This window comes from Brienomyrus brachyistius, chromosome 4 (assembly GCF_023856365.1).
Source record: "Brienomyrus brachyistius isolate T26 chromosome 4, BBRACH_0.4, whole genome shotgun sequence".
Classification (NCBI taxonomy): Eukaryota; Metazoa; Chordata; class Actinopteri; order Osteoglossiformes; family Mormyridae; genus Brienomyrus; species Brienomyrus brachyistius.
This window is the reverse complement of record NC_064536.1, coordinates 7,029,716-7,089,099: the sequence shown is the minus strand read 5'-3', so window position 1 is coordinate 7,089,099 and position 59,384 is coordinate 7,029,716. Positions and strand designations below refer to the sequence as shown.

At 44.8% G+C, this 59,384-nt stretch overlaps 3 protein-coding genes and 1 long non-coding RNA gene across 7 annotated transcripts in view; 3 read left to right on the top strand and 1 right to left on the bottom strand.

Moving 5' to 3' along the window:
• The first annotated feature begins 19,464 nt into the window (after window positions 1–19,464).
• On the top strand, window positions 19,465–22,056 carry LOC125740238 (uncharacterized). 3 transcript variants are annotated; one of them, XR_007397477.1, is made up of 4 exons: window positions 19,465–19,958; window positions 20,198–20,303; window positions 20,938–21,088; window positions 21,838–22,056. It is a non-coding gene; the product is annotated as an uncharacterized LOC125740238 (long non-coding RNA). The 3 variants fall into 3 exon arrangements; XR_007397478.1 differs by lacking the exon at window positions 21,838–22,056 and having other exon boundaries at window positions 20,198–20,293; window positions 20,938–21,403; XR_007397476.1 differs by lacking the exon at window positions 21,838–22,056 and having other exon boundaries at window positions 20,938–21,403.
• A 1,258-nt stretch (window positions 22,057–23,314) lies between these two features.
• Window positions 23,315–41,174, bottom strand: LOC125740236 (FYVE and coiled-coil domain-containing protein 1-like). 2 transcript variants are annotated; one of them, XM_049011128.1, is made up of 18 exons: window positions 40,959–41,174; window positions 38,892–38,984; window positions 38,318–38,424; window positions 37,828–37,953; window positions 35,021–35,127; window positions 33,636–33,779; window positions 32,627–32,711; window positions 28,481–30,325; window positions 28,239–28,331; window positions 27,852–27,970; window positions 27,364–27,531; window positions 27,124–27,255; window positions 26,696–26,886; window positions 26,453–26,606; window positions 25,723–25,821; window positions 25,117–25,327; window positions 24,750–24,859; window positions 23,315–24,662 (listed from the first exon to the last, which is right to left on the bottom strand). In XM_049011128.1, the coding sequence occupies exons 2-18, from the start codon at window positions 38,947–38,949 to the stop codon at window positions 24,587–24,589; spliced, it is 3,825 nt and encodes a 1,274-aa protein (XP_048867085.1). In that variant the 5' UTR covers window positions 38,950–38,984; window positions 40,959–41,174; the 3' UTR covers window positions 23,315–24,586. The 2 variants fall into 2 exon arrangements, with proteins under 2 accessions (XP_048867085.1, XP_048867086.1); XM_049011129.1 differs by having other exon boundaries at window positions 38,892–38,957.
• Window positions 41,175–44,469: 3,295 nt separating this feature from the next.
• On the top strand, window positions 44,470–47,196 carry xcr1a.1 (chemokine (C motif) receptor 1a, duplicate 1). Its single transcript, XM_049012411.1, has 2 exons — window positions 44,470–44,607; window positions 44,805–47,196. The coding sequence occupies exon 2, from the start codon at window positions 44,814–44,816 to the stop codon at window positions 45,849–45,851; it is 1,038 nt and encodes a 345-aa protein (XP_048868368.1). The 5' UTR covers window positions 44,470–44,607; window positions 44,805–44,813; the 3' UTR covers window positions 45,852–47,196.
• Window positions 47,197–58,696: 11,500 nt separating this feature from the next.
• LOC125740657 (chemokine XC receptor 1-like) overlaps window positions 58,697–59,384 on the top strand; it is a 1,466-nt gene continuing 778 nt past the window's right edge. The window contains exon 1 of the mRNA XM_049012110.1: window positions 58,697–59,384. This exon is cut by the window's right edge and continues 778 nt beyond it. Within this exon, the coding sequence (XP_048868067.1) occupies window positions 58,827–59,384 (558 nt within the window). The 5' untranslated portion in view covers window positions 58,697–58,826.

Genomic DNA, 59,384 nt, shown 5'->3' with positions numbered 1-59,384 from the left:
ATAATTATGGTCTTGCATACAATAATGACTAGAACACTCCATACCACATACATAAGAATAAATGTTTGTACTTATATATTTCTACTGTCGTTTTTTATTCCATTCGTTGAAAAATTAGTGATTTTTCTGGGAATGAATAGACACCCTGCTGGTCATCGAGATGAATGCATGAGGACATGTGCTGAGTTTGTCATAAACATCCCATCCACTTCCTGGTAACATCAATGAGGGAGAGAAGCCAGTCACCATGGAAACTGCCTACACGGGCGAGGAGGCCACTCCACACACCAGTGATTCACTGGTTTCCTGCCTGTGAGCAGCGTTTCAAACGGCACGCTTTAAGAAGTGGCCCTTCTGCTCATTTTCTCTGCTTTCTGTTAACATTTCACTCATTCAGCTTAAGTCTTTATTTCCTTCGCTGGCTCCACTTCAGGGAAGATACACTTTTTTTTCCTCCCTCTCTCTCTCCCTCTCTCTCTCTCTCCCTAATCCCGTGCCGTTCAGTGTAGTTTTTGTCACTTGGCTGAATTTCATAGCAAAAACAATCCTCTCATGCACTGATGAAGTCATTACATCGCATTCAGTCAAAAAATAATTAATAGGCATAATTAAATATTTTTTTATTAAATAAATGCGGGGGAACGCGAATGAATAAACAATTAATAAAATTCTGCTTTTGTTTTATGTGAGAGCTGTGCATTTATGTCGTGTGCTTTTCCTGCAGTCGTTCCTGGTGAGTCTCTAAGCATGAAAATCAGTGATTTCCACGCACTGTAAACATATGTCAGCAGATTAAGGTCTCTGCCAACCTAAAAGCTAAACAAGTCCCTCTCAGGTGGCTTCTAATGACAGTAACTGATCACCCAAAACAAACAGGGAGCAGGCTGCGGCAGCCTCGGGCAGGAACGAATCGGAGACTTTGGCTTACATATTGAAGCAGACGACATAGGATGGAAGAAGCCCTGTGATGATAGGTTCCTTCGATGCCACGGCGAAGAGGAAACGCCGGATGTATTTATTTATATATTTCATATTTTTATTCATGCTCTTTACACTTATGGATTATTGTGACGTTCATGTATATTTAGCTGCATGTCAGTCAACGGCTCAAGGTCGTTCTTAATGTTCTGGCTTCAAAAGACGCATGTTTTGATTTAGCGGCGAAACACTCATCCATTTAATTCAAGGGTCTGAAGCTCGCTGATGTTTTCCCCAGCTTATCAGGGAGTTTGAGCCTCTGTCTGGCCCCCGTTTCCGAACTCGACGTGCATCTCCGCAGGGTTCGTAACAATCTTTTGGCAGTGTTCACCAGGCCCCTGAGTTTTGATATCTCCATGGCGACCCACCCCTCCCCCAACCATGCCGGGACATAGTGGCATGGTTCTTGTACTCTGAACACAAGTGTCGATTCCCTGAAAAAAGGCCTGGCGCCTATAAATCACACGGTGGCTCTCAGGAAAGGAACAAAGGACTTTCCAGCAGGTGTTTCCAAAGCCTCCTTACAATTAATCCAAGACTAGAGATAAAATGGTAGGAAACATGTCCTGGATCAGCCCACTGGGTACTTCACACCACAGGGCCACACACGAGAAAAACCAGTATTGATCATCTTCTGTTTTTTGAGAAACGCCTGTAGTGAATTACTTATCACCCATTTATTCATTTCAGATGAAAAAGGAAGCAATTTGGAATCACAAAGAGACCAGAAACTTTTTACAATGTCTGTCACACTCATGTCAGAGAAATTGGTCTCTCTCCTTTCCAGCCGAAAAGTCACATCTTAGGACACCGAAGCTTGTATGTGTCATTTTCCAAGTCCTTTTAGCGTCTATGATTATCGAAAACGTCGCCTATCAACTGCATAAGGTCCTACGGAAAGCTTTCTCCCGCAAGCAGCGACAGGAGTATGAGGAAGGTCTCTGCTTGAGCGTTGTATGTTTATCTGTCTCGGCTTGTTCACGCGCAATAAATTCTGTACATTGTGTGAATGGATTCTCTGCACGGAAACCTTAAATGTTTGTGTGTGTACCAGAGGCGTTGGGAATGCAACATGGAAGGAAATGGACTTTCACATTGATCTGTAGTTAAACCTTCCGGAATTCTCAAACGTCGATTGATTTCACTGGGTAGTCAGTGTTAATTCTTTCATTTACAGTGTTTTTATTATAATATGTGACAGGAACACATGAGCAGCTCATCAGGGTGAATCCCTTAGCGTGCATTGAGCTGTATTAATGGGAGAATCCATGCTAAGTGAAACTTGGATCAGTGCCAGTGATTGAACTTTTTATACTTTTGTAGTGATATTTTCCAGGGTAATTCAGATTGTTTAATTACTGTGTCCATCTTGGGTCTAAATCCTTAGGAGTTATGCCTGGGTGCATAGTGTTCTTAAAGGTTACGCTACCTGTTGGTCAAAAATGGTATGACAAGGCTGGAGATGAGATATACTGGCTGGAGACACCTGAAAAAACGATGGCAGGATAACCAAGAATAATGAAAACTGGGGCGCTCGTTTGGCTGGTTCTTCCGGCAGAAGCTCAGAGATGATTAGCTGATACAAAACCTGGTGGATGATCACAGCTTCTTTGTTTGCATCCCTCTCTTGTTATGGAGGAAAAAATGATGATCAGCCATGAGTTGGATCCCTGGCCATGAAAGTATATAATCTTTATTCAGAGGCTTCAGATCTTTAATTCCAGGCTCTGGAGTACTCAGCTGTGTTGTCTCTATTTCAAGACCCTTGCAGCTGTACACATTTAAATTGCCACAGAAATGAGCCCAGACTACATGCTAGAGACGTCCTTTACACCTAATTGCCAGGATACAGACTAAACAGTGGATGATAATCTTTCCATCGTCATCTCCTAATGATCAACCACAATGACAAGAAGATTCTAGGGTGTAATCTTGTGTATATCCTTTTAAGAACAGCCAGGGGTGATTTGCACAAAGTTAACATTTTTCTTAAAGTCCGAGTTAAGGTATCCTTAAAATAAAACCGGTTGCACAAAACATGCTTAAGTCTATTCCTTAAGGTTTCCTTAAAATGTACCCCTAAGTGTTTAAGTTCACCTAAGTATCCTGGTCTTATACTTAGGGAGCACCTTAAAGTTCCCCTAACCTCTGCACAAAAGACCCCAACAATCAAAGTAAGGAAAAGAGCTTAAGTTAATGGTGATAAATGTAGAAAATGAACACGTCTTGAGAGCGTCCTAAAATAAGGCCCCAATTACAAATTACGCTAATGAGATAGAAAGTTTCCATCATGATTCAGAGGTATAGCTTGGGATTTATATTAAAAAAAGCTATGATTTGATTAAATAGCAAATAATATTTAGGAGATAGGAAGAGTGGCAATAAATGCAGAAAATTAAGGCATCCTGTGACTGGAAGTACCCAATGAATATGATTAATGATGATCAATTGATTTTGCATTATAGATTTGACCGGCTGTCAATTTATTTATTTTATTTATTTATACGACCAGTGACATGTTTATAATCCATTATTAAATTAGATAATTAATATGGGAAGCGAAACAGAAATTTTAAATGACTTCGTACCCTTTGTCATAAAATCCATTAGACTACAGTTTTATTTTTGTCATACTAATGAAGAACACTAACATTTGTGATGCTATATCTTCCTGACTGGCATCCCATCCAGGGTGTCTTGTGCTGCCCCCTCCCTATGTCTATAACCAGGATTAGCAGCTAGAAAGTGGATGGATAGTTGGATGGATGGATGGATGGATGGATATATATATATCCCCCTTGGGGGGAGAGGCACATCGGTACAATAAGGGGCCAAATGTCGAGTGGGAGGGGCAATGTCGAGTAGGAGGTGCAGTGTGGGAGGGGTTTATAACTGGTATCAACTCTTACCCTAACCGTAACCGTAACCCTCGTTGCTCCTCCCACTCGACACTGGCTCCCGGCTGCAGCAATATGTATCTGTTTTGGGGTGTCGGGTATCGGCCCGATACTGCGCTCAAATACTCATACTTGTATGCGTAAAAACTGTGCGATACCAACAACCGATACCACTTAATTGCAACATTAAACTAAAGGTCAAAGCCGTGGCATTTTTGTTGTTGCTGCCCAATCACATTTTGGCATCTAGCGAGAGATTTGTTAACTATAAACATTTTGGAAGGATACATTCAAAGAACACTGGTATTGGCAAATTGGTGAGTAAACGCGGAGGATGTCAGTAGTTTGGACATATTTTAAGATAATGGACGATGACAGAAGTAAAACAGAATGTAAGCTCTGTTCTGCTAAAGTGTGAGGAGGAAGAAGGGACAGCACGTCATTAAACACAAGCAATTTGATCAAACATCTAAAGACGCACTATACCGCAGAGTACAGGGAGTTTGCTTATGCTAGCAGAGAAAGAACAACACACTTCAGCGCAAATTCCGGAGAAGCAAGAGAAAATGAAAGTTAGATATAATTAACGTTTCCGGTTTCATAAAATATAAGTACACCGGGATGTGTGCTTTCTTTGTGCTACCAAGCGTACCAATCACAGCTAGGTCTTCCGGACTGCGTCCCGCGACATGACTTAGGTTTCAGGTAAACAAATACATATATATAAATTTCATGAATTGTCATTTTATATTATTATATACACACACTATATGCATATATATATATATATATATATATATATATATATATATATATATATATATATGTCTGTGTGTGTGTGTGTATGTATATATATATATATACATACACACACACACACACACACACGCATATATATATATATATATATATATATATATATATATATATATATATATATATATATATATATATATATATATATATATATACAATAAAAGCCAGACAGAGGCTAAATCTAAATTAGGAAAGCTTTGTTTAAGGTTTTAGTTAAGCCTGAAGTTGCCTCACACATAAAAGAATGATCACAGTGTTTTCCACGTAGTTAGGCAAAAACCTATAGCTTATTAAATTAAACACTGGTATCGGATCGGTACTCGGTATAGCCCAATACTCAAAGGCCAGGTATCGGTTTTGGTATCGAGACAGAAAAAATAGGATCGGTGCATCCCTACTTTATACCTGGAAAGCCCTACATATTTCAGGAAGAAAACACCTGCTACCGTTAATGGATGATGAAGTGGTAAGCACCCATTCCCCGGTGCATCATTTGGGGCAGTTCTGATGCTGCCCTCTATCGGTCGAAATCATGTCCACAATCTCAGCTAAACGATCACGAGGAGGATCCATTTTTTTTCTTTTGGAGTGTTTATAAGGTGACATAATGGAGAGCCAGAGTGATGCTGTTTGTGGATGGATATGTTTGTATGCCAGAGAGTTGGGTTTCAGAGGTGTCCCTGTTCACACTGCGAACATCTCCGCCATCTCCTCTTCAGCTGATGAACAGCCTCATATCATTGACTGCACGCCCACGGCAGCGCCTCCCAGAGGCCGGTCGCGCTATAGGTTTGCACACACGCGCTTCCACTCCGAAGACACTCTGAGACACCCTCGCAGCTGTCTCTCCTGTCTGCTGTCTCATTATTCGTTAGACTGCGTCTGTTAATTAGCCCGGAATGCGGAGGCAATTGAAAAGAAGGCGCCTGGTTGCTATGGAAACAGGGGCGATAAGAGATTTATCCTGTTTTCAAGATGTCCGTTTTTCCCCCAATCAAAGATGCAGTTCAAGCTGTCAGCCCAGTTTTCTTAATTTGCCTTAAATACTCACTATTACGTATGACACATACTGTTGACAAACGGTTTACAATGACAGTTTTAATGATCAAAAATAATGAGGAATCCACATGGCGTCCTGAAAACTGCCTGCAACTGCTTGTACACGGGCAACCCCCTGATCTGCAGGATCTTCACACTCTGCTCCACCTTCTCCTTAGACAGGTTGTCGGGAGTGGGCGGGGTGCTGTCAGAAGAGGGCACATCTCCAGACAGACGCCACGTGGCCGTCTCATTTCGACAGCCTCAAAGCTGGAAACAGCTGCCGGCGTTCAAATAAAAATGCTCAAACCCACAGCTACCAAAAGGGGGCGCTAATATTCCCACCATCCCACAGCCCTGGATCTGTGTCAACAGTTCCCTCTTTGGGCTGTTGTAAACAATATTATTATTATTATTATTATTATTATTATTATTATTAGGAAATTTTGGGAATCCAGCTGGACGTCATAATAAAGGCAGCATACCAGATTATTTTATTAATCTGCCAAAGCCATGCATGATCTGCAGAAGTGTACAAGTCGGTTGCATGACTCTCGTAGACTTTAGAATATCACCATGATGAATTCATCTATATGGAACTGGGCTCTCAAACGAGAAGCAGATTTGGTTGGCTGGGGAAATAGTAACGGTGATTTATGGAGTCTGACCCCAGAAGGAGAGTGGCTCAGAGCTGGTGAGCCCCCAGAATGCTCCTCAGCCTGTGACACTGGCTGGGCCCAGGGGTCTAATACCCACATGATTCACCAGTGAGAAGGCTGTGGAGTGATGGAAAGAGAGAGAGAGAGAGAGAGAGAGAGAGAGAGAGAGAGAATGGAAATAGAGTGCTGGAACCTTACCAGAATAACAGAGAGTGGGTGGGGAATCCCAGGACAGTTTCATGTGAGCTTCTGAGAAAGCAGGTGCATCAGGTTAATCTCAGCCAATAAGAGAATGGGTAACAATGAGAACCCACCCATGTAAGGGTAGTGTCAGCCAATCAGAGGGAGGGTTACAATCAAAACTCACTCATGTAAGGGTAGTCTCAGCCAATCAGAAGGAACATTACAATCAAAAACCATCCATGTAAGGGTACTCTTAGCCAATCAAAGGGAGGGTTACAATCAAAACTCACTCACGTAAGGGTAGTCTCAGCAAATCAGAGGGAGGGTGACAATCAAAAACCACCCATGTAAGGGTAGTCTCAGCCAATCAGGGGGTGCGTGACAATCAGCAATCATATGGCCTTTCTTAATATCTCAAAAGACAGCTGTCTTGCTGTGAAAGAAGCCTATAATGGAAGGCTGAATTGCACAGGGGCCTCGGGCAGCGAAAGTGACACTGAGCGCGGTCTCTCCACTTAACAGCTTCAGCCAGCCGCATCCCCAGCTGGTACGTACATGACCAAATGACACAATAAGTCATACCGCTCAATGGCATCCATTACGCCGTTGCTATGGGAATTAAGTCGATGGACTGCAGAGTTGGAACAGCAGCCTTGAGACCCTTGGACAGTGACAGCACTGTGTTTTGCGTGTAAAATAATAGCAGCAGGTCCCAGGAAGTGTGAAATATTGGCCGTGTGTTGCGGACTGCGATCGCATCGGGACACTATGGGAATCCAGCACTGCGGGCAGGGGCGTATCCAGCGGAGGGGGCACAGGGACACTGGCCCCTGCTGAAAGCTGAGTGGCCTCTGGAGCATCTCATCTCCTGTCACTCATCCGTTCAAAACATATAATTGGTTAATGTATGAATTATTGCCCCTCATGCGTCCGGCACCATAAAAAATATCCTCAAATTGCCCCCAGGGGAAAAGCGACTGTTGAGGTCAAGGTGAAAGACAGGGGAGGGCCCACAACTGGGAGGTAATTAGCAGTAATCAGTAAATGGCAATTAAGCAGCTGGAGAGCTGGTAATCCCAGGCGGTTTATCTGTTGTACCACCGAGTAGAACAGTGTCAGCAAATATAAGAATAAACACACAGGTAAAAAAAGAAAAGCTTTGAAAACAAAGTAAAGTTGTCTGCAAAAATAAAATATCACATTAGCACCTCGGAGAGATGTGGGCTTTCACATAACATGCTGATGTCGTTTAAACCTCTTTGACGGGTGGTTTTCACAGTGAGATGTTCATTAAGCGTCGAGATTAATAGCCCCAACCCCCCCCATCCCCCCCCCGGCGAGCAGCTGAAGCAGTTTGCTTTGATACTCTTGAACGAAACAGCTAAATGTGAGGGAGATAAGATACCACACCTGCTGTAATCATACTGCCATACTCTTCATAAACAAAGAAGAAAATAGCAAAAAATTACACACTCCATATAAGCGTCTCCCTATTGAATGATACTGTATGCATCTCTGATTAAAGTTTTATCATTCCCGATGACATCAGCAAGCCGTTGCTTTTCTCCACACTAAATAAAAATGCTTCATTTGTTGGGTTATCTTGATTCTGCAGTGTAACACACAGGTTGAAAACGCACAAATCTGCTTTACACACCAGGCCCGTCTGCTATTTTAATGATATTTTTCAAAAGCAACACTACAGAGGTGTTTTGAAATCTTGGAGATAGAATTTGCCAAAAGGGGGTCGAGGGCAGGGGCGTTTATAGACGTTGAGAAGAATCAGCGGCTAAGTCAAGTTTACCTCGGGCTTAACTTTTTTTTAAAGGAAGATTGGCATCGAGGCTAAAAGACTCGACACTATGGTCCCGAGTGATTGGACCCAACAATGTCCATAGTGGGAGTGGAAGGGTTACCCAACAATATCCATCCATCCATTTTCCAAACCGCTTATCCTACTGGGTCGTGGGGGGTCCGGAGCCTATCCCAGAAGCAATGGGCACGAGGCAGGGAACAACCCAGGATGGGGGGCCAGCCCATCGCAGGGCACACTCACACACCATTCACTCACACAAGCACTCCTACGGGCAATTTAGCAACTCCAATTAGCATGTTTTTGGACTGTGGGGGGAAACCGGAGTACCCGGAGGAAACCCCACGACGACATGGGGAGAACATGCAAACTCCACACACATGTGACCCCGGCGGAGACTGGAACCCGGGTCCCAACAGTGCTAACCACTGCACCACCGTGCCGCCCACCCAACAATATGATTTGCTGAATTTTGTCACCATGATTTCAAAGAGCCACTATATACCCGAAATACCACAGTATAACAGAAATACCAAAGCATACCATATCGCTGCCCAAGCCTGCGCAAATGCATATCATAGTTTATGGCTTGTGTAAACAGGGCGGGAGAGGAATGGAACATTCTGGATTACTGTCACTAAATAAAGAAGTTACGTCTTCACAAGCAGGAGCTGCTGGGGTGTGGAGGGGAGCTCAGTCTGTCATTATATGCTAATACCCAGCTTAATTCACACCTCGGGTCTTACGGAAAGACTAACTTGGACCTGTCAGCCATAAACGCGATAATGATGCACAGGGATGGAACATTTTCTTCATTCATCATCCCGACGTCGCTCATTATCGAATAACTGGGGTCAATGATGAAATCCTCAGACTCGATGTGACCTTGGTGATGGGGGTGTCTGGACCAGTGCAACACGCCAGACAGAGCAGAAAAGCCAGGAGGCCACACAAATAAGCGCTAATCCACACTTAGGACTAGACGAATTATTCGAATTAAGCGGTGTCAGACGGTGTAACGGGAATGGACCAGCCTGGCCCGTTCTGAGCACTGTCCCTGGAGCCGCGTTAAGAACGTCCCCTGGGAAAACATGGGACTCATTACTCAGACGTCACGTGACCACGAGCTGGGCTGTGCACCAGTAACTTTCTCATCATTATGGGGCAGATCTCGTTGGAAGCAGTAAATTCACATTTTATGTAGTTTTTGAGAAAACAGGGTCAGACAGTCAGGGGTTGAGAGCCTTGCTCAAGGGTCCAACGGTAAAACTACAATGCTGACCCAGGGAACTGAACCACTGACCTTCCGATCACAGGCTCATTGTCCTAACCCACTAAGGCGTACACTGAAATATTTCATATTTTATAGCGGGTATGGACCGAATTTGTGCTGTACATTATGTACCATGGACACTGAAGGTACCTGGCAGATTTGACTATAAAAAACAGATGCAACCCCTCCACCGTCCCGGTGAACCCCTCCACAACCCCTCCGCTGCCCCAATGAACCCCTCCCTCGTCCTGGTGAGCCCCTAGGCCACCCTGGTGAACCCCTCCACAACCCCTCCTCTGCCCTGGTAAACCCCTCCACCGTCATGGTTAACTTCTCCCACGCCCCGGAGAACCCCTCCACAACCCCTCCACCGTCCCAGTGAACCCCTCCACAACCCCTCCGCTGCCCCAATGAACCCCTCCCTCGTCCTGGTGAGCCCCTAGGCCACCCTGGTGAACCCCTCCACAACCCCTCCTCTGCCCTGGTAAACCCCTCCACCGTCATGGTTAACTTCTCCCACGCCCCGGAGAACCCCTCCACAACCCCTCCGCCGTCCCAGTAAACCCCTCCACCATCCCGGTGAACCCCTCCCCCACCCCGGTGGACCCCTCCACAACCCCTCTGCCGTCCCGGTGAACATACTGAAGCACTGAGAAAATGCTTGACCAGCAAAGAGGAATGACATTTTTCAGTGTGACCAGTGGGGGAGGGGGCAGAGAACTATATCTCCATGACAACGTAAGCGCACATGTACCCCATTAGCCGTGGTGTGTCAGCTAAATAGGGTGTGTTTGTGCTACGAGAAAGCACCGTGATTGTTTTTGCGGGTCTCCACATTGTTGTACCGTGAAGAAGGTGGGATTTTCTAATTCCATTTTCCATTAACAGGCCTGGATTTTGGGCAGGGCTTTCTCATGCCTGTAGGATGTGGAATTTGCCTCCCAGCCCCCCCACCCAGATGAATCTTGCTCCCTCTGGGGTCAGGGGCTGGGTTCACACGGTCCAAGAGTGGCCGGTGTTCTGTCATCCTGGTGCCTTTGTGCCCGTACATGGTTTTCATGGAGCAATGTCCAAACCCCCCCCCCCCCCCCCGACTATAATGGTACTTGGCCTGTTGATCTGGCGCTGGGTTCTGTTCTGCCCCAACGGGGGACCTACAATCGCACAGTGTTCCTGCCAGAAGGACAGAAGAGGTTGCAAGAGGACAGGAGGGCTAAAGGCCGGGGGTGGGGGGGGGATATGAGGGTTAATGGCAGTCAGGGGGCTCTCAATGGAAACTCATGCCAGCGGGCTGAAGGGCTTCACCATCAGTCAGATGGCGGTTATCATGGTAACACAGCATCCTATTCATTTACATCACAAAATGAGACAGACTGATTTGTTTACAATAACGCCGCGTTTGTTTCATAAGTTTAGGAATTAATTGAGACATAAATGTGGCTAAACGAAAGCGGGCATGAGCCTGACGATCAGGCCGCCCCTGAAGCCCGAACCACTCGCAGGACTGACGCCTGGGCAGCTCAGAGCTGAACATATGGCCGCCGAACGCGGAGCCGCCGCACTCCCTCCCGCGTGTGACCAACATCACAGGGATTGACCATATGCACCGTTCCGAGAAGAGCGGGCCGGCTGCCAGTGGCTGCTCCGCGCCCTCGCAGTGCTCTAGCAACATTGTGGAAACGTTACTGTTCCTGCTGCAGAATCGAGGGAGTGCCCACTCTGTGTCGTTAAGCGTCTCCCTCTAGCCGCCGTTATTACACTCCCTCGTAATTGCTGATCGCCATGGCAACCTCGACCTGGTCTCTGATCCGCTCACCTGTTTTGCCTCTGCGCTGGCAAGCGGGTATGGAATGGGATCGGAATGTTCTGGAATGACATGTGTTGACCAAGTGGGTCTAGTGAAGTTCCAGCAGTAGCGAAGCACCAGTGGGTGGTGAAGCACCAAGTGTTAATGAAGGACCAGCAGTGGTGAAGCACCAAGTGTTAATGAAGGACCAGCAGTGGTGAAGCACCAAGTGTTAATGAAGGACCAGCAGTGGTGAAGCACCAAGTGTTAATGAAGGACCAGCAGTGGTGAAGCACCAAGTGTTAATGAAGGACCAGCAGTGGTGAAGCACCAAGTGTTAATGAAGGACTAGCAGTGGTGAAGCACCAAGTGTTAATGAAGGACCAGCAATGGTGAAGCACCAAGTGTTAATGAAGGACCAGCAGTGGTGAAGCACCAAGTATTAATGAAGGACCAGCAGTGGTGAAGCACCAAGTGTTAATGAAGGACCAGCAGTGATGAAGCACCAAGTGTTAATGAAGGACCAGCAGTGGTGAAGCACCAAGTGTTAATGAAGGACCAGCAGTGGTGAAGAACGAAGTATTAGGTTTCGCTTTGACACAGCAGTTCAGTGTGTAATGACCTAGCCTCACACCGACAGGGTCTGTGGTTTCCTGCATCAACGCTCCAATGCATCACTCTAATTTCAACAGGAAATCTAAAGCAGATGACACGTTTTTCTTCATCTTTTAGTCATTTCATCCTGACTATAAAAGAAACACACATGCAGACATATGCATGCATAGGAGGTCACATGCAAGGTCAAATGCACAATAAAAGTCAAATACAGACACACGCATGTTTACAAGGCCATAGACGCACAGACATGCATGTTCATATCAAATTCAAGCATCGGTCGAACATCTGATGAAGGTTCTACACACGTATAAACATGCACACACGCACACACCTGTGGCTAGGCAACCACTTCTAAAAAGCCTCAGTGACCTCTACACAAATATACATAAATTAATTTTGCTTCATGCTGTGTGCCTTTGTGTGAAAATAATTATGCTGTGTGCTGAAAGTGCAGAAACAGTGGGAGGGGCAGATACAGGGGGTGGGGCAGAAACGGGGGGTGGGGCAGAAGCAGGAGGCGGGGCAGATGCAGAGGGTGAGACGGGCCACATCACTGGGGGTCCCATTTCAGTAGCAGCGTGAGCTTCTCTTCTGACCTCTGATCACACCCACAGAAAAAAGCTAAGAGGTGAGGTGTGTACGTCCCCCTTTATAGGTGCCCACCCCGCTCTAGCTGCAGGTGCGGAGAGCACAAAAAGCGTGTCTGTATGTGTGTGTGTGTGTGAGAGAGAGAGACAGACTGAAACAGAGACAGACAGAGAGAGACAGAGAAAGAGGCAGACAGACAGACAGAAAGAGAGAGATATGCTCCCTTTTTACCTGCTTACAATGCATTGTTCTTCATGTTATTGTAAAACAAAAACAAAAGCATTTCATTGGTCACTGCGTGATGAATTAATAGCAGAAATTACAAACTGAAAGTAGCATCACAACAACTAGATAATAGGAGCACCTTGGCAGGGCGCAGCCTTTTACGGGCGTCTGTCCCTCTCGGGGTCTGTGTGCTGGATTGTAATACCCTCCCAGAAACACTATCCCAAAGCATCTCAGATAGTTCAAGTCAAACAATCTACCTGAAGGTCCTTTCAGATATTAAGAAGTATTTTGTCCGATGTGTGATTTATAGCTCAAAAGGTGTTCTGAATACCAAAAGAAGACAAACATCATAAAAATGCAAAGGCAATCAGAGCTTCTACACTTATTGGATACTGTAAATGCCTTGTTGGGTTAACATCCATTTTTTAATGGTGTCGGTTCAGTGTCAAAGGTAATTAGAGCAGGATCATGGGCCAGGTCATGTGTGTTGTTCCACGGTCAGTACAATCCGTGCCATCCACTGTAAAACCCACTATTAGAAACGTTAATCGTTAATCTCCCAATTAAAGTCTCTCAGAGTCTTTCTTTCCCCGTAAAGAATGATGCAACTGTTAAAGTAATTAACTTGTCAGCCGAGAGCTGCTGCTTAAATGAGGCAGAATGCTCAGATTTAATTAGCAGCGAGTGTCTGTTCCATCACAGATAGTGGCGGGATTTTGCACACAGGTCATGCTGGAACATTCCAAACTCCACAGAGGCAGAAAAAAACTGCCTGTAATGGCCGCATTACTCTGTGAACTCTTCGTTTTATCACTTTGTGTGTCTGTGAGTAAATTCATGTAGTTAACTAAAAATAATGCAATTAATTAAAAGCATTTTTGACGCTAACCTTAACCCTCATCAAGGTAGCACTGGATGCCTCTGGATCTGAAGTTTAGCTCCCAGTGAGGAGGAAGAGGATGCATGATGAAGGATGACTCCCCCTCCCTCCCCCGGGTCATTGTAATTAGTACTGGGGCCTGTATCACAAAGCAAGATTTGTTGGTTAGAGAGATAACTTATCGGATTTAAGGTGCCCCTGTATAAACGAACTTTATTTTTCTTCTTGTACATTTAGCCCGGACTACCTTAAATCCAGAAAGTTATCTCGCTAACCCAAAAATCAAGCTGCATGCTACAGGTCCCAGATCAGCTCACACTAATCATTTCCCTGAATCATATTCCTCTCCCCAGATTTTCCTTGGTATGGCAAAACCACTCCTGCTCATTCTAAACCTTAAACCTCTACTCTGTAAGTAAAATCCTCTTTTTAAATCTGATCCGTATGTATACATTGCACTGTTTACATATTTATTAATCCTTTTGACTTGACTTTGACCTGTTTAATAGCACATTTAGCACTCTAGTTTATAGTTGTTTCTAACTTGTGCTAACCTGGGGCCAGAAGGATAAACAGAATAAGATTTTCATCATATAGCGTAACTGGCATTTTGACAAGAAACTCTCGGATCTCAAGGGGTCTGTTTCATGAAGCAAAATTTCTTGCTTAGCCAGATAACTTGTTGGATTTAAGGTACTCTGGGCTAAATAGACTTTACCTTTTGTGCACTTACATTTTGTCCAGACTACCTTAAATCTGACAAGTGATCCTGCTATTCAAGAAATCCTGCTTTGTGAAACAGGCCTCCATCTCCAAGGATGAAATCATGCACCAGTGCTCTTTAATGAGCGGAGCAGACTCGCCGCTACCATTGAAATTCATGGCCATGACCAGACTGCATATATTCTGATCTTTAGGTGTGTTGGCACAGAAGTGTCACTTCACCTGTCACCCCAGACCCCCCCTGTCTCCCCCCCCTGTCTGAATGTGAGGTTATACCTCCCTATCACAGCCCTTCTCTCCAGCTGGGGACAGGGTAGGTGGGGGTGAGCGCCCCTGTCTAAGCCCAGCCTCCCCCTTTGACAGGAGGCAGCTGGTGCTGGCACGTTCTCACTTGGCAGTGGGGGCTGGGGGGGGGGGGGGGGTTGGGGGTGCCACTTGCCATGTTATGTCATCGTCTTGAAGAGAGCAGTAACCCCTTTATTTTCAGGATGTAATGGAATGGCCCAGGCTTAGACGGGCTCGTGTCGTTAGAAGCACCTTGACAACTACAAGTAAGTGAAAAGGACTGAACCCCCCCCCCCCCCCCCCTCGCTTTCGGTTGAACCTGCTGGGGAGATTTAGGCCAGGCCTGTAGCCTATAGCCCTGGGTTATCAACAGGACCCTCACTCCTGGGCATAAAGTCACGGGCCAAACTTTTTACTCTACGACCCAATGAAAATGGCCATGTGAACTACTTTTGGGTCGTGACCCAATAACTGAGAAACAGTAGTTTTATAGGGTGGCAGTAGCGTGAGCAGTGGTCATTAAACTAAAAAAGAGAGTCTGAGCTCATAATGTGGAATGATGTCGGAGATGTTAACCGTTAGAGTTCATGGTCGGGGGGGGCACGTCGGAGATGCACGTCCCCGTTCACATGACAACACTCTCCCTGCTATGACTACTCAGACGCTTAAATACCAGTGCTGAATTCAGACTCTGCCTCTCAGCAAGGGATGGGGGTCTTTCTGATCGAACCCCCCGCTGCCTTTTCTCCAGAGGCATTAGCTGCTGAAAATGGCCGCCGCCTTGATTGGTAAACATGTTCCTGAAGCACGACCCAAAGCCGGGGCCTTATCACGCATGAGGGATGCACAGTACAGCCTCACTGGGAAAGATTTATGAAAAAGATCAGGCTTCGCATGAAGAACCTGCTGGATCACTGGCCCCAAGATGCATTTGATAGGGGCCTTGAGGGTGCCAGCCTGCACACCCGGGGTAATTAGCTCACGGGGGGGGGCTGTTATTCTAATATTTGAAGCCAGCTGACTTCCAGCCCCTGTAAATAACGCTTTCCATGGCACGGAATCCAAGCATAGATCAAAACTTTCAGTCAGTGAGCCCCCCCCCCCCGCCCCCCGCAGTGAATTGTTCAATTACAGCTGCAGAATCCATCTGAATAACTGCCCCAGTGCCATCTCTGACATGCGCACTGAGGAACGATACGACAGGGCCTCCGGAGCGCGACATGCCTGCCCTGCAGTGGGGGTGTCAGCGATACGTAATCATGCTCCCCTGTACGCTCTCCAGCAGTGTGACGCTTTGTCAGTTCACTCGAAACACTCCTTCCCCTCCCCTGATTGGCCTGTATCGATTGGCGTGCTGTCCGTCAGGCTCCGGGTTTGCTGTGCATCGCCATGGAAACAACTAAATGCACAGGTGAGGTGAAATAGGGGAACAAGCGGACGCCGATAATGGACCAGGAAATGTAGACCCTTCAAGCATGCATTTTAGAAACATGTGAGAAGGTGACCGCTAAAACCTGAAGCTTTATCTTACACACCACCCAAGGCTAAAGGAGTGAGAAATCAGATTCTTTCTTTTAATCAGAATATGGTTATCCTTCAAATCCGACCCATGCAGGAACGTACCTTTGTTGCATACAGTACAGCTTCTACAGAGGCTACTCTTGTGTGAAGCTCAAATGAGTGAAAAACAGCATCTCTGTGCGAGGTTACTGTACCATAGCTCATAAAAAAGACCCAGGGGACAACTGTAATAAACTAGCTTTGACATGAACAAATACTTTGAGGGGTCAAAGCTGATTTCATTACTGCGACAGGGCTATTGAAAATGCAGATGCACGGGGAGCTGGAGAGAGACTCTGAATACAAACGAGCATCTCGTTGCACCTGCCGGGCCCAAGGGGGCAGCAGCAGAGTGGGGGGCTGCTGTCGGTTCACAGCGACATGCTACACGAGCCCTGTGCTGGGGTACAGACTACAAGATGCTTCTGCTGCCTCTTTGAGACTCAGTTAGACTTTGTATTTACTTTCAGTTACAATATACAGCAGTGACAATATCATCAGAAACAAAAGTCATATCGGTTCCTCTAGTAAACAGTAAAGGCCATTTCTATTCAAGCAATAAGGAGTAAGGTTCATCCCATGTCCTTGCATCAAGTTAATCCCATTTCTACTCCTTCAATCAATCTTTCCAATCATCAGTAAAGACAACGCCCATTCCTCGAAATAGCAAAAATCTATTTCAATAATATTTACACAAGCAAGATCAGTCGTACCTGTGCTAAATCTGCAGTGAAGTTTGAGAGCATCAATACTGAAATGAAGTTAAAATGTCTTGTCCTACCTGAACAGCCAAGGGTGTATTACAGCATTGACCCTGGAGGGGGCAGCATTGAGCTATTCTCACCGAGGTCTCGTGGGATAAACCCTGAAAAATACTGCCTTCTCGTCCTCCAAACAGTGTGTGGTGATATGACAAGCAGGCCCAGCATAAAATGCTTGTTTGCTTTGCAGGAGAACAGAAGACACAGAAAACTGCGCAGATTTACACCATCAACCACATAAAAAGAGTGATTTAAAAAAAACTATCGCGGTGCATCCTGGACATTTAGTGTCCATTTTCACACCCAGGTCATCAGGCGACAGAAGCATGTCACACGGTGATTAATGACCTAAGCTCAGGATTGGAAGGTTCACCTGGGACATTTGTGCTGTTGTACCCTGGAGTGAGGTTATTAAACAAGCTCCTTTTAGGTACACAGGAAACAAATCTAGTGATGAATTGCTCATTTCATCTCACGCCTTGGCCCTCCATTAATCCAGAATTGCTTCTCGTCAAAAATTAACTGCACATAGGAATATGGCATCCCACACACATTGTGTTAAAGAATAATGAAAAGATGCTGATGATGAATTGAAGAGACTGGTCTTGGGGGGGGGGGGGGGGGGGACTGCATAATTAAACAAAGCACTGAAAGAAATCAGTCATTTTGACAGAGAGATCTCACAAACCATGCAGATCTCGGCATTATATGAGGATGTTCAATGAGTATTACTTAAAAGCATACCTCTGCCTGAACCGGATTTTTCTAATTCAGAATTCAGGGACAGCGGTGGAATACAAGTGAAAAAGACAATAAAGTCTTAGGCCAAGATTTTATTAGTGAGTTGATGGAACTTTAATAACCTGGAGACAAGGAACCAAAATGGCATGAACTGTACCAAAGTTTGCTAGCCAGTGTCAGTCAAAGCTGCAGTGAAGTTTCTGCCCCAGTGAAGTGAATTGCCAGATGAGCAAATCTAATTTTGATCACAATCTTAAAACTTCAGTTACGCTTTTCCTTTTAGTCTTTTTTTTTGTTATAATTTGTGCCATTTCATTTTCTTTTCTCTATATTCCTATTGTTATAATTATTTCTGCTTTTTCTGATCCGCGATAACATACAGACCTATATTTAATATTAGCGGACACCTAACAGGAAGCACACAGCGTTTGAAATCATACTTAATTCATTCATTTAAAACACTCAGAGGAAATTAGACAATTCGGTATATTTCAAGAGCTACACGTGAAGGTGAATTAAAATAAAAAGCAAAACTTACGTTTAGTCTGAATCATCATTTGTAAATTTATTCTACCTATCACAAGATTTATTTTAAAGCATATCTGGAGATTATATAACACGATTTGGAGGGGAAAAAAATCGTTATAAACAGCTACCATATTGAAAACCATTGATGTTTTCCTTTCCTACTTAATATTGCATGTAAAGTGTTAAAAAATGGGTCAAAGCCCATGTCTTGCCCTAGGTGAGCTTCACTACCAGGGGCTCGAACCAACCAATTTTTTTGAATGGTGCGCAACGTTTTTGTGCAACACATGCTTTTGTATACTATTGTAATGCTGTATTATCTAGTTTGAACACCAGATGTGGAAATTTCAGGTCCAGAAAGTAAAAAATCCAGACTAGGATTTTGTTCCAACCAACCAGTTGAGCATAAAGAATCACAGTCACATAGTACTCAAGAGGTTGGATGAAACAAAATCCTGGTTTGGATTTTTACTTTCTGGCCGTGAAATTTTCACCTCTGTTGAACACACAACCCCTGCTCATAGGTCCTGTTAGGTTCAAGACTGACTTCAAAGTTCTCCTACTTGGCAGAAATTGGCCCCTAGGGTGCAGCTTTTTTCCACTACAGGACTGATTTGCCCTGCTTCTGCGTATGGTGTGTCCTTCATCTTAAAAACATCCGATTTAAGTGAGGCACTTACGGCGTTTATCAGACACCTCAGTGTACATCTGTCAGAACCGGAACCATTTAGAGTTTTAGACCAACAATCTGTGACAAACTCCCTTGGCGAAAACGGATCGAAAGTGAAAGCTATAAGTTGATTCTGCGGTAAATTATGTTTTAAGCTTGCCACTCTTTACACTCGCCAAGACAATTACATGGATTAATTACAAAATGATTAAGAATAGCTTTACAACACTGTCATCAAAACCGGTAATGATGGGGGGGGGGGGGGGGGAGCGGTTCAGAGGCAAATTGAATATGACAAAAGGTAACATATCAGAATAATTTTACGTTCTACACTGAATCGATGGCAAGAAACGTAAAGTGTAGAACTGACTTGATTCTCAAGTTTCACTAAAATCAACGGAGTCATTTAACCGACCACCCGCGTGCGGGAATTACGCGCTTTCTAAACAAAGAGACCGCGCGAAATTAGTTACTACCATTTATTTTCAAAATTTATACACCGATAGTACGACATAAGAGTTTTTTTTTGTCAAATTAAACAGATTCTTAGGTAATTTGTGTTTTAAACCGACTAATCAAACAGCAATTGTTTTGTACGCAGTTAAGAACAGCTGTTTGAGGCACTGCAGTGAAAACCGTAGCGAAACGTCTTTTCCAATTATCGTTTCTGTCGCACACATATCCCAATCGATCGTTGTCTTAAACTAAAATGATCGTAATATCCCCATGCAGCCAGAGGAAGCGGAGGGCCGGGCGGCATGCCAGACCTCAAGCCACTATGCTCCAGGGTTAATAACGCCGAATTAATACCGGCTAAATAAAAGCAACATTTTAATGTAGTCAGAGGTGACCTGGAGGATGAGACCATTTTTAAAGAAATAGTAAAATTTTATAAAGATGATCCGAATATTACCCAGGCAAGATGCTGAAGAGGTTAGTTAAGGGGACACTACAACTGGACACTGATGAAGTCAAGTGTCACGTGGGCATTAAACTAACAGCAGCAGATGGTAAAAATGTATTTTGTCCAAATTTCTCTACAGTTGCTTTAATTGCGGGTGGGGGGAGGCCTTAAGCAGACTGATGGCCTGTCGATTTCTTCTGAAGTGATGCAGAAACCACTTCTGCACAAAGTTTATCTGAGAAAACCTAGGTTTATAACACCTGGGCAGGATCCAGTGGAGGATGCCATAATGTTCAGGATGTGCAGCAAAACACAGGCAGCGTCATCCTTATCTCACCTGTATGTCCCTCACAACGGGGCAGCAGTAAGTAACAGTTAAGTTTATGGAAGCTCAATGATGGTGTAATTAATTTTTGGTCTATTATAAATAGTTAATTGCATTAACAATCCAAGCATTAAGACAGCCATAGCCTAGGTCCTGTAGAAAACTGCACAAGGAGGCTGCAGGAGAGACTGTAGGCGTAATTCACCTTGAACAGTAGCGTGTTATTGTTTCCTCACCCTTTGTACTGTTAATGAGAAAACACAGGGACCTGGCTGCAGCCTCTGCCAGGCCCAGCAGGTCATTGCTTGCCAGGTGTAGTTCACCAGGCCTTCCATGTCATAGGTCCTGGGACACAAACATTTTGGACGCAATGCCCTGCACGCTGAATTCGGCTGGGCCTAGAGGATGTGATTGCGGTGTTAGCCAGTAAATCAAGTTAACACCAGAGTGAAACACAAGATATATATAAAGAAACACATATTCCCATTATGCAAGTAAACGGCAATGCTGTATTTGAAGCTTTTGACAATCATATTTCCTTAATATAAGATACAAGGTTATTCACACAATACCACCACGTTATGTACCTGCTGGAGGGGGGGAGGTATGTTCACACACATATTCACATACTACAAGTAATTTAGAGACACCTGCTAGCCTGACTGCATGTCTTTGCACTACAGGAAGAAACTAGAGTACCTGAAGGAGAAACTCGTGCGTGACATTGAGAGATCATGCAAATGGAACACATAGCCAGCAGAGGACAGATTCATCGCACCAGCCATGGAAGTATGTTACCAACTGAGAACCACAAAACAGCTCCTCCTTACAAAGGTGAAAACCATGTATAGACCTTTCCCTCAAATCTCCTATACATAAACATTTAAAAAGTTAAGGTAATAGACTAATCATTCAATTGGATGTTTTTGTGTGAAATTTATGCTATGAAGCAGACATGCAAAAATGCAGGCCAGCACACTGAATATACGTGTGGCTGCCCTCTACTGGAAACATGTGACATCCACAAGAAAAAGCTAAATAAATGCTATATAGAGACGTATGCTTTGGGAAGACAGCCTTCAGTTCCTGATCATGCAAAATATATATATAATATGATTTCTCTTCTATGCCAGCTGTAGAGAAACCTGTTATGATAACAGCTGCTTGACTGTAGTAATGCAGCTTATTCCCACTCATCTTAACAACCAGGCTCAGTTGAGATCTCATGTTAAACCATTAAAAAAAAACACTCACCTTGATTTCCTCTTCCTGTCCCTCCAAGGCATTAGAGTATAATTGCATTTGGGAGGGGTATGTTTTGTGTCGACTGGCAGTTTAATTATCAAGAGGGACCAAAAGTTACAGATTTTGGTTTAGCTTTGGTGGCAAAGGGCGCTTTTCAGGGGGGTGTCAAGCCTACAGTCGCGCATTATCATTCAACTCACATGTCCCGGGCTGCAGCCGGAGCGAGCAGAGCCCCTGTGGGGGAATGCGTCGTGTTTCTCAATGAGCTCATTAACCTTCCCAAACGGGCTGCCCCCAACCTCCTTTCATGCTAGTAGCCGTCTTGGCTTTATCCTCAGCTCCCTTACTCTGCGCCGACCATCTCTCCTCCTCCGCAGCCAGAGATACCAAGGGGGAGAGCAGCATCTGTGCTGAAGAACTACACTGTTATCTACACCGGAGATAAATCCACATAGTAAGGACTGTTAAGAATAAAATGAGGAAAACAATGAAAGCAATATGCTCCAACACAAAGTCACCTTACACTGTTTAGATGGTAAAGCTGTAGGTACTTTCTTTTCAAGTGGTAAACACATTCACAAATACAATTATTGTGGAGTTTTGCATTCATCTTCTCTGCGAGCCTGAATATTACTTGGGATGCAACTTACAGGGCAGAGTACAGAGACTAGGTAGGACAAAGGGCCAGGACAGCAGAATTTATACCAGTACAAAGGCTCAATTCAGTAAGAACTCAACAAGAAACAATAGGGTCACTTTAAGGTAAAAAAAAATAATAATAATAATAAAAACCAGCAGAACCGACTTACCAATAAAAAGGAAATATAGCCACAGAACCAGAAGACTGTCCCCATCCTGTCTTAACATTCACTGCTACTCCAGTTGTCAGTTAGATTGTTTTGCAGCTAGGGTTTGTCAAACCACTTCTCCACCATTGTTAGCGTAAAGGCCTGCTGATTGTTATTAACCAGGTGACCAGGGTGTCATCAAGGGTCTAGTTCTGATCATTCACCATGGAACTAAAACTACTTATCCGGGAGGAGTTCTGGGTAAACTCCAGGGGTAGAAAAGTGTTGCATCCTAACTGGTTTATCATCGCAGGGTCTCAGCTGCCTCCCATGTGTAAGGATTGCATTTTCCTTCCATGCTTCTTAATTTCATTACAGGTTACCCACAATTCCTCAGGAGAGAAGTTGTTAGTTTATTTTCACTCATTGGCTGTGTCCGAATTTAGGGACTGCACCCTTCTACGGTTACATTCTGAGACTGAGTCACAGCCGTGCGACAAGGCTGTCCCATTTCGAACACCCCTTCAAACGCAGTCTATGAATGTTTCATTTTTCAAGTTGCGAAGAATCTGCCTGATGAATCATTTGCAGCCCAACATATCAAAAGATTCACCATACAGAGGTAAATTGAGTGTGTCCCACTTAAGCATCAGGAGCTAGGAGCAGTGCTTTGGGGCTCAAGGGTAGGGGTAGGAATAGTGATGCAAATAGAAATTATCCATAGGCCAGACCGTTCCATTTCTCAACCTTTTCTGTTTGACCTTCGAAGAACAGAGCCTACAAAGGCTACACTTTCAAAAGACAGCGGCCTTCAAATGATGTAGTTCCTGAATTCAGACACAACCACTGACTCAGTACTTGTTAATTAAGCTATTTCCTCTTTAAAACGAATCATTCTCCCTCAACAGCTGCTGTTTACTTGGGCCATCAGAGCTTTTGAGAGTGATCTGTAGGGTATCTACCCCCATTAACAGGTAAACATGTTCCTGAAGAGTGACATGCAAAGGAAAACACACATCATGGCAAATTAAACCGCATTTTGACATTTTATTTCAGTACCAAATATACATGTTTGAGAGTTACCAACAAAACTGGTCATGCGTTTTCCTGATACAAACATTCCTCATCTTCGAGAGGCTGTCATCTTGGAGTGCTGAATTTCTGTCATGGAGAGCTCACACCTACGAGAGCTTTGATTGATGTGACACAGAGGTACCTGTGATCTTAATAGCTACTACATCCACTGAAATTGTCGAGATGAGCGACCTGTATATAGGACCCGTATGTGTCACAGAAAGATCCATGTACTGGCCTACAGAGGGCATGACTCTCCATGACTGCGCCTGGCCGTGACTCATCATAACCTTGCCTTAAATGCCTTTTCGAAATTCTCCCATCAGAAGAGAGATTTTAATGTTTTTTTTTTAATCATTTAATTTAAAAATATCCTTCATTATATGAAAAAGTGCATTTGCCTTATGAAATATAAAACTGTATAATCATCTCTTCGAAGCAGCATTCGGCAAGAACAATCAGGTGAGGTTACTAATAAAGACAAGCGTCATTAGTAAACACTAATCAGCTTTTTAGTGTGCAATGTTTCACTTTTCAAGGAAACAAAACTAAACGTAGTTCTTTGGAAAAATAAGCAAATCATTTTCTCTGCTGGCTTGGGGTCCTGCATAGGCTTATAGCGAACATCAACGTGACATTTAAATGTATTTCTCTGTAAGCACAGCAATGCTTTCTTAAAATCACAGTTGCATACCTTAGTGGCATTTTAACATGAACTACTATTGTTTTCTCAACATTGACACCTTGTTTCGGTTTGTTTGTGAGAGAAAGCAGTGCCAGCTGTACACAGAGTTTAAATCAAAAGTAAAAGCATCTTTTGTTGACGTCCTTTTTTCAAAGCCATATAAGACGACTGTTGATATTTGTTAAATATCTGCTGACATATAATATAGTTCAAAGTTATCAAACAAAGACATAGTGTTCCTTACATTCAGGGCTAGATTTATGACAATTAAACTCTATCATTGCTGCATTTTACCTATTAAAGCCATATGTCGCCATTCACCTGACACTCTTGTAAGCACTGAACTAGTATGTTAATGCCGCGTACACAATTTAAGTGTCATTTTGCCTCTGACAGTGTCTTAAACAGTTTTCATGTCATTATTTATTTTTATTTATTTATTTTATTTTATTTTGGGGGGGGGTAAGAATAAAACACCAGCAGCCTCTTGGCACACATACAAGGTTCAATAAATAAGAAGCAGGAGGTATCAGGCTGTAATTAGGAAGACTCACTCCCTTTGTGTATTACGGGCTTCTCGACAACCAAGTGATATAGGACCTTTTTTGAGATGAACCTGCCAAAAGAAAGAAAAATATCATAAACACAAAGCGTGATACTGCGCTAAAAAAATGTCGTAAAAACGGCTACATGGGCACCTCACCTGGAAAAAGAATTGTCAAAAATGAACGTGTAAATTCCTGGGTTCCTGACTTTCAGCTGTCCGTGGATGGTTTCCTTGTGTGAGTTACACCGTGTCAGCGGGATCAGAACCTTAAAACACGACGAGGAAAAGGTTATCCCAGTACTGGCCAAACGTGATGGCCAAATGAAGCTTTATGAACCATTTACTGTATTTTCTAAACCCACTAGATGGTGCTCTCTGTCCAAAAAAGTTCTCAAAGCATGCACCAAAGCAAACCAAAAGCACAATGTCGTGGGGTCAAAAATACAACGAATGGTTTATGAAGCTTCATTTGACCATCTCTACTGACTATTACATCAGGCAGCTTGATGGATTACTTCTTCACCTTAGACTGCTCAAGGAGGGATTCAGCAGCTGGTCTGTGCACCACGCTGAAGGAGATGCTCTTGGGCTCGGAGGTGAAGACCCAGGCAATAGTAGGACCAGCCTCAGGTGCCGTGATAGCGATGGAGCTGTAGCAGCTGGACTTAATGAAGAGCTCCCGGGAGGTCTCGCCAAAACATGCCACGTCCTCCAGGCTGAGGGGGACCAGGAGCCTGGGGGAAGGGCTCCGATTAGAGGCAGTCACGGATGTACATTCCTTTGTGGCAACTCCTGATTTGGATCTCTGTTTCCATCAAGTACGTGGCCACAGAATACTGTACACACAGCCATGTGAAAGAAGACCTCAAGGTTTCGAACAAGCACGGGTAAACTCAGCTAAACTTTTATGGAATGCATCAAATCATTGGGTCAGTGATGTACTGGTCCCAGAAACATCTGAAATTGAGTCAATATAAAAAACATAGGTACAGAAATATAATTTTATCACTACAAATTGATTGAACAGTAATGAACGGAGGCAGCTTGTCACCTGGATAACACAAAAATATCATATAGCTAGGCAGCTATGACATATAGCATCGAAAATACAACAGGAAAATAAACTCACGTGAGTTCTCCAGACTTTAGCAGGTATATTTCAGCATCCTGGACAACAGGAGTCAACTCATCAGTATCGTCAAGGGTCATGTCTCCCACACTATCACTTCTGAAATCAACACCACCAAAATGCAGTCGCTCAGAAAATTGCAGCGCCCCCTATCCACTTGGATGAATTAAACCTGCAGGACGAAATAAGCCTGATGTTTCGTTTAGCAGACAAGGACGTATTTGTGAGAAGTTTTCCCATGGGAGATTAATTCTCAATGAAGCCTAATTAATTAAAAAGCTCAGCTGGAACAAAACCAGTGTAGCCCACAGACGTCCCTTAACAAACTGGACCCCGGAGACACACAGTCGCGAAAGGGATGTCTGACACCCAAGCACGCTGTCAGCAGAAATTAAGCAAGCAACGACAGTGGATTCTGGAAACATCACCGTTGCCTTACGGACAGGAGAGAACAAGGTATTCGACTCAATGTCACTGTTAATCTTTCTCAAAAAGCGATAACAAAGCAGTATGGTAATGCAGCTCATTCATATCATATTAAGTAATCCTTTAATGTGAACGCTGTAACCAATACACTTACAGATGTACCGTCATTTTTGTTTATGCACATGATCAGTGTTGATTATAGGCGGCCTGGGTTCTGTAGCAAACATATCAGAGGTCCTGCATCCCAGTGCCATGTGGTAGTGTAGATACATGCGTGTGTGCGCTATGACATGAGGGTACTCACAGGTCCAGAGCTCTTGGCTGAAACGTGCTGGGCGTCCTCTCAGGAGAGCCCCCCATCATCTGAGAGAAGGAATCGCTGCCATGGACTTCATTCACCTCCTCTTCTGAGATGATGTCAAACACGCCATCGTCCGCCTTAGACGACCGCTGCGTTGCTGGCCAGCATCAAAGGAACAACAATCTTACAACGGGATGCAAAACGTCAGTACATCCAGATACACAAACGGTTTCCAGACTGGTTCACCTGTGCCACTGGGTGTTGGCCTGTAGGGAGAGGAGTGGCTGTTGGGCAAGCTGGGAGGGCTGCTGACGTCAGGATCCGGAGTGCGGTCTGGCGCAGCCCCGCAGTCGCGGCAGCAACGGTCTCGCTTTCCGCCGGGCAACATCCTGGTGGCGCTGGTGCTGCAGTAGTAGCAAAAGGGACGGGCGCACAGCCTGGGACAAAGAGCCCACAAAGCCAATTACTGGAAGTCTGGGATACAGACAACGTATCGGGTCGGAGGGACTGCACATCTTTCATGGCTTACTTGTTTAACCCCGTTTCCTTTGGTGGAAGAGTGTCTCACCCTACCTGCCACATACAAGCACCACCAAGTACTGATGATTCAGCTCTTCTCTGAAATGGGCCCTTGGGGGGGGTTTGTTATGGAGACACAACTGACTGGCACCCACCTGCAGGAGTGGCGACGGACCCACCAGCTAAACTGGCTCTGGCAGCCCAGGCAGTGGGTGCCGTCGTAGTCAATGAGCTGTTTCTGCTGGAAGTTCAAGGCATCAAACTTTTGCCACAGGGCATCCTTGTCCCTGGGTTAGAGACAACAGTTTGGGTTAACCAGCATGCGTGCCTAATAAACTGGCAAATGTATAGTAGGAAAAACGGCAGCACGACATGGGCACGGGAACGCGATGTACCGGATTAGCTCGATGAGCCTCTCCTCCAGGTTCTTCTTGGTCCGGTAAAGGTCGTCTATCTCGGCCGCGGCCTTCATGTCACAGCTGCGCCTGTCGGCAGCCGCGAGGTCCATCTGCTCCCTCAGGTCGCGGCAGGCGGCCTGTGTGGCGGACAGCTCCTCCTCGGCCCTGGCGGGGAGACAAACAGTGGCACCTGCTAAGCGTGTGAGCCCCACCTGCTGGTCATGGGTGATAATTCAGTGGCATGGAAATATCCTTTAGTCAGGATTTCTTCCTTTCAAGTCTTCAGTAACGCACATGACATCAAAAGAAGTTCAGACTATCAGTTTTGCAAAATCAGGCAAATAAAATATTGATAACACAAATATTAGTAATGATAATTTTTTTTTAACAATGACATTAAAAACGGCAATAAATCTGCAAATTGCTTATGCAATCCTTTAATCATTGGAGCTGCTCCTCCAGAATAACATAAAGCAACTTAAGACCTTGTCAGATTCTCAGTCAGCCTGACTATCTCTGCAGCCTTCTGCTGAATCACGGACTCCGCCTTCTCTACAAGGACGTTTCTCTCCTCCAGCAGCTGCGAGGATCTGCCAATTTCATCCTTTAACACAAGGGTAAAACATTTTTTAAAAAGCAGTGTGTTCAGCTGAAATGCAGGATTCTTTAAGCAACATAACTTCCCCTTCCCCCTTTGCTTATATTTCATTTAGTTTTCAGCCAAGACTATTATTCAGAGTTCCTGTCTCTCAAGCTGGGGCACTAACAGGCTTGTCTGCGAAAATGAGTGTGACCAAAAACACTGCCCCAATTGCCATAGCATGGTCTCGGGTTGCCGCCTGGACTCAAGTGTCCCTGAGGATGGGACGGACCTCCAGCTGGGATAGCCTGGCCTCCAGCCCATGTTTCTTCTCCAACTCCACTGCATGCCGCTGCCCGACACTCTCCAGCTCTTCAGTGGCACGCTGCAGGGAGAGGCGAGGCATCAGTCAGCATGCGTGTGTAAAGGCTGACTGTCAACAATAGTGCGGTGATTTCAGCAGTCTCCCCCAGCAACACATCAACACTACGCCAGTTTAATCTCGTTATTAGTACAGGTGACAGATTCTGCTACCTGGAGCTGGTTCTGGAGGGTCAAGGCCTCACCGCTCATCTGGAACCTGACAGTGTCCACCTCCTCCCTGGCTCGGACCTCAGTCTGCTTCAGCCTCTCCTGAAGCTGCAGCACGGTGGCTGAGAGAGCCTCTGCCTGCTGCAGTTGCTTGTGCAGGCTGGTGTTCTCCTGCTCCAGTACCTGCAGCCGGGCGTAAGCCTCCTCCTTATCGGACGTCAGGCTACCTACGCGGATGCCCAGCTCAGCCGACTCTGTGGTGGCCCTCTCCAGGGACTCCTTGGTCTCAGTGCGCTCCAAGGCTAGCCGCTCAAAGCGCTGCTTTAACACATCCAGCTCCTCCCTGCAAGAGGCGCTCTCCTGGCTGTGGGCCTCCTCCTCAGTCTCCAGCATCTCTTCCCTCTGCTGGTGCAGCAGGATCTCCTGCACATGCCGCTGGTTCAGCTCCTCCACCTGGGACTTTAGCTGGTCCGTCAGGGACTTCAGCTCCTTACAGGAGGCCTCTGCCACTTCCAGCTGGGCCTGGGCTTTAAGCTTCTCCTTTGCCAGATCCTGGACGCTGCAGCGCAGGTCCACTGCCTCGGCCTGGAGCCGGGAGACCTCCTTCACATGCAATTCCAGCTGCGTCTGCAGTGCCAGTGCGGAGGAACCTCTCCCCGCACTCTGCAGCCTGGCCTGCAGCTCCTCACTCTGCTGATCCCCGCTCTCTAAGAGACCAGCCCCCTTCAACTGCTCCCGGAAGCTGGCCTCACTCCTCCTAGAGGTGGTGAGGCTGCTCTCCAGCTCAGTGATGTGGCAACCAATGGCACGCAGCTCCTCCCGCGTGGATGACAGCGCCTCTGTCAGGATGCCCTGCTTCTCACTCAGCTCCCGGTTTTCCTGCTGTAGCCTCCGTATCACACCCTGCACCATGGTGTCAGTTGCCTGCCCACCCACATGCGCCTCCTGGACCTCCGTCAGCTCCCTCTTGGTCTCCTTATTCCTGCTCATGATCTGGAGCATCCTGTCATTGAGCTCCATCAAACTGGCACACCGCGCCTTGTAGTCACCCACCTTCCCGCCCTGCTGCTCCATGTCAGCCTCCATCTCGACCAGGCCAGTGCTCACACTTTGCTTCTGCGTCTCCATCTCGGTGCTGACAGACAGCTCCTCTTTTTCGGCCCCCACTTGCTTTGTCAGTGTATGGATTTGCCCTTCCAGCTTGTTCCAATCACTGCCCTGTCGCACATTAAGGTTGTCCTCCTGCATCTTCCATTTCAGCTCTTCTACCTGCCGATCCCTTGCCTCTAGGGAACTCTGCAAGTCGAGCAACTGCATTTGAAGCTTGCGGGACTCCTTCTCCTTAACTGCTAGTGCCCCCTGCAGTTCATCAATGGTACTGTGCATCTCCTTCATTTTACAGCCTGATGCTTCATTCCGCCTTAAATCCTCAGCCAGTCCATCTGCCTCTCGCCTTCTTGTTTCAGCCTCACGCAGAGCCTCAGACTTTTCCTTCTCTGCTTCCTTGAGTTTGTCCAGAAGCACATAGATTTTCTGGGCATAGTCTAGATGGCCAACAGCATGCTGCCCCTTCTCGACTAGTGCGGCATCAAGCCTAGCCAGGATCTCAGCCTTCTTTTGGTTGGCATTGCTGAGCTGGGCCTCCAGCTGGCCCTCCAGGGACTTCACTAGGGCGCGCAGACCTGCTGCCTCCTCATTCGCCCGTTCCACCTGCTGCAACAGCTCCTGCTGCCTCAGCTCAGACTGGTCCAGCTCCACCCGCAGGTCTTCTGTGGCACTGCAGGGGGTCAGGCCACTCAGGTCACTTAAGCTAGGGCCTGGCTCAGGGCTGTATACGAACTCAGGGGCCTGTGAAAGGAAACAGAGACCAATCTGACCCACTAAGCCAACCAGATCCCTATAAGACTCAATGGTTAAACAATACAAACCAGACGAATGGAATGGAGTTCCTGTCTCTCATACTGGGGTAGTTTAAATGCACTTTCCCACTGAAATTTAGGAACCTAGTTCTTGGGCCATCTCGAGCAGGAAGTTTTCAGTTGCCCACCACACAACAGGAACAGTGACTTTTTTCTTACACGCAAAAGCTCATAGGTTAAACTTCACATGTAACATACCCCAAAATTATGGAGGGTGAACAACATTTTGTTAGTTATTGGGGGGGGGGGGGGGGGGGGGGAAAATCGCATTTTAAAAATATTGTTATGGCCTGCGACACATTTGTAATTCATTATTAAATCTTAAAATATTAAAATGAAAAGTGCCTACTCTGGGGAAAGGACTTGCACAGGAAAGCTTAAGAACTTCCTCCAAGGAACTAAAATCGGGCCAAGTGCCAGTGCTGGAAATAGGTTCTGGTTCCTGAAAAAGTTCTCTGAGGTGGGAAAGCGCCTTAAGTGCCAATGATATTACAGCAGAGCCCCAGAGGGATTCAACACAACAATGTACAGCCCAACGCAATGTTACTGCTGTTGTAACTGACCCAAAAATAACACTCTGTAGAGTGCAACTCAATTCTCATGGAACTGGCCATGACTGACCAGCTGACCTCACACAAACAAACAGTACAGAAATAGGAGCAGTTTACACTGGAGTCATAGAAAAACTGCAGTGCCTCAGTGATCATAAGCTGGTATGTCCCAATCCACTTCTCTAGTACCCCAATCTAATCCATTCAATATTTTTATCTGCCGATTTTGAGTTCTGATCCAATCTTTTAATAATAAATATTTAAATATACATACACATACAGTAAGCATTGGTAACGCTTTGTCTGAGTAAGCATTGTGATTTTGCAGTATTCTTCCTTATGATGTTTCTGCAAGTGCCTAATTAGATCTGTTCTGTTGCTACCTCAAGTTGAACAGATGCCATTGCAATCATTGAAGGTAGCTATTGGGCTACTCTGAGTTTACAAATTAAAGACTTTCTACACGGCTGATATCTCGATAGCTGGTAGTTGCAAGCCATGTGCCACAGGCTTACTGCAGCATGCAACGGAATCTGCACAACTGACGTAAATTAGGTGGATGCGGAAAGTTAAATAGATGGGGGTTCGGATGGGGCTGTGGTAGCCGATACCGATCAAGTTAAAAATGCCTGGATCTGGCCGGATTCCGACCTTTGATATTGGCTGGGGACATCACTATTTGTAATATTTATCTTCATCGTTTTAACCTGTCAGCAACAGTTAAACGGTGTCATCAGCTTAGTATGGCAGCCCACTGCTTGCCTCCAGCCTGCACCAGAATATGCTGTGTGACAGTCAGCTCTCACCGTCGTGGGCTGCTTTGAAATTATGTGGTTGACAGGTATTGTGATTTGTCATACAAGTAAACAGCACCATCTGCAGGTGTTCATTATTATTACCATTTTTACACTGGCAAACAGCTATTTGTCTACAGCTATGGAGCAAGGCCAGCCCGAGTCCAGCCACCCAGGGTGATTACCAGTCCTCAGTAGATATCATGATATCACATCACGATGTAACTGCGATTATATGGGGCACGCGCAAAAATCACCAGGGCTTCAAATTCATGTTCGTACTCCAACTTATTGGTATTATCTGGACGTTTTCTTCCGCCCACAATTTAGCTATCAGATTAATAAGTAGGACACCTGAATTATTAATGAGAGGTATGTTGTGACGCCCAACAGTTAGCGGGCCGTATGAATTCAGTGTATCCTTCTGTCTATTAAATTTGGCTGGCCGAGCACACCACATACTTCTGTTTCGGAGCATCGTGGCAGCGATAAGCACTGAAGTGAAGGTGAAGAAAGGGACAGCTCAACCGCCACAACATCTGTTAAATCAGGAGATATTGTGGATTAACAAGGTAAAAATTATGTCGGTGGTGTGGCGGTACTTTTTTGCAGTTTAAAGTCTGACACGTTTATTAAAACATAAGGATACGCCAAATTTATACAGATTATTAACTTTTGGACATCACAATATGCCTCATCAATACTTTAGGCGTACTACTAATTTTCTTACCAAATTGTGCGCGTAACATATTTCTGCAAAGTCAGCGTCCAGACAAATGTTTACGCCTGTCACCTGAAGTCCTGGTGACTGCTACGCATGCGGCATATAACCGCAATGTGATATTGCGCAGTCCTGGTCCTCAGTATTAGGGGATCGGCACCAACCTGCGAGTAGCTGCTAACCAGGCTGCTGATGCTGGAGCTGCGGCTGGGGGGTCTCCACATGTGGGCCGGTGATCCCAGTGTCCTCCTGCAGGGGGCGATATGTACGCACCACGGTATTGCTGAGGTCTGACCCAATATAGGTCGGGATGAACCTCAAAGTGATACTTCCTGTGGTTATGAGCTGGAAGGAGTGTTTCTTTTGTAGCAATGAGTCAGTTAAGTGTTTGTTCCACATCACTGACCACACTGGACCGATTCAGTGTTTATTACACAGCATTGATCGCACCCATGGGACCATCCTGGCAGCACTGGTGTAACGGTTGTGATATGGACAGCCATTTCACTGACCCAAGCTGAAGCCCACAAGGAGAAGTGATGCTGATCATTGCAAAAACAGAAGCTTGACTACAGCTTTGTCTCCAGGGGAAGTGGGGAGTTTCCTTACTGTTAACTTTGACGTTAGCAAACCATGTGTCAAACTTCAATCAAGCCCATTCCTCTTTCGAGTCTGCCCTAACCCACCCTGCCTGTCCCATCATGTGCCACGACTCCCACTTGACCCCAAAACACATCCATCCATTTTCCAAACCGCTTATCCTACTGGGTCACGGGGAGTCCGGAGCCTATCCCGGAAGCAATGGGCACGAGGCAGGGAACAACCCAGAATGGGGGGCCAGCCCATCGCAGGGCACACTCACACACCAGTCACTCACGCATACACACCTTTGGGCAATTTAGTAACTCTAATTAGCCTCAGCATGTTTTTGGACTGTGGGGGGAAACCGGAGTACCCGGAGGAAACCCCACGACGACATGGGGAGAACATGCAAACTCCACACACATGTGACCCAGGCGGAGCCCCGAAACACAGATCTAGCCAAACCCCAGGCATAATGAGCTTTTCCACAAAATGTATATGGATTAGGCCAAAACTTTCCTAAAACCTAGTAGCACTTAAGTTCATTACAATGACTCCTCAACGTGAAAGTGTTTCCCCCCCCCACTGTACCTAGCAAAAGTGGGCCAAGAGGAGTCCAGGTCGAAGCCCCTGGAAGCCACGTCAAACTGGATCTCATTTAGCTCGTACAGGTGATTGATGATATCCGCCGCAAGCTGGGACTTCAGGAACGGGCTGCGGGCGTAATACCAGTCGCTGCATGGAGAGAGGACGCCAAACGTCAGGAGCATGCGGAAAAAGCCCCGAAGAGGACTGCACGCATGCGACACTTAAATCAGCAAGGCGTTTAACCTTATGTTTGCATTACTCCTTAAGGGCAGATGATGATGCTCAGTAAAGAGCTTCCGCATGGACAGAAGCATGTTTTGAAACCCCTCAAGTCACCATGCTGACAGGAACAGGGAAACGATACAGCCGATCAGCAGTTAATGGAGAAGCAAGACTGAATAAAGGAAGGAGATACCGGACAAGTTTCCACTTGACAATATTTTTATTAATGTCCCTTATATGGAAATATGGTCAGACTATAATGCAGGGGTCACCAACATGGTGCCCCCAAAGACCACGAGCCGCCCACGGACCTGTTCTAAAAATAGCAAAACTCACCAGTGAGCAGCGTCTAAAATTTTATTTTATCCTCTTGCTATTCTTCTTTAATAAGATTTGCATTTATAGAAATTTGAAAATGACATCTAAAAAAAGCATTATACATGTTTATTATACATGGTTTAAGAAGAGTGTACCAAACTGGTAGCCCTTCGTATGGCTCAGTACCTGTGAAGTGGCTCTCAGTTTCAAAAAGGTAGGTGACCCCCCCCCCTATAATGTATGGAAAAAACGAATCTGAAAAATTTGATAATTCTTCGCTGTCAAGGCTCTGGCATAGTAAAATATATAAAATACGAAATACTAATGCACAAAAATTCTGTAAGTTGTGTTGCTTTGTCTAAACCAATGGTTCCCAATCCTGTCCTTGGGGATACCCAGGTAGGGAGCAAAAATGTATACTGACTGGGAGGGAGCAAAAACGTCAGCCATCTGTGGGTTCCTAAGGATTTGGTTGGGAAACACAGCTTTAAAGAATGACTTCAGGATTCATCTTCTATGCTAACAACCAGCCTATATTATGGAAGATTACTCTATACTCTCTATCAATTGTACTGGTGAAACTGGTGTTCTCTGGTCTGTAGCTTGCACAGCAAACTGATTCTATAGCAAATGCAGCATTTCCATTTTGCTAAACTTTACATTCACTTTCTATATCTATATATATATATATATATATATATACACACACACACACACACACACACACACACACACACACACGTCCATCACCACCTATGAAGTGGTTTCTGCTCCTATGAAAGAAGCCAGCACTGTGGTAACCAGAGCAGGACTAGAAAATGACACGCAGAGTGACCTGTAACGGCTACCTGGTGACCCGCTGGTTCATCAGGCACTGCTGCAGGGTGTCGGCCAGTCGCTGGTGGAACAAGGAGTAGCGGATGAAGGCTCTGCCTTTCCCCAGGGAAGTCTTCAGCTGAAACGGTGAGATGCTGCAAGTTATCTCAGCTCCAGAGTGGGTTGGAAACCAGGGGGCTGAAGCTTCAAGGCATATACAGCTGTGGGTAAAGGCTCTACAACCAGCTGTAAGAACATCAGGTTTAGCCAGCCTGCATTCTCAACTTAAGCCATTAATGACCGAAACTGAAGTCACGCCAGTTTCAATAACTGCTTTAATTTAGGCAAATTCACGGTTGAGGCCAGAAGTTTGTAGTTTGTGTGAAGAATGTTCCCATCATCTGGCCCGCACTACCTTCATGCAATATCTGCATTCAAGTGTGATGAGTGCATTCTTCTTTAGACAGGGCTCATTTTATGTGGGTTTGTATGTGAATAAGAGAAACTCCAGTTAAAGTAAACAGCACCTTTGGATAAATCGAGTACAAGATATAGACGTTTACTCAGAAAGAAATACATGAAATCCATATAATTACCCAAGTGATCGACTGAGTGATTAGCTGAACGCTAAAACAAAAATCATACTTAAAATTAGCTCTTAACATATGAACATGCAGCTTGTGTTCCTCCAACCCTTATAACCAACAGAAAAGCATGGTTTGCAGAAAATGCAAGGCAGGTCTACTTTTCTGGGGGGGTGGTAGAAAACTCCAGATGCAAAGGATTTCCAGAAGTGAGAAGACAAGAGTTGAGGATTACAGTCGCACAGCAGACTAGAGTAGCGACAGGGGGGCAGCTTACTGAAATCCCCCCTCTGATCAAAAACCCGCTCTAACTATGGCGACTTGTTGAGGAACATTTACTGATGGGGATCCTGGCAACAAAAATGACGTAGAGCGGCAGGATAATGGAGAGCTCACTGCCAGCGAGGGAAGGTTCAGGGAATGAGAGACATGCCTCAAAAGCGAGCCTCAAGTGACTCAAACAGCTTTAACAATGGTGACCAGAAACAAAATACTAATCAACTACCCAATTAGCACGAGATAAAAGTGGGGGAAAATGGTCATCGAAAACATCGAAAAGTATGCAGTGGCAATCTGTGATGGGGGGCATACAGGAAAAGGAAGCGTATTATCGCTGATGTTTTACAGGAATCATGTGCGTGTGTCCTCGCAGATTTGCTGTAAATGATGCCCTTGGTGTGAGATTTTTATTTTATTATTACATATGCTTATTACTTGAAACCCTGAGTTCCTCATTTGTCACAACAGGACCTTTAGGTCAGACACATTTAATGAGTAAGCAAATGTTCTTCAGACCATCAACCAGAGGTAATCAAATTGTGGGGTGCATCCCTCTGGTGGGGTGCAAAGGAATTGCAGGGGGGGGGGGAGGAGGCACAGGTGAGGGAGGGAAAAAAAACAGAGCTGTAGGGGAGGGGGTTGAGCTGTGGGTAGATCTATTTTGAAACCCTAACCTTCAGAAATATTAAAAATAATGTGAACACATATGCCTGCACACGTTTTACAAAGCCAACAAATTTAAATAACCAAAATGTGTAAAACAGACAGGTAGCACATAATACATACAATGGACTGTTTGATAAAAGTTTACAATAGGAGAAATGCTGAATTAATGCATACATACTTGGAGGAACCACGGAGAAATATCTAACTTCTAGTAGTGTTGAAAGAAAACGTGATGGCAAAGCAAGGCCTACAATGATTAAAATCATAAAAGATGCCAACGCATATCTATAATACCTGTTTGTGTGTGTGGTTTGGGGGGGGGGGGGTGGTGGAAAATCAGGACAAATATATCAGCCCTAGGGGGACTCTGTCAAAAAAAATGCAATACCACTGCTGCAGACCAGCAGTGCACAGAGCATATGTGCAGCACTGGGGTTTGTGCTTATATACATAGGCAAATAAGAATATTTATATAATTATGTAGTGTATATGCAGAACTGTATAACTATTTTATATAACACACACACACACACATATATACACATATATACACATATATATACACATATATATATACATACATACACACACACACACACACATATATATATATATAATGTGTGTGTATGTGTGTATATATATATATATACACACACACACACATTATTATATATATATATATATATATATATACATACATACATATATATATACACACACACACACATTATTATATATATATATATATATATATACATATATATATATATACACACACACATTATTATATATATATATATTATACTGAGTGTGTGTGGATGTGTATAATATATATATTGAATTCTACTCCTCCAATACACCTCAGTGCCCTTATTTTGAATTACGAATATTGTGTGGCTTTCAGGGAAATGCAAGTTAGAAAAAGAGACAGATGACAAGTTTTTTAAACTTCACAATGTGTGAAATGACTGAACAAACCACAAAAAGCGTGTTTATTCCCCCAGTTAAAAAGAGCCGACCTGAACTTCTCTACCCTAAATTAACTATGACATCGTTCTGACAGGCGCCCTTCAGGACAACACGTTCGTTCACGAGACCCGGGTCCATTGACCTGACCCAATAGCTAAGGAAAGCTGAGCTAATCTCCATGACACACAACCCACTGAACTTGCCTCCTCAAGAGCTCTAGTATGCGAGAAACAAACAAAGCCTCACAAATACAAACGGCCAGGGAGCCCCAACCTGGGCTGCCTCCTCAGAATGGACAGACAGATGCACACGGCCAGGAAACATACCGCGGACCCGCTTACCTCAGGGATGGACTTGACATAGCGGATCCCATCGTTGGCTCCCTTAATCTTGCCAAGGCAGTCACTGAAATAATCCCAGTAATCTTTCCTTGTGCCCAGCAAAGTTTTCTTCTCTTTCTGGTCAAACTGAAGACGTCACACAACACATTTGCTTTTTAAAAGACTCAGATGGCCAAGATGGGGGTCAAACTCAGCAGTTAGCTTTTTTTGATACATGTGACAAGAAATAAAGGGACTAATTTTATTGAATAGCAGCCCATCTTATTCTACATTAGCAATTATCGCTACATTATTGGATTAGTGTGTTACGGCCGTACCTTTATGCAAAATCCAAAATTTTTAGCAAATTTTTCGGAAAGCCACTAACAAAGTAGATTAATTTCAGGGGTCTTGTCCATTGGGGTGCAAGAGTCCTGCTATGCAGGCTCTGGTCCAGATATGGAGAATGGGAGTTTTTGTGTAACGTTTATGGGGGAACAGCGGAACCCACCTGCAGGAGGTACTCCAACTTATAGGAGAACTTGTGGAGGCTCACGCTGTCATCAGTGATTGGTTCTCCAAGCTGTGTGTGTTCCCGCTTGAGCTCTGTCACGGCATCTTGGTCAGGTGTGGGAGAGGGACCGTCAGTGTGCATGCACAGGACGAGCCACCAGACTCTGACCGCAAGGCACCTCTACTCCACCATAAAGTGCACCATTCCCATGGTTAATTTGCTCACAGGGACAGAAAAGCCATTCATAAGGTTAACTAAACTACAACTCAACCACCTAAGAAAATCTATGTTCTGCAGTCACGCAGTGAACTGACATCCTCATGCATGCTCTGCAGGGGAACAGTGGCAAAAAAAAAACTGCGGGTGGGGGTCTTTATCAAACAGGAAACACCACTCTAGCAAACATACACACACAAACACGTACAGCAAACAAAGAGAAAACACATAGTCTGCCTCTGTAGGAAATACTTTTGGTGTGCCTCTTACACACACACACACACACACACACACACACACACACACACACACACACACACACACACATATATATATATATATCCACACGGTTTACCCTGCAGATCTCTGATAATCCTTTGGAGCTGGTTCTCCCCGACTGTTACATTGGCCATGTCCCTGCCTGGGGGGTGGGGCAGGCGTCAGTGTGCTGAATCAGGGGAACATGCACATTTAGAATTAAGCACACACATGCACACATAAACACTGGCATCCAAGAGATGCTGCATGTTTGTTGCCCAGCACAAAGCAGTGGCAGGACCGAGTATCTGCACTAATGTGATGAAATGTGACATGCAATTAAACCCAGCTGGTGCAATCAGGATGTGGGCCGTTTGTGAAACCTCAACCGGAGGAAGGTACCAGAAGACGACTAAAGAGGAAACGTTCACTATAATCACTGGGGAGGCAATACTCAGAAACCACTGAATGCAAAATACAGGACTTCTCCGCAACAAACCACTGAAGGATCACGGAGCAACATGCCACGAAGGGGAACGGACCTTTGCAGGAACTGCAACGGCAGAAGAGTCAGAAACCATTTAAGGACAGTGTGTGCAAACATCTGCATCTGCCCTGCTCCCTTACTTTTTTTTTATTAACCTTTAAAATTATTTTTGGTATTAATTTTTGCCCCACACCATTTACATACTGATTTAATTCAAGGTCCCACCATCATATTAAAGAAAATATTTATGAGGCATCTCTGCAGATTTTCTGGCCATATACAGCACACTGTTACCGAAGGAGGCTATAAGCTGACAGCCTGTGCTGTCAACACATAAAGGTTAGCGCCAGTATATCTCCCTCCAAACGTGAAACAGGACACCTAACTAACAGACTTAAAGCAGCAGGCCACACTGGAAAAAGATCTGAATGCGATCATCACTCCTGGACTAGATATATTTGCTAAATCACACCATTTTAGATGCTGGTTCCAACTCCATGCATCTGACATGATTTGATCTAAAACTGAACGGCAAACTTCACAGTCGAGCAGTACATACTTTTAGGCTACTACTAAAAGGTTCATAGAGGTTTGACTTGTTCCCAAATACCGATTCCAGAATGAGACATTTTGAGAATGAACTCCACTTGACAGTATGTCATGTGTACTACAATAAACCTAACCCGGCTCCATAACAACCTAAGCTCTAAAAGTCACTATCCAGGACACTGAACCGCAAAACCAATAACAGGAAATGATAACGTAAGTCCAGACCAATCCGTGTGACTGATGTTCACAGAAACCACTCTGTTACTGATGGCCTACCAGCACTAGACTCTAAAACTGAATAGCCATGATGCAGAAATGTGTAAGGGTATACTGTACCTTATACATTTGTAAAAGAGAACTGCCTAGGGCACAATAGCTAACTTTTTTGTTCTTTAAATATAAGCAATTGCACCGTGCCTGCATAATACATAATTCAGTATCCGCAATCTTATTCAAGTGGGACAAGCATTTGACCGTCTTGGATATGCAGGTGCCCGCCTGATACCGGAAATCTTACCCACATCTGATTTTGCTCAGACTCATATGGATGTATGCGTGTCAGGGAGTACTGTATTCAGAATTACGTTCTTCTAAATAGGAGGTCCAGGGTTTACCGACCCTAACTCATCTCATGGTGTCAGATTCGTGCTTTTCAACGTGTTTTAAAGTACTGACACAACGCAGAAAGAAATAGGATACCACTAAATAAAACAAAATAAAATATTATAAATATAAGAACTGTCATAAGCTAAAGTTATATTTTAAAGTAGGGTGACGTCCTTACGCAGAGACATTAGAACTGTCGGCTCTGTAAGCGATTTGACTAAATCTATAGTGGTCTATAGAGTATAGTGGGTCCGATCTACGGACGCATTAAAGTGAACATGATCGCGAAGGTTTATCGTGTTAAAGTCAGGGCTTTGTAAGTGATATGGGTAATTCTGCAGGAGTGACGGGTCCGAACTGCGAAGGGGGGTTAGCATATTAGCCGATTAGCCCGCACACGCTTGCGCGTCAATAAACCCGTCAAAGTGAAAGCAAAGCGGCTTTCCGCGCACTCCATATGTTCATACTCGCAGTTTTAGCAAAAAGACGACAAGAAGATAGGGTAACAAAACTCCGACATACTTAAGAAGGCAGCCGCTCCGCTTGAGCTGAACGACTCGATACGCGGGACTATACCGGGTCCGAGAGGCGGGCGAGACGGTATGATTGACAGCTGCCTGGGCGAATGGGAGTCGCCCGCGGAAGCGGTGACGACGGCGCGGCAAGTTAGGTTGCAGGGTGTTGCAGGAGGTTAGTGAAGCAGGCAGGGGACGCCCTCCTGTTAAAACGACCGTTCGCAGCCATGTGATGGCTGGGCTGGGGGGTTATGTGTGCAATCAGCGCCTTTGGTTCGGGTTGCTAGATTAATGTATAATTTCACTGTCGTTGCCAGTAATTCTGTCACTGAATATATGGGGATTCTACTCCTATAGTATATATGGGTAGCGAAATTGCACTGCCTATCAACACGAGTGCATAGATATCCATAGGCCTACCTCTAAACTGCAGGGGTGGCCAACCTTATCCGCAAAGGGCTGCTGTGTACGCGGGTTTTCGTTGCAAATCCCTAATTAGATTACTAATTATTGGACTGATTGGCTGAAGAGTCCTCACACCTGGGTTTTACCAGCTGACATACAGGTTACCCCAAAAACCTGCATACACACCGGCCTTTGCGCATAAGATTGGCCATCCCTGCTCTAAAGAGTGAGCATTATTTATGAACTGCTTAATTAACTTCGTTATGTAAGACAAGAGAGTTGTGTGTGATTCTACTGTTATTCAAAACAATTCTTATCACTGTTTTTGAAACACTATTCACACATTTTCTGGAATTCCCATCGGTACAACACGTATGTTTTCATAGTTTAAGCTTTGGTGTTGTAAGCACAGAAATCATATTTTTTATATATTTATATTTTAATTAATATGGAAAACTTTCGCAAGTAACATACTTGAGTTAGTTGTTGTTACTCTGAGTTTTTTGTGTGTGTGTGTGTGTGTGTGTGTGTGTGTGTGTGTGTGAGGGGGTGTGGGGGGGCGCAGCGAGGTCAGTGACACAGTAGCTTGGTTATAACCTCCAGAAAAACAACTTTATTAAAAATACAAGCAACGTGGATAAGCGAGTCCTGTGTCTTCAATCCATCTCCCGTCAGCCAAAGTCCTCCGTCCTCCGGGTGAGTTCCGTTCAACAACCCGAGACCATTATCACATACCACAACAAGTTTACAGTGTATAATTAGGTAATAGTGTCGGCCCAAGTGAATTTTAACGTCTGAAATTTAACTAAAATTTAATTTAGTTTTGTTTGTTGGCGCTGAATTTGGCAGAATTGACCGCGTTTTGTAGTCGCGGTGGTATATATACAGTCAGCCAAGAGCGATAATTAGTTACGCCTGAAAGGAATTCAACCTATGAAAATCATATGGCGTGGCATTCATGCGTGTGATTTAAATTCAAAAACGACATTTGCAGTGAATAAAGATTGAATTGAATGGTTATTTATCTGTTTCTCTTTTTAACGTTAAAGTACTTAAAAGAAAAAAATGAAATAGACTTAGTTATCTAATTAAATTATCTAATTGAGTGCCGTAATTTTCTCCATGCAAGTACTACCGAGAATACATTTTCATGCAGAATTCTGGTAGTTCGAAACTTAGATTCATACCTCACTTCTGCTTTCACTTATAGAATTTTTTGTTGTTTTTTGTGGTATAGGTCAGACCACATTGTGAAGAATAGGTAATAGGGGCCTGTTTATTTAGTAAGCGCTGTATAGACAAAATTATCCATCCATCCATTTTCCAAACCGCTTATCCTACTGGGTCGCGGGGGGTCCGGAGCCTATCTCGGATGCAATGGGCACGAGGCAGGGAACAACCCAGGATGGGGGGCCAGCCCATCGCAGGGCACACACCATTCACTCTCATATGCATTCCTACAGGCAATTTAGTCTTTGGCATGTCTTCAGACTGTGGGGAGAAACCGGAGTACCCGGAGGAAACTCCATGACGACATGGGGAAAACATGCAAACTCCGCACACATGTGACCCAGGCAGAGACTCGAACTCGGGTCCCAGAGGTGTGAGGCAACAGTGCTAACCACTGCACCACCATGCCGCCCCTACATGACAATATACTCAAATATATTTTTTAAATACTGTAACTGAGGTTTGTAGAAAAATTGCGATTTCTAATATAAAATAAGGCTAATTAAAATATTATGAATAAAGTTACTTAGTGGCTAACAGTTTATATATGCAACTTTCTTTAAAAGGATGCAGAACTATCAAGTTTGTCTTCACAGGTTCACCTCCAAACAAGAAACTGCATCCTTAGTTGTGTCTGTGTCGCATTTCAGCCATGCGATATACAACCCAAAGAATTGCAACCTCATTATGGGAGACACATTTGGGATCTATAAATGCAACTGATCTACTTCCCTGCTCATATGCACGCATGCACATATATCTTGTTGCACAGATAGATTATTAATGTATTCATTTGTTATATGTACTTATTTGTAAGACTTGCTTTAGGAAGGAGGGTGAACAGAGCCATATGACAAAGGGAATGGGGAGAATTAACAGTAACACTCTACTTGATGGGGTGGACATAATATAATATTATTCCATTACTTATGTATTAATTAACCACAAATGAAGTCTTAGTTATATGCTGATCTCATGTTAGTTAATCATTAATGAATCGTGACCCATGTTTTATCTCAAGCAGCTACTATATCTGTTACTATATCTGTTAATTCTGTAAACCTCTGAACTACTGAAGGAACAATAATGAATAACACAAGTGAAATACTGATTTCATGTTTATTCATCATTTCTGAAGCATAACACATCTTTTATCTCTAGTAGTGACTATATTTGTTCTTAAGATAAGATAAGATAAGATTGCCTTTATTAGTCCCACGGGTGGGAAATTTGCATTTTACAGCAGCAAGTAGTTATTACTAAGTATTTGTGCTCTGTCAAATAACGTGTTACCAAATGAACAATGGGGCAGTTTGGAGGGTGTGGGTTCCAATCCTATGGCTGACGCCATAGTCATGGTGCTGTAGGGCTACCGAGCGAGTCCCTTATCCCTGGCCGGTCCGGGAATGCCGGACAGCGAGTCCACCTGCCCTCGGAACCCATACTATCCACACTTTGTCTTCTACATAAACGTAAATGAATTCAGGGTTAACAAAACAGCAGGGACGAGAGAAAGTAATAATTTCAGCATGAGAAGAAACACAAGTGGACATAAAAGTAACAACACAGAACGGAATAAATGGGCTCATTACCGTACCTCAATATTAGTTTAAATACTAGAACTCGTGGCCATGGGTGGAAATTAACGGGAGGACATTTTAAAGTGAATTTGAGAAAACACTTCTCTACACAGAGTGTAGTTAAAGTATGGAATAGTCTTCCTGTTCAAGTATTGCAGGATAAAACCCTTGGTTCCTTTAAACAGAGCTAGATGAGATTTTAACAACTCTGAGCTATTAGTTCTTATGTTCCCCAGCCTCCTGCCTACCCGCCCATCCAGCCCCCACCCGCTTACAGTTTCACAGGCACAACAATGTGATCAATTGTTATTTAGTGGCTTTGTTCCTTTTTCAATACCTGGTTCCTATTAATCACACATTTCCTCTGTAATATTGCTGTAGAATAATACATGCACGTCTGGCAAGCAAAAAACAATTCTGTCCCATTCAGCTTGGCAAAAGGTATGAGACAATTTTCATTTCTAATTATGCGAATGAACAGCACAGATTTTTCTCTGATAATTACTAATCGATTACTACTGTTTAAATTTATGTATTTATTCTTTTCATAAGAATATTTCATATTTATATAAGAGCAATATTACTGAAAAGTTTACATTTTCCCAATACGATAGTCATTGTCAGTGGTTGTCAATCAGTTTACAGGGATGGATGCTGGATCATATACTGGAATCCCTACCTTTACTGACTATAATTATACTGATTATGAAGATGATCAACTGTGCAACAAGTCAGCCATTATCAAGTTTGGAGCAGTCGTAACACCGGTTTTTTTGTGGATCGTTACATTACTGAGCCTTTTTGGCAACAGCCTTGTTTTGGTCATTCTGATGAAGTATGAAAACCTCAGATCGCTTACCAACATCTTCATCCTAAACCTGGCTCTGTCCGACTTACTGTTCACTTTCGGACTGCCCTTCTGGGCTTCGTACCACATCCACGGCTGGACATTTGGAGAGGTAGCCTGCCAGGCTGTAATCTTTCTTTTCTATACTGGGTTCTACAGCAGCATCATGTTCCTGACCATAATGACCATTCATCGTTACCTCGCCGTGGTCCACCCACTGTCGGACCTGGGCTCAAAGCGGCTGTGTTACGGTTCTGTCACATCTTCCATCGTCTGGATTGTGAGTTGCTTAGCTGCGGTACCAGCTCTTGTGATGCACAGAGTAAATAAGTTAGATGGCAAAAGCTATTGTGATTATGCTGATACAAAATGGAAAATAGGTGGAATATACCAACAAAATATTCTCTTCCTACTGGCACTGAGCGTGTTTACCTTCTGTTACGTTAAGATACTCGGGACGTTACTCCGGTCAAGATCACATACGAGGTACAGAACAGTGAAACTCATTTTTACGATTGCAGTTCTGTTTTTCCTGGGGTGGGCCCCCTACAATGTTCTAATTTTTTTGAAATCGCTAACGGAAATGGGGACCGTTTGGCCCTTCGCGGAGTGCTCGGTTAGTAAAGGCATTGATTTTGCCTTTTACATTTGCCGCCTCATCGCCTTCTCGCACTGCTGCTTAAACCCCGTCTTTTACGTCTTTGTGGGAGTGAAGTTCAGGAGCCACCTGAAGAAGCTACTGAAGAAGCTTTGGTTCTGCCAGACCACTGTGCTAGACATTCAGCATCGCAGCAGCAGGGCTATACTCTCCAACGGCGAGGAACTGTCTCTGTACTAGAGCAGTGCTTCTCAGTCCTGCTCCTGAAGTACCATCTGCCTAATAATGGAAGTGGTAGGTTGTAAGCAGGGTGGGCTTGAGCAGGTGCTGCTCCAGGAGCAGGATTGAGAAACACTACTAGAGTACATTTATTAGTCCATGAGCGAAAGCCGATGTGGAAAAATGTAAATTCGTTCACAATAATGTAGATTTCCTATATTGCTCATGGGATAATAAATTCCTGTTATACATTTCGTCTGCAACACCCGTATGTATTATAAACCAAATTTTACAATGACCTGCATGTGTGCGTGGAGTTTGCGGGTTTCCTTTCGTATAAATCTCGCCCTCCAACCCGAAATTGCCCCTAGTGCGTGCGTGTATGTGTCCTGCGATGGATTAGAATCACGTCCACGCTATACCATTTCCTTGTGCCCCCCTCCCATAACCTAATCCAGGATAAATCAATAAAAAACAGAATGTGATTTAAAATGATAGAATACCCCAGACAAACGCTGGTTTCTGAAAGACGGCCTCTGCAGTTCGGTTTCAGGATGGGTTAAGGCACAGCATGGTGACTGTCTCTGCTTCGCGCTGCATCCTGATCTATTCATCTGAGAGATGTCGTTACCCGTTTTATCCGAGACATGTCGTTACCCGTTTTATGTTTGCCTCCTCCTCACTGTTATGAATAATGTCAGCTTTGATAAAATTTGAGTTTGTTTTGTCATTTTGCATACTTTCATACATGCAATCAGTAACAGATCAATAGCTATATTTTTTTTCCTGCATCAGCATTTGCCCAAAAAGCATTATTTTGTTTAAAATCTTGCTTGTTTTGGTTAATATATTCTATTAAGGCCTTATAAAAAGACTGTTTTGGATGACTTTGTATATTATCGGTAATATGTAGCGGTATATGGTTGATTTTGGTTTCCTGTCACTGTGTAAAATTTGTGTTTGTGTGTGTGTGTGTGTGTGTGTGTGTGTGTGTGTGTGTGTGTGTGTGTGTGTGTGTGTGTTGGGGTGGGGGGTGGACTCAGAAGGTTCAAGGTGCCTCTGATCTCAAACTTAGAGTTATGGCTCGGTGAACATGCAAATGTAAATATGAAAATGAAGTGCCAAATATATATATATATATTTTAAACTTTAACTCAACTTTCGCTTTCATTGAATTGCACATCTGTCCGTGGGAAATGATGATATGAAAAAATTCCTCCAGGAATTGCACAGAGATTGTGTTCAGTAACAAGTTAATCATCTGTTAAATCAATTGTAAAGAATGATACATTTCCATGTTTGGTTACTATGTATGTATATATGGCAGACCAGTGTACTATCTATTAAAATCAAGCTTCAGTCTGTACCCAGTATCAATGACTGAGTGAAAAATGAATGAGATGTGATGTAAAATCCGTACCTGTCTTGTCCGGGAGCAGGCAGGGGGGCAGGGGGAATCGGGTGAACATGCCATTTATTCTGATTAGATGCACGAAGCGGCATCAATGATCGGACTCAGGAACATACACTAACATGTACTTAAATACACGGCACAGAAATCAACATGACTCACAACATTTGGGAACACGGGGGGTTCCACACGAGGTAAATGAGGGGACCACGATCGGGGCGTGACGGTACCTTTTAACCATTCACAATATCCCGGGCTGCTCTTCGCATTTGCCTCATTTCCCTGCTACTATCAGCCACTGCCAAAATCCGTGCAGTGTTATCAAAACCACTGAGCCAGATTGCCTGCAGTTCAGCATTAACTTTAACAGCGCGATGTTACAGCAGGATGCTCTGGATGAGGAGACGATCCGTTCGAGTTCCTGTCATCTATGACTCTCTTTAAACCGAAGCGGAACCATCGCACCACAGACTGGACAGAGAATGCGGCTTTTCTAATGGAACTGGGTTCATTGGTAGGAAAAGCTGTGCTAAGCAACATGGAAGTTCACTCCGGTATTCTTATAATGGGAAGAAGGAACCACATTTTCAGCCAGCATTGCTTCTGCTGAAAAGTAAGAAAATATCAGACTGAATTATTCCGGTTCTCTCAGTGCGGTTTCACAGCAGATTGTATCATGCAAATGAGGTCCAGAAATCAATACAAGCGAAGCTGAAGATTTTTGTATTTAGCAAACTTGAACACACACATCCTTCCCCACCCACCCCCATGTAAGGTCTGCATCTTCTGCAGTTTGCATTTCATGCATGACACGAGGTCTGTTTTGACATATCCCTGCATGCAAGGTAAGAGTTCCATGTTTAATTATTCTGATAGTGACAAGAGCACAGCACAATGCAGCTATCAGGGCCAGGAAGCAAACCCATCTGAAGCAAGACAGAAACCAAGTTCAGATCATCGGAACCACAACAGGAAGGAAGCAGACTATATACACTGCATGTTAAAAATATCAGAATGCGCCTTTTTATCGCTGGATTCAGGTCTTTTATTCAGACCCATTGCCACAGGTGTATAAAATCAGCCACCTAGTCATGCAGTCAGGTTTACTAACGTTTGTCATAGGAATTGCGATAAGCAATAAGTCAGTTTGCAAAATTTCTTCCCTGTTAGATGTTCCACAGTCAAGTGTAAGTGGTCTTTGTGCAAAATGGAAGTGTTTAGGAACAACAGAAACTCGGCCACAAAGTGGGAGACCACACAAAGTTACAGAGTGGGGTCACCGAGTGCACAGTGCGGAAAAGTCACCAACACTCTGATTATTCGATAACTGCAGAGTTCCAAACTTCCTCTGGCATTAACCCCAGCATACAAACTGTGTCGGGAGCTTCATGGGATGGGCTTCCATGGCCGAGCAGCTGCATGCAAGCCTCACAACGCCACATGCAATGCCAAACGTAGGATGGAGTGCTATAAAGCACACCGCCACTGGACTCTCCAGGAGTGGAAACAGGTTCTGCGGTGTGTTGAATTACGCTTCTCTGTCTGGCAGTCTGGGTTTGCCAGATGCCAGGGGAACCTGCCTGACTGCATTGTGCCAAGTGTAATATTTGGCGGAGGAGGGATAATGGTATGGGGTGGTTTTTCAGGGGCTAGGCCCCTTTGGTCCAGCGAAGGGAAAGCTTAATGCCTCAGCATACTGAGACATATTGGACAATTCTGTATCCACCTTTGTGGGCACAGTTTGAGGAAGGCCCTTTTCTGTTCCAGCATGACTGTGCCCCAGTGCACAAAGCAAGGTCCATAAAGACATGATTGGGTGAGATTGGTCTGGAAGAACTTGACTGACTCTCACACAGCCCTGACCTCAATCCCATTGAACACCTTTAGGATGAACCAGAATGGAGATTGCAAGCCAGACCTTCACGTCTAACATCAGGGCCTGACTTCACAAATGCTTTTTTGAATGCATGGGCAAAGATTCTTGCGAAAAACCTTCCCAAAAGTGTAGCAACTGTTACAGCTGCAAAGGGGGGGGGGGGGGGGACCAACTCCATGTTGATGCCTATGGATTTAGAATGGGGTGTCATAAAAGTTCCCACAGGAGTAATGACCAGGTGTCCCAATACTTTCGTCCATATCGTGTACCTCACATAAATCCTTCTTCAGGGACGTCCCTCATATCATCTTAGGTTAATCAAGGAAATTGCAACAGACGTGATTCCTATGCAGGTGAGGTGGAATGTGGCCCAGCTGGGTATGAATACCAGGGCTGATGACTGGAGCTATTTTTCATATTTTGTTTCCTTTTACGCTACATCACCGTCGAATTCTCGCATCTGAAGGGTGTCGATTAATTTTCTTTAACCGCACATGTAGTGTTCACCAGGTGAACCACACTAGCAAATGAATGTGTGATTATAGTCTACAATTATTATTGTAAAGCACAAACAAATAGGTACAAATCATTTATAAGGACATGTTGTCTCCTTCCTGCGGAAACACTAGGACGACTATTTCAGCACCATAACGCTCATCCTCGTGCAGCTCGGCTCACACAAGAGTGTCTGCAGCAACAGAACGTCCAAACAGTGACTTGGGTACCATACTCACCGGACCTGAATCCTCTTGGGATGTTGGGGATGTTCTAGGCCGACCCACATCCTCCACGGTACCATGTCAATACCCAGCAGACAGATGTTGATACAGGCACTAGAGGGAGAGGACGGGATGCCCCAGGCTGTCATAGGTAACCTTACACAAAGTATGAAATCAAGATGCACTGCTTGCATAGCTGTGCGTGGAGGTCATACCAAATACTGAGGACAGAGGCGTCTGCCGTGACTCACTTTCAGACTCTCACGTGCACGCAAGAAATCTTACAGTAAATCTACATTATTCCATTAAAAACCTAAAATTAGCTACATCAAAAGCACTGGGATAGGTTGCAAACTCTACAGACTATTTACAAGGTAGTAAAACTGTTACATGCATGTTAACGCGGGTGCAGACTTGTCTTGAAATCTCACGACAGCCAGCTGACCAACGCTGGCAAGCATGCAGCATTGATGCCTGTTCTACCACTTTCTGTCCCCTTTGCTGTCAATTACTAAACGGTTACAATTCTTCTATATTTTTTTTGCTTGATATGCTCTGTAGAAAGTTTTACTAATCTTTTTTCGATGCTCAGTATATATTTTACGTTTTTTTGCCTCCGTTGCTGTGTGTAATACATTTCTTGGAGTGCATTGCCAGCTAAAAACCATGGTTATCACATTTGATTACAGGTATGTACATAAAGACTGGCCTTTGGGCATCAGGTAGTTTCGGCTTAACAAATGGCTTATGGTCTTAGCAACAAACTTTTTCGAATGAATTTTTTTCATTTTCAAATTAAAGACGGTGGCTTGGGTCACATACAAGTAAAATAATTAATTTTGCCAGTATCAAATTTTTAATACCATTTACACCGCAATATATGGTGTTTAGATGGTATTTTAACAAGCTATTGTAATATTTTGAAAGCTTGCCGTTAAAACTCAAATTGAAAGGAAATACTGTATCTTGTTATAGCAAAATAATTCTTCATAAATGCTTTTTTAGTTTGTAAACTTGAAAATCAGGGTTGGTAACTTTGGTCAACTGTATCAGTTTTATTACCTTGTAAATAGCATCTGTAGGGTTTGTAAATTACAACTATTTTGATGTAGCTAATTTTAGGCTTATAATGGAATAATATAAATTTGCCGAAAGATTTCTTGCGTGAGAGTCTTAAAATGTGTCACACCAGATGCGTGAGAGGGGGAAACCCTGGTGAAAATAATGTCTTGAAGTTCAAATGTGTAAGCCAAATGCGTGGTAATTGTGGTATAGAGGAATTTGACCTACATTACTGTTCCCATAATATCAATGCTTACAGGGTCATTCTATTTGGTTAAAAAATGAGGAATTGCAATAGTGACACACATGCCGCTGATTGTGAAGCTCAATACGAAGAACACAAAGATCGTACTTTTGCCTTCCAAGAATGTGAAAAATACATCTGGAGATTTTTACTGTCCTCTGTACTTCTGTTCTTGAGCTTTGGAATTGGTCTTTGGCAATGGAAGATGAGGTAAAACCAGTACACGAGAACACAAATACGGTGAAGTATGAATATTGACAGTCACCCCTAATCTTTTTGATAACTTAGAAATCTCAAGTAATTTTTACTGTGGCCCGTAAGAGCCAACAAGCATAACTGGCTCCGGTTATAATGTAATATAACAACATGTAATGCACAGGATTACCTTTACTTATTTTCTTTAGACCACCTCTAAAAAAGCAAAGGTTTTTTCAGTTTGCTGGTCTGGAGCAGTCAGATGCGTGGTAATACAAGTCATGTTAAGGAGGAAAGGCGTCAACAATGATCTTAGAGAAGCAATGAATCTGGGAAAAGTTGTAAGGCCATTTCCAAACAATCTCAAGTTCATCGTTCTACAGTGAGAAAGATTATTCACAAGTGGAAATATTCAAGACAGTTGCCGGTCTTCGCAGGAGCGGACGTCCCAGCAAATTCACCCCAAATTGCAAAAAACACAAAAGCTACATCTCAGACTCTACGGGCCTCAGTTAGTATGTTAAATGTTAAAGTTCATGAGAGCACAATTCGAAAAAGACTGAAGAAGCATGGCTTGTTTGGAAGGGGTGCCAGGAGAAAGCCCATTCTCTCCTTTAAGAGCCAGGCGAGTTCCTGAAAAGGGATGTGCTGCTGACACTGGTGGCGTAGCGACGGTGGCTGTGGGCAGACGAGGTAAGCGGTGGCGATGTCCGAGGTGAACACCGCCAGGCTCAGAATGGGGATCAGCTCCTCCTGGCACATAGCAGGGCAGGCAGCGGAGAGAGACGGACCTCCTGCTTAGTGTGGTGGAGTAGGGGGCAACTCTGGGAGCTCCAGCAGCGGACCAGGAGGTACTTCACTGTCCAGGCCAACCCGTCGCATCATCGCCTCCGCTACCCCATTCCTCAGCTGCCGCAGGTGCAGGCGTACCTCTTCCACAAGAAATTCTCCCCAGGATATCCCCCATGTGTGCAGCCAGGGCGCTAGCTGCAGGATCCTCCTGGACCTCTGGCTGCTGTAGCCAGTATACCGTCTCACTGACTAGATCACCGTATTGCTGTAAGCAGAGGCGTCTTCTTCCGTGTGCTGGACGAGCGAGCAGGGAGCGGGGAAAGCAGGATGGGGCACATGGAAATCCAAAAAACTGAGATTTATTATGGACAGAGCACTACACAGTAAAATAACATCAATGACCAGACTAGGGAAACAGACTTGAATGGGGACTAAATACACAGGACTACTCTGGCAGGACAACTGACAGAAAAAATCTGGTCACAATCACGGTACCACACTTAGTTAATGAGGGGGCGTGGCACACACGAGGATCGTATGAGCAGGTCATGACATCATACCAGTTGTCAGACACGGTGGTGGAAGGGTGATGATTTGGGCTTGTTTTGCAGCCACAGGGCCTGGGCACCTTGCAGTCATTGAGTCGACCATGAACTCTGAATACCAAAGTATTGTAGAGACAAATATGAAGCCATCTGTCTGACAGCTAAAACTTGGCCGAAATTAGGTTACGCTAGAAGAAGATGATCCCAAGCATACTAGCAAACCTACTACAGAATGGATGAAAAAGAACAGAATCGAGGTGTTGCATTCCCCCAGTTAATGTCCAGACCTCAACCCGATGGAGAAGTTATAACAGGACCTTAAGAGAGCTGTACATAAAGAAATGCCCACAACCCTCAATGAACTAAAAGCAACGTGGGAAAGAAAAGTAGGCCAAAATTCCTCCACAATGATGTGAGAGACTGATAAAGTTATACAGAAAATGATTACTTCAAGTTGCTGCTGCTAAATGTAATGACCACTGAAGCGGGGAATCACCAAAAGAGCAGATAGAGATCCAGAAAGACGGGTTTTAATAGGAAAGCATGAGCAACACTAACCACACGGTACAAATATCAATGATGTATCTGGGGAAAATGGACTCAGACATGGAATAAATACAGAGAACATATTAGACTGATGGAGAACAGCTGGGCACAATCGGGGGAGCACACGTGGTTGATCAGGGAGCGTGGCACACCCAGAGACTGGACACACAGATCATGACAGTGCACCAGGGGAGGCGAGAAGGGAGTCAGAGGGGAGTCCCATGCAGGCAAGAAGGGAAGTGGAGCCACGGCAAGTGACAGCACAGTCCCAACCGGCGAAGGAGCAACTGACTGACGAGTAAGAGGAGAGGGAGCCGCAGGGGACCGAGGAGTCGAGGCGGTATCCGACCCCTGCAGAGGTGTCCCCTCCCCTTTCGGAACACCGACATGCAACAACCTGGCTGGGATCCGCCACACTAGGGCGAAGGTGTAAGGGTCAGTCCCCTCTAGGGGTCCTGTGGGGCCATTAGGGAGGTCCCCGAGGGGTGCCACTCGAGCTCCTCCTCCCCAAAGGAGGAAGGAGCAGTGAATAGACTGTCTGGGACCTCCTCGGGAACTGGAACTGGTGCCAGGGGTACTGGAGCAGGAGCATTAGGCGTGGCCGGCACCGGAGCCGAAGCAGCAGGCGCTGACTCAGGACCAGCAGGGGGCGTCGCAGTAACCACCAGAGCACAGTAGCCACCGGGACAGGCACGTCAGGCGCCGGCGGGACAGGCAGGACAGGCACGTCAGGCGGGTCGGGCAGAACAGGTAAAACAGACGAGTTATGGACATCACTAAGGGCCGCTAGGATCGTCTGACTGCGGGCACTGCCCCTTTAAGAGCTCTCGGAATCTGTGGGATAGCGTCCCATATGGATCTGGCCCCTTTATGGGTAAGGCGTGCCACCCAGTAGTGATAAGCCGCCAGTGACGGCTGCTCTGCAGCGACTAGGTGGGCTTTCAATACTTGCAGGAGTGACGCAGTGGGGATGTCAACGGCAATCGGGGATTACCCCCGATCACCAGCAAGGAGCGAAGCTGGGGAGATGGTTGGGCCTTCCTCTGGCTTCTCTTTTTGCTTCCTCCTCTTTTTCCTCCGGCTCAGGGATGTGGAGGGAGGTTGCGTCGTCTCCAAAGGGACGGATGGCGGGTTTACAGCCTCAGCAGTGCGCGGCGGGACTGGCTGAGGCCTCCTCTTAGTCACGTGCTGTACAAGCAACCGGAGGTTTTCATGCACCTTGTCTATGAGGTGCGCATTTGCGGGCGGGTACATCTCACTCGGGAGGTCGCCGCTCCGGCTGGCCAAGTCCAGCGCCACAGGGTCTTCCCAGACCTCGGGCTGGTTCAACCAGAAAAATCACCTCCTGGAGCAAATCAAGACGTCGTTCCTCGGCTCGCGGAGGTGAGTCGTCATGGAAATCCGTCATTCTGTAATGACCGCAGTCCAGCAACCACGCATGAAACGGGGAATCACCAAACGAGCAGACAGAGATCCAGAAAGACGGGGTTTTAATATGGAAAGTACGAGCAACACTACCCACACAGTACAAACGTCAGTGACGGATCTGGGGAAAATGGACTCACGTGGACTAAATACACAGAACAAGAAGAACAGCCTGGTACAATCAGGGGAGCACACGTGGTTGATCAGGGGGCATGGCACACACGAGGACTGGATGTGCAGGTTATGACACTAAATATGGTTCTAAAAGATATTGAATCATGGGCTGCATATTTTTTCACAAATTGGCTTAATTTTTGTCAAATAAATAAAGTTTATGTCCTGATATATAAAAACATTGGAAGTGAAAAAAAGTATACTATATACACTATTTTGCCAAAAGTTTTGGGACACCTGCCATTACACACACATGAACTTTAATGACAGCCCATTCTTAATACATAGACTTTAATATAGAGTTGACCCACCCTTTGTAGCTATTACAGCTTCTGGGAAAGCTGTCCACAAGGTTTAGGAGTGTGTTTATGGGAATTTTTGTCAATTTTTCCAGGAGAGCATTTGCGAGGTCAGCCCCTGATGTTGGACGAGAAGGCCTGGCCCCCCTTGTCTGATCTAATTCATCCCAAAGGTGTTCTATCGAGTTGAGGTCAGGGCTCTGTGCAGGCCAGTCAAGTTCCTCCACACCAGACTCACTCATCCATGTCCTTATGGACCTTGCTTTGTGCACTGGTGCGGAGTCATGTTGGAATGGGAATGAGCTGTCACCAAACTGTTCCTAAAAAGTCTGGAGCAGGAAATTGTCCAAAATGGGTTCAAATGCTGCCGCATTAAGAGTTACTCTCACTGGAATTAAGAGACCAAACCCAACCCGTGAAAAACAACCCCACACCATAATTCCCCCTCCACCAAACTTTACACTTGGCACAATGCAGTCAGGCAAGTACCATTCTCCTGGAAACCGCCAAATCTAGTCCATCGGATTGCCAGACAGAGAAGCGTGATTCGTCACTCCAGAGAACGCGTCTCCAGTGCTCTAGAGTCCAGTGGTGGCGTGCTTTACACCACTGCATCCAACGCTTTCTGTTGCGCCTGCTGATGTAAGGCTTGGATGCAGCTGCTAACTAACAACTGTTTCTTTGATGCCAATTTTTGATTCATTTTCTCAAGGTAAGATGTCTTGTAGATCCGATGGGTACCATCGGTCATGGTACAAGTTGTCATTGACTTACGACCTCAATCTGTTCCGACTCAGCGGTCCTACAGTAAGTCGATTTGGTCGTAAGTCGGCCCTTTATTTTACATGCAAGAAATATCATATGTATAATATACTGTAAAATACAAATACAGTAAAATCCTGTTATAACGGACTTCAGGGGACCTGGCAAAACAGTCTGTTATATCCAAACACTGTTATATCCAGAGCTGTATGCCCAGAACACAACTACAGGACACCATTTACTCATGCCACACCCCAGCAGACACACTTGTTGTCAGACGAGCTCCGGCAGGGAAGCACAGACACAGAAGTGCGGAACCAATTGATCTGGAATATAGGCAAATACTTTGCAATACGTAGTTGCGTGTGTCGAGCCTTTGTAGTCTCCCGTATCTGTCTCTAATTGGACCTCTCCGCCAATCTACGCCCGGGAGGCGTGACACTTGTGGTATAGATTATTATATTGTACATGTAGTATCCAACTTTACCTGACCAGATGCGTGACTATTAATAATCCCAACTATGTATCTACGCTGGATATCACCGGCACGCCACACGCCTTGTAGGCGGAGCCTGCATGTCCGTTATAGTGAACCAAACTACAGCTAAAAGCGGCCCTGGGGACCAAATTGTTCGTCCATTATAAGCGAAATTCTGTTATATGCGAGTCCGCTATATCCGATGGTTTTTCTGCATGTTCGTAAAGGTGCACAGCCGGGACCAGCGGACCTTGTCCATTATAGACGATTTTTCGTTATAAGTGGGATTTTTCATATAAATGTCATAAGATAAGGTAAGATAAGATAGGACTTTATTGATCCCACAGTGGGGAAATTTGCGTGTCAACGCAGCTCCAGACAGATAGCAAGAAAGACAAGAGTAAAGAATATAAAAAATACAAGAATAAGAATACAAAATAAAAATTATATAAAATGATACAGCACTAATACAGTAGTAGTAATAATGCCTATGTGCACCCATACACCGTATGAAATATGGGTGGTGGGTTGTGGAAAGTGCAAGTAGTAATAAATATCAACTATTTAACTACTATATCTACAATTTACTACTGAGGTAGTGCTGGGTATTGGCATGTACATATATACACCCGTTCTATGCACCTACATCCATACATACATACATCCATACATTATATACAGATATGCCTCTACATATATGTAAACTGTAGATGCAGAACCATAAACATACACATATACATGCACATGCCCATACCTCTACAAGGTGCGTTATGTGTGAAGTGGTAGGTAATGGTGACCTTAGAGGTAGTCTCTGGTGACTCATGACATCATGATGTGTTATAGAGTCTAACTGCTGTTGGGATGAATGATCTGCGAAAGCGCTCCTTCCTGCAGCGAGGGTGTATCAGTCTCTGACTGAAGGAGCTGCTCAGCGCACTCACAGTCTCATGCAGAGGGTGATGTGGGTTGTTCATGATGGATGTCAACTTCGCTAACATCATCCTTTCACCCACCACCTCCACAGTCTCCAGAGGGCATCCCAGCACAGAGCTTGACCTCCGCACCAGTTTGTCAATTCTGCTTCTGTCCCTTTCCGTGCATCCGCTCCCCCAGCAGGCCACTGCATAGAAGAGGGTGGATGCCACCACAGAATCATAGAATGTCCTTAACAGGGTCCTGCATACGCCAAAGGACCTCAGTCTCCTCAACAGGTAGAGTCGACTGTGGCCCTTCTTATACAGGACGTCCGTATTTGTAGTCCAGTCCAGTTTATTGTTGAGGTGAACACCCAGGTACTTGTAAGAGTCCACTATCTGAATAACTTTTCCCTGGATGCTCACCGGTGTTGGAGGGGGTGCCTTCCTCCTAAAATCAATGACCATCTCCTTCATCTTGCTGGCGTTGATTTGGAGAGCATTAGTCTCACACCAGCCGACAAAGTCACTGATGACCCCCCTGTATACCTGATCGTTCCTGTCTGATACGCATCCGATGATGGCTGTATCATCCGAGAACTTTTGTAGGTGGCACTGGTCCGAATTATAACGGAAGTCAGAAGTGTACAGGCTGAACAGGAAGGGTGAGAGAACCGTGCCCTGCGGTGCGCCTGTGCTGCAGATTACCGTCTCAGACACACAGTTGTGGAGCCTCACATACTGCGGTCTGTTGGTTAGGTAGTTGGTTGGTTGGTCATGTAAAATTCCACATGATACTGAAGCATGACACAAGTCTGACATCCAACCAGAGAACTTGGTCAACTGCTGCATCACTTTGGGGTTTTATATTGCAAAGCCACTAGTTTCTGTTACTTAACAGTCTGCATGTGGGCGGGTGTATTACATTGCTGCCGAGAAACAGTCAAAAGCGAATGTGAAAGTATGAAACAAACTAAGTTTATTATACATTTGGTATTATATTCTGCCCTATTTGTGACAATTAAATGTATTGCTGATGCAACATATATGTTTTATTCAGGAAAAGTTGGAGAATAAAATATGGCAATTTTTTTTTCAGTTAAACAGTCAACAAATTATGTGGAGCTCGTTTTAAGTCATGTGACCTAAAGAAACCCCTCCCCCCCCCCCCTTTAATATTATTCAATTTAAGGCAGAGAAAGGACCGACAGATTAATAAGGCTGTATGTAGTGGAAAAGCTCACACATGCATACTGTATATGCGTGAACGTATACCACACACATGCACACATGCAAATTCTCAAAAAAAAAATAGATACCAGCCTGATGAGTCAGTGAGAAAGTGAATGAGGAAGAACATCTTCATTCCATCGTGCCTTGGCCACTCCCTGTCTCCTTGCGGCGCATAAAAAAAATCTACTGAGCCTTAGACGCATTTTGATGTGCCTCGTCTACCTCTCAAGGGACCCTTGGCGTGTTTTTTTTTTTTAACCTTTGCGATCTTTACATGACCTCAGCTGCCACTGTTCATGGGTGTATAGGCCTTCTGAGGACATGGATGGTAACCAGTCTTACAGCAATTACAGTGGCATGGTAGACGACTATTCAGAATATGATGAGAAGGAACTGGTGTATCTTTGCGAGACCGAGTACCGAGACTCTGCCAGCTCTGCGACAGCGGCGTGCTACGCCATCATCTTCTGCCTCAGCCTCGCTGGGAACCTGGTGGTCCTCTGCGCCCTCGTCAGGTTCGAGGACCTGAAGAAGGTCACCAACCTGTTTGTCCTGAACCTGGCTGTGTTGGACCTTGTGTTTGCGGTCTCGCTCCCGTTCTGGATCACGGACCACCTGTACAGCTGGGTCTTCGGGAATGCCCTGTGCAAGCTGGTGAGCGGTCTGTACTTCATCAGTATCTACAGCAGCCTTATGTTCCTGGTGGCCATGACCGTCGAGCGCTATATCGTCATAGTGCACATGGCGCTCACCCAGCATCAGAAACACCTGCTGGGGTCTCGGGTGGTCTGCACCATGATTTGGGTGATCAGTATCTCAGCCTCTGTGAGGGAGATGGTTCTCTCCAGGATCTTGCCTGATCAGTATACCTGCGACATC

Excerpts from the sequence above, each read along its gene's own strand:
- LOC125740236 (XM_049011128.1), bottom strand. The coding sequence starts at position 38,949 with ATGGCCAATGTAACAGTCGGGGAGAACCAGCTCCAAAGGATTATCAGA. Across the intron at positions 38,425-38,891 it reads GATTATCAGAGATCTGCAGG|ATGCCGTGACAGAGCTCAAG; the intron begins GTAAACCGTGTG and ends CACCTGACCAAG. Across the intron at positions 27,971-28,238 it reads CCAGGCTATCCCAGCTGGAG|GATGAAATTGGCAGATCCTC; the intron begins GTCCGTCCCATC and ends CTTGTGTTAAAG.
- xcr1a.1 (XM_049012411.1), top strand. The coding sequence starts at position 44,814 with ATGGATGCTGGATCATATACTGGAATCCCTACCTTTACTGACTATAAT.